General features: G+C 41.6%; 2 protein-coding genes across 4 annotated transcripts; both read right to left on the bottom strand.

The window, feature by feature from the left end:
• Window positions 1-17,495: 17,495 nt before the first annotated feature.
• LOC118782394 (BTG3 associated nuclear protein) lies at window positions 17,496-53,539 on the bottom strand. Its single transcript, XM_036535723.1, has 13 exons — window positions 53,473-53,539; window positions 49,221-49,422; window positions 48,796-48,872; window positions 48,355-48,533; window positions 48,083-48,190; window positions 47,423-47,592; window positions 47,099-47,338; window positions 46,829-46,987; window positions 45,384-45,508; window positions 45,138-45,209; window positions 42,687-42,731; window positions 26,689-26,832; window positions 17,496-18,553 (listed from the first exon to the last, which is right to left on the bottom strand). The coding sequence occupies exons 2-13, from the start codon at window positions 49,291-49,293 to the stop codon at window positions 18,425-18,427; spliced, it is 1,521 nt and encodes a 506-aa protein (XP_036391616.1). The 5' UTR covers window positions 49,294-49,422; window positions 53,473-53,539; the 3' UTR covers window positions 17,496-18,424.
• A 459-nt stretch (window positions 53,540-53,998) lies between these two features.
• On the bottom strand, window positions 53,999-58,230 carry pdcd2l (programmed cell death 2-like). Of its 3 annotated transcripts, none has more exons than XM_036535107.1 (6): window positions 57,990-58,229; window positions 56,787-56,950; window positions 56,228-56,659; window positions 55,464-55,577; window positions 55,085-55,236; window positions 53,999-54,133 (listed from the first exon to the last, which is right to left on the bottom strand). In XM_036535107.1, exons 1-6 carry the CDS (start codon window positions 58,092-58,094, stop codon window positions 54,003-54,005), a joined length of 1,098 nt encoding a protein of 365 aa, XP_036391000.1. In that variant the 5' UTR covers window positions 58,095-58,229; the 3' UTR covers window positions 53,999-54,002. The 3 variants fall into 3 exon arrangements, with proteins under 3 accessions (XP_036391000.1, XP_036390999.1, XP_036391002.1); XM_036535106.1 differs by having other exon boundaries at window positions 55,085-55,242; window positions 57,990-58,228; XM_036535109.1 differs by lacking the exon at window positions 56,787-56,950 and having other exon boundaries at window positions 55,085-55,242; window positions 57,990-58,230.
• Between the last annotated feature and the right edge of the window lie 13,859 nt (window positions 58,231-72,089).

The raw sequence follows: 72,089 nt of genomic DNA, 5'->3' as shown, positions 1-72,089 counted from the left end.
CTTTTGTGAGGTCTGTGTTCTAAACGTTATTGTTCATTGCACTCAGCCTAACCTGAAAGTTTATTCTCAGTAATTTAAATGGATTTAACTAAATTTACCCCCGTTTTGTAATTTGTATTTTTTTTTAACACAAGAACGCTATAATTTGAAACATCAAGCTTTGGGATTATTTGCCACTTAATTATTCAAATTGCAATCCTTGTTATTTTGAGCATTGAAAGTAATTTAAAGGGTATTTAAAGTAATTTAAAGGGTAGGGGGCGCTGTCGGTATTTTGACACGGGGAGACGATTTTTGTGGCTTCGAAGTGTTAAAATAGTAATATTATCAGTATTTTAACAGGGAAGTTCTTTTGGAAGTTTATTTTTCCCTGGAATTTTAGGGAGGATGATCCTCTCTTTCCTCAATGGACGAGCCTCCTCTGACACAGACAGGTTAAATTAGTAACTAATAAACATGAATCAACAATAAACATTATATCCAACAGTAAACTATACATCATCACATGTGGCCACAAACTGGGCTGCTAGTGGGGATGTGAGCCCCTCTCACATTCTGACTGACATTTTGCCTGTGTCAGCCAATTGGTCAAAGTATGGGAGGACTGGTTTAATGTTTGAAATGAAAATTTCCCTTGCATGGGAGTACTTAGTACATTTTAGAAGAAAGTGGATCTCAGTCTCAACTTCCCCTGTATGACAGTGCTCACAGAGCCTGTCTTCCCTGGCTTTCCAGGTTTGCCTGTGTCGGCCCTCTCCAATAGACAAGTTGTGTTCACTAATGGCGCGTTTCCACCAAGCAGTACAGTACAGTTCGGTACAGTATGGTACGCAATTATTTGTGTTTCCATCATCAAAAGTTGCGAACCGTACCAAAATAAGCGTACCATACCGTACTGGTTTTTGGTACCCTCCTGTTGGGGTACCAAGCACGGTGGTACGGTTTTGGTGCGTTTCCACCAAGCAGTACAGTACAGTACAGTTCGGTTCATTACGTAATGGTTTGGTACGGTAAACCCTGGTACGGCTTGTGTCTCCACTGCCAACTGTACCCTACTTAATAGGCGGGGTGTATGCTGGATGGCGATTGCTGCGTCAGCTAGGTAAGTAGCGTGACATCATAAAAGCGCACGAAGAACGCAACACAGCAGAGACGGTTGATGAACTTTTGTGTTTGTATTAGGGCTGTCAATGAGTGTTAACACGTTAATGTTGACAGCCCTTATATTCACGTTGTCGCACGGAAGTGACAACTCTCTGTTGACCAATCAACGGACGGCAGTGAGTGTAGCTCCATCCTTTACAAACTGTACCACCGTGCTTAGGCAATATTTGTCAAGATCTGTCTCTGCTTTATATTTTTGACCATGGTCAGATATTCTGCCAGTGTATAATCTCTTTCTAGGTTCCAGTAGTATTCCATTTTACTTTGTGTTGAAGTATATGTTCAACATAAGCTTGTTTGAGGTGTTTTACAATTTGGTTTACCCGGACTGGAATTGTTATTGCAGTAGGCCCTACTCTCCTGCACCTCACAGATGGTGGTGTTGGCCTGCTCAGTGAGCTTCAGGACCAGCTGGCTGTGTGGACTCTTTTCTGGATCCAGCTCTTGGTATTTCAGGGGTTCATAACTAGGGTTGGGTATCGTTTGGGTTTTCCCAATACTGGTGCTAAAGCGATACTTTTAAAAAGGTACCGGTGCCTAAACATTGCCTGAACCGATACTTAAAAAAAGGACAAAACGATGGTCGACGACATTAAAGAATGGCTTTTTTATTGCTAAGGCAAATTTGAACTTGAAATTGAACGATATATTAACTGTTAACAGTTTAAAGTATACTTAAATATATAAATATAAATAAATACAAAACATTTTACAAATGTTCGCATTGTTAGCATATGTTTTCAAACTTTATCTTTTGTAGCCATGTGTTTCTATCTACCACATGGAAGCAGCATAGTGCTGTTGCTGTGATATCAACATGGAATAGATACAAGTGGCGTTTTTTTCCCCGGAAGCATGGCCTCGGAAAATTGGAGGTGTGCTCCCGCATCAGGTATGACTAAAGGGAAAAAATACAGGAAGAAACCTAGCGCCTTAACAACCCTTTCGCACGTAACTTATTTTTTATGCTGTGTAGCACCTGTGTTACCTTTCATGTTTAGTTATTTTCATTAGCATTATTAAGCTTCTCACAGTTTTCAGTTAGCAATTGCCATATTTTTAGAGTTAAATCGCTGTTTCCTCAAAGCTAAAATTAGCTAGAATTTCTCCAATCTAGTGTTCTAATCGCACTGGTTTTAGCATACCCGCTAAACGGCTAATCACACCAGTGAGACCATACGCAAAGGGTTAAGTGGCACCGAAATGAGGGAAATCTGCCTTGCAATTCAGTCCAGTAGATACATTGATTTAGATATATAGATTTCATTGTTTTTATTAAGTAATTTCAAGCCTCTTCTACATGGCAATCATATAATAAACATTACATTACATCATTTAGAGTCACAACCAATGAGAAGCGCTGTCAGCGTTGCTAGATACGCCTGACAGCGCTAATGATTGAAATTCTTTCATAATACCAGGTCTGTTTTATTCAAAAGTAGGGCTGGGCCTACAAAACTTTTACTAGTTTTTACTAATACTATTTTAATACTACTATTTCGAAATATTGCAAAAAACCCATAACTACACAGCCTATTTTCTGGGTTGCCTGCAGCATCACCCCGGCACATCACCACCCCCCTTAGTAATACTTACCTGATTCTGCGGGATGGGCGAGTTAGGGAAGAAAAAGAACAGGAGGAAAAACAGGAAGCAGACATAGGTAATGTGATGAATGAATAGTTTATCTATTGCATAGTAGTTATCGTTGGAGTGTTACTAACTTACTTTGGACGATAGTAACGTTCGCTAATTTAATAAATAGCTAAAGTTAACGTCAGTTACTCCCACCTTAAATTCAATAGGGAAATTTGGAAAGATTATTCATCTGTTTGGGGAATAATCTACAAAATAATTTTGAGAAATACACTTTTTCTTTTAAGCGTGCTGTACGAACCATCCACTGTCTGTCTCAAGAAACCAGGCATACATTTTTATTGACATCTTAATCTAGTCAGCAAACGTTAGCCCTGTGTTTGCTTGTCTTAATACATGGGCCTATAGATACATGTCTGGTAAATGGTTGACGCGATTGCAGTTTCCTTGATGTGATTATGTATGGTATGGATAGGACTTCTCACAACCAAGTATGTGGGCATTTTTATGTTATATCTTTAGATACAGTAAGTCTACTACTGAAGGATAATGCAGGTGTAAGACTGTTATATTTGTTATACTGTATCTCCACAGTAGTCAGAGCTCCTCAGTCCAACACTGACTGAAATTCAATGTGGGGTTTTTTTTCCAGTCAGGAGGGACCCTGACAAATGGACTTTCTTAATTATGATTTTTCTTAGTTATTTGTCCATCCTTCCCTTGTGTTGTCCTGGCTATATACATGGCCACCCTTAGACTGGTGATGGCATATGGAGGGGCAAAATGACTGAAGTGACTCTTGGTTGGCATGGGGTTATCCTGCTTGCATGAATTGCACTTTGTGGTAGTTGTGTGCTGTGTAAGGGGAATACGTGGTTTTTGGAAACAACTGCATGATTTGACCTAATGTTGGAGTGCTCTCTTTGATTTGGAGTGGTGTGGTTTGGGGTTATACTGTTTTATAGACCCTGGTTGGTCCACAGCTACTGAATGGTCATCTGAGTGGTGTAAATGAAATCATGATAGAGATCCATTTTAACAGTCTGTCTCTGGTGTGGTGTGTGTACCTTGGGATTCCTGGGACGTAGTTGTTGGCAACACAGTACTTTCAAAACCCCAGCTACTGTCTGATAGGTATCAATATTTACATTTACATATTCATAACAACCCATATCTTCAGCATAAAAACATGCAAATGGCCTTTACATTTACTTATAGCTTACTTATCCCCCCCCCTTTTTTTATTTACTCTAGCTGGGTTTTGCAGTTGTTTTTTTGCCTCTGGAAGCAGTGAGCTGTAAAGCAGTCTTTGGGAGCTGGACTGTTATGAGCTTAAAAGCTGACAAACATTGATTGATCTTGTGTTGGGGGAAAAATCTGACTCAAGCCAAGGTCCCACTGAAGTTTTGTCAGTCCACAGAGAAAGGAAAGGAACAGAGGAGACAGAGAAACCAGAAAAGACACTGTCTTTGTAGCTATGCAGGACAGGGCCACTGTAGTGGTGTGGCTGGTATGATTGGGGATATGGCTGTTATGCCTATTGTATGTTTGTAGGTGTGTGTTTTTTTCACTTTTCACTTTCCTCTCAAACTCTGAAAACTATAGAAATAATAGGGCACATTCGCATGCGAGAAATAAAGAATAAAAAGAAAAGCTTTTCTAATTAATTCTTATTTTGTTATTAGAGGTAATAACAGTTCCACATCACTATCAGCTCTTCAGTTCCATCAGAGTTCTGGCACTGTTCTGGCCCCATATCACTTATATAAACCCAAAACAGACTGGACCAGACCAAATCAGACTGTTTCAGCTCAAGGAACAACTGAAATCCAAAGACCACACAACCCTAAGCTCTGTCTCTATTTCTACGGCTTTCAATTTAATATGAACAGGAGGAAATGGTTAGGCTATTTTGATTAACCTATACCAGTATATAACCTATACATATGTATGTATTTATGAATGTACTTTAAATAAAACCATTTAATAATGGTGCGGCAGTGTAGCATAGTGGTTAAGGAGCAGGACTCGTAACCGAAAGGACTCGTAACCGAAAGGTTGCCGGTTCAATCCCCGCTGGGACGCTGCTGTACCCTTGGGCAAGGTACTTAACCCACAGTTGCCTCAGTAAATATCCAGCTGTATAAATGGATAACATTGTAAAGAACTGTAACCTATGTAAGTTGCTTTGGATAAAAGCGTCTGCCAAATGAATAAATGTAAATAACCATAAAGCCATTAGACAAAACTATGAATATTCCAGCTAAATTCTAAAAGGCCTGGTGCCTTTACATGCTTGTTACTGAGTGTGCAGTTCAGATGAAGTGTTCTTCTGGACCCTTGGTCCTACTGTATGCGTCATCTGGCACATCTGCTGCTGTGAATGGAAATTAGTCTCCCAGATTCCCCCACTGGCTAATACAGAGCCACTCAGCTGGTACGGAGATGGCGCAAGTACATCACTGCATTTATTTAGCTGAAAATGAATAGGCCTCTGCTTTGTCTTTTTGCTTTCTGATGAAAATACATTATGGAACTCATTACCACAGATGTGCAGAATGATATATGATGCAGAAATTATGCAGTCCCTCAGGTCTGATGGAGGCAATACTGGCTTTGACCATGCAGTCATGCAATTAGTGGGTGAAGAGTAGCTATCACTGGATATTATAAGTTTGAGTTCCACATGCTGCTCAGCAGTTCTGATCCACTGATTCCATTTGAAGCCATATGTTTGCTATTAAACTTCTCCAAGTAAACATCCTGCTAATGTTGGAGCTTTGGACTAGAGCTATGGGCAGCTATAGAAGAATAGGACTGTATTACCCATACATCTCTGTGTTTTTACTGTATACAATGTTCTACAGAGTTAAACCCTGGCACACTACATTACCCATACTCCCCTCTGACTAAGTTATATACCGGCACATAACCTTAACCATGTGCTACTTTGACATTACATATTCTAGTACACAATGTTCCTTTAGCTGCTCAGCTGTTCAAGTTGAATCATTTCTTCTATCTACTTTCTGCTCAAAAACGCCACTCAAACACAAAAACCAGCGAGGAGTTGATAATTTTTTGTGTATTTCTAATTTTGATCAGATGGGCTATCGTTTTTCTTGGTTTCTATGTTGCCACTTAATTTAGAAGTAGCTTTATTTGTCACATGCATGTTGTACAGAGTACCTCAGCAGTGAAATGTAATTGCAACACTCCAACTGTGCAAATAAGTCACACACAACACACCAGTAGAGAGATAAATAAAAATAGAAGAAAATATAAAAACATATATAAAAAATAGAAGAATAAGATGGCAGAATATATAATGACAGAATAAGAAATATATACTATTTACACAACAGATACTATGTACAGAGCAGATGAAGTGTCCTGAGGATATAACGTGACATTCATGTTATACAGTGAGATAACATGATGAGCAGCAGAAAACAGTAAAACTAAGTGCAAACAAGACAGTGCAGGTGTAAAAGGAATTGTAATTGTGTAACAGTATACAGTCATATCCCCAATCATACCAGCCACACCACTACAGTGGCCCTGCCCTGCATAGCTATCACATAAAGACAGTGTCTTTTCTGGTTTCTCTGTCTCCTCTGTTCCTTTCCTTTCTCTGTGGACTGACAAAACTTCAGTGGGACCTTGGCTTGAGTCAGATTCCTAGTGGAACTGTAAAGCGGATAACTGCTGATTGTAATTGTAATTGTAATGTATAGAGACAGTGTTTGTCAGCAAAATTTGGCCTCAATATGAGAGCATGTCATGCCTCATATTAACCTCAACAGTATAATGGTTTTGATTGTATTATAAGCCTGAACAATTCTGTAAAATTATTTATACTGAAAATAGACTGACTCAATTATGTTGCATTGCATTGCTGTCCAATTTCCCACTACTTTTCTGTGTGAAAAACATAATATGCTGTTTGTACAAGCCTACAAATCAATTCTAAATTGAATAGAAGCAGTGTGCTTGCATGTTGGGCCAGGTGGGCCTTTGAGGTCTCTACACTTTGTGTGTGGCACATGTGTTTGTAGATGGTGGTTTCCTAGTATAAAACTAACCTTCATGTCGCTTTGCTGGATGCCCTTTGTACTTGACTTGGGAGTCCTCTGAATACATGTGTCTGCCAGATGTCACAAATATTAACTTAATGTTAAATTAAGCCTACTCACATCTTGCCCCAACTAAGCGTATCCACTGTGACAAGATATAAATGTGCATTTAGTTCCATCACCTGGCAAAAATCACTTCAAATAACTTGATAAATTAAAAGTTATAGCTATTTAAATATAACATTGTGAAGTGTAATAATTGATTCTAATAATTTATGCATGACTATGCTGAATTATAACAAATTTGTGAATCATTGGTCTTCTTGTTGAATGATTCTCTTTTCTTGTTATCAATATAGAAGTTTTTCTGCAATTGTGTAGCTTGTTGCTTATAATATTATAGATGCAAAGCATGAGTGAGGGTGTGAACATCAGTTATAGAATAGGATATGATATTCTCCAGCCACAATAGTCTTTGCAGTGGAATTACAAATGACTATAATAAATTAAATGGAGAAGAATGAATGGATAAAATAAATATTTATGTTTTGTATAAATGATTCTCCTATTTAATAATATAAATATCCTAAGCTTCCTTTTCAAACATGGAACAAACAAATTTGAAGATACATTTTTTTCTGAAAGCATTTTGTGCTATCTATAAATAAATCAAATTAAAATATAATTCCAATTAACCACAATGTCCTTGACAGAATTCTTTTAAACATTTATCTTTTTCAGCAGCATTCTTTTGAGACAAAACACGTTTTTAGTGTCTCAGTTATGTGTAGTCTGCCATGGCACAGTTCCTGTTTGGTCACAAATCTGACCAGTGTTCAAACAGTGCGTCACTTCATATGTGCCTTGCCGAGAAGGGTCTGTCTGCAGGCTCCACTGGTAGGACATGTCCACCTGTGTGAAGTTGGCACCCCAAGTATTTAAAAAGTTTGAAATGGTATTACTGTTCGTTTGTGCTACGTTTGTGCCGGTTTGTACCGTAAAAATTTTCGTTTGTGCTGCTATGGTTTTTTAGATATAAACATTGCATCTTTGGGCGATGACGTCACCCAGCACCCCAAGCTTCTCCGAATTGCTCCAAAATGGTCTGGTTCGTTTGTGCTTATATCTGAGATGACTCCACAGGTGACATATTTTTAATAGGTGGATTCTGAAAGAATGAATGAACAAATATTTGTGGGTCGGCTGATTTTTTTTACTTCAGTTCATGTTAACTGCCAACTGAAGAACACAGCGCGTTCCCACAGTTTAAATACCCACAGGTGGTCTCGTGCATTCTACACTCAAATAGAGCAGTTAAAATACAGAACAGGAAAAAAATGAAATGGGGCGGTGTCTATAGACATTCAAGATTACCTGTATACCTGCAGGACCACACACGTATGGCTTATGTTTATTAAACATATTAAATATTACATGGCCTATGTGAGATGATACGTATCTCACATAGGCCTATCAGGAAATAATGTAATGTAAGTTTTTTCAGGGCACCAACCAGCAAAACGTTGCACAGTAGAAGCCACTTTCTTCGTTATGGAGAAAGCAGCGTTCTGGAAGTTGTCACAGAATTTTTGCCATGAAGTACAGTGTTTATCTAAAGCATGACCGCACGAACGAAAATTATCATGGCACAAACCAGCACAAACGTAGCAGAAACTAACGTGACCATTTAGGAGCAATTCGGAGAAGGTTGGGGTGCTGGGTGACCTCATCGTCCAAAAATATAATGTTTATATCTACAAATCCATAGCAGCACAAACAAAAATTTTTACGGCACAAACGAATGAGACCATTTTGGAGCAATTCGGAGAAGCTTGGGGTGCTGGGTGACGTCATCGCCAAAAGATGCAATGTTTATATCTAAAAAACCATAGCAGCACAAACGAAAATTTTTACGGTACAAACCGGCACAAACGTAGCACAAACGAACGAGACCATTTTGGAGCAATTCGGAGAAGCTTGGGGTGCTGGGTGACGTCATCGCCAAAAGATGCAATGTTTATATCTAAAAAACCATAGCAGCACAAACGAAAATTTTTACGGTACAAACCGGCACAAACGTAGCACAAACGAACAGTAATACCATTTCGAACTTTTTAAATACTTGGGGTGCCAACTTCACGCAGGTGGACATGTCCTACCAGTGGAGGTGGCAGTCAGTGGAGGTGGAAGTGACGTAACGTGACGTGTTTTTGTTTCGTGTTTTTCATTGGTCAGTCGTGTTCTGAGGCTTGAGCCTCTCGGTCTGCCTCGTAATAGCCGATATTTTCAATGTTTTTAATCGGAAATGAAGAGTATTTGTGCTTAATTTCTATTGACAGCCTGACTGGCCAAGTTATGTCTCATGTAGTTGCTGGCTAGACATGAAAGATAGTCTCCAATGTTTTTATCGGTTAAAAAGGAGCATAGTGGCTAGCCTAGCAATGGCTATTGGTAGCCTAGCAATGTTGCTTGCCTTATGGATTTGTAAGGTTGTGTTGTTGCATTATTATTATTGTCATCGCTATTGCGCTTACAACTCCTTTCATTTTAAAACATCATCTGCTAACAAGCCGACTACCTGCGTGCTTTTGTTAAAGTGACGCTTTGTATATGGTGTGTCGTCGCCCCCCAAATGTCGATCTGTACTGGAATTGTAGTCTCATAAACCAGCGTTTTCAAAAACCACGAGCAGAAATTGGCTTTATTAAATTGCAGCGGCACTGTCTGGGAAATGCAACTTTACAATGTCATTGTTGTTGCTGTGTTTTCCCAAAATGTTTCGCATTACAGCAACTTTCACGAAACGCTATGTGACAATAATTGGTCTGCGGGGGGACCTTGCCAGTTTACATTATATTTCAGTCTCCTTGGCCCCTCCCTGTTTTCAAACCTATTTTATTGGCATAAAGTTATGTCATTCTTTTTTTCTGCCATGGCTATTGGTTTTCAAGCACTTCGCTTAATGACAGAACTATTTTCTCAAGAATGGTGCTAGGTGCTGTATACAATATAATGACACTTCAATTGAAATTTCACATTAACAGCTTTTTTCCACTTTTTCACAATATGAACCATTGGACTTGAGTATAAAATTATATGCAAGTGAACCCCAAATTACTCTTATTAGAGTATTTAAACAGCAGTAGTACGGCAATAATTCTGCTCCAGTGTTTTCAATAACTACATGAAATTGATTTTTACAGTACTTAGAAATCTGCATGTGGTTCTTATAAAAAGAGTTAACTATAGTTATTCATTTTTAATTCACACTGTCTGTCCTGCACTAGTTTTGTGGAGAATGTCAGAAGAGCAGGACAGTAAATCATCTGTCTTTGCTAGACATGTGGTTCTGGTAAAGACTGTACCTCTCTCCCAGCTTGGAGTGAGGGGTTCACCTCTCTAATAGTTATGTCCTCTTCATCACAGCCCTTGCCCGATGTATGACATTTGTGTACCCAGTGTTTTCAGAGGGGACAAATGGTATTCATTTCATTGCCATGTTACTCAAGCTTATCTGTTTCATGACAATGTGCAGTTAATGAGCCAGTAACACACACAGCCGAAAGATAAACCAGAGGGCGATTCAGAAACAAGGGGCCAAAAGGGCTGGTAAAACATAGTCCAGTCCAAAGCTTTCCAATAACTCTCCACACCTTGTAGGATTGACAATAATACACAATAGCAGTAATGTCAAAGTCACTGTATCTGGTAGCCAACATGAAATCAGCCTCAAAAGTCAATGACATTTCACATTTAAGTGACAAAGACCTGTCACCAGGAATTGCTAAATACAGATGCCGATTCCATCATCAGCTGAATCAAACTTAACTTATGGGGACCAGGTGGAACTGAACCAGTTGACTGGCTTATGTGTCAAAAGCAAAAGAAAAAAAAACATGTGGCTCTTGTCCTGCTCTTTTTGGCTATACTAGTATCTTAAAGGACAGCAGGGGTAGGTCATCTCCTACTGTCCTCTGAAAAGACATGTAACGACTCGTAAATAATTATTTTCTTTCTTGCTGCCTCAGGTCAAATATACACATGCGCACACACAGGCACTCTCTGGTGTTTGTTCACACTGGCAATTCAGAATGAAAATTTGGAATTCAAGTAACTGGAAGGCATTTAACTAAGTACACAGGGGGAGCATTGAACATTCTTTGTTGAAAACAAAATGAAACAATACTACTGTGTTTTAACTGCAACCATAAGACCACTTAAAAGCTTTCTTATTCTCAGCACTTCTGCTCCCATGAAGAGGAATTATTTTCATAATTATTACTTTCATTTTAAAATGTTTTCAATTTCTGTGTATTTCTTCTTTCATACATATGGAAGACAGCAGAAAGTAAAGCAATACTACACTCTTGACCCCTCCACCAGAGACAGAGAAATGAACTCTTGAAATTTGAAAAATATGAAGTAGAAGAGAAACACATTTGCTGTTGATGGAATGGACTTTTATGTGCCAGCTCAAGACACATTTAGCTTCACAGAGTACTGGTTGAAAAGATCAACCTCAAGATAGATTTATTAATCTGGAAAACTATTTTCCTGTTTACACTTACACATTTCATTTTAGCTTACACTGGGGTCTGCAGCACCCAGTTTAACTCTAATCAACACAGATGACCTGGTGTATGCAGTTGACCTGGTGCTGTTGTCACCAACCAAAGCAGTACGTAGACAACAGTTTTGCAACAGTTCTGTCAGACCTTGGCCCTTGCAGTCAATCAAAATTAAAAAAAATATATATTTTCTAGAAAATTTCAAGTCAGGGAAACAGGTACAATTTCACATTTGGTTCTACTAACACAAAACAAATAATCAATTAAAGATTTAGGACTAAAAATCAGTTCAACTAGAAAAATTTTAAGCGACATGGAGCGGAAAAAAAATCAATGGTTGACAACCTGTACCAACAGAGTTGCGGGGGCCTTGAGGCAGGCCAGAAGCATCAGCTGTGGGAGCTACTGCAGCAGTTCGCCAACATCTTCACGGCCAGGGACGAGGACTGCACGCACACCAGCCTGGTACAACATGACATTGACACTGGTGATGTGTGGCCTATCTGCCTCTGCCCCTGTCGCTTACCCTTTGCCAAGCGGGCTGCAGCGGAACAGAAGGTTACAGAGATGGTGGTGTCATTGAGCCCTCCAGTAGCTCCTGGGCCACTCCTACCATCCTGGTCCAGAAGAAGGACAGCACCTGGCGCTTCTACGTTGATTACCACCTCCTCAACAGGTTCACCTGCAAGGACTCCTACCCCCTGCCACACTTTGACAACACCCTTGACCACATTGTCAGGTCCCGCTGGTTTAGCTCCCTCGATCTCCACAGTGGCTACTGGCAGGTAGAGTTGACGCCGGAGGTGCACCCCAAGATGGCCTTCTCCATCGGCCAGGGGCTGTGGCAGTTTTGGGTCAAGCCCTTCAGTCTCTGTAATGCCCTGGCCACCTTGGAGCGCTGATGGAGAGAATCCTGGCTGACATCCCCTGGAGCCGCTGCGTGGTCTACCTGGACAACCTCCTCACCCACACCACGGACTTTGAGGGTGCCCTGGCCAACTTGAGGGATGTCTTCCATGCCATCCGTTGGGCCGGTCTGCGTCTCCACCCCAAAATGTGCCACCTGTTCCGGCGGAAGATGTCCTTCCTGGGGCATGTGGTCAGCGCCGCAGGGGTTTCCACCGACCCCATGAAGGTGGCCATGGTAAGAGACTGGCCTGTTCCCTGCAACGTTGGAGAGCTGCGGAGCTTCCTGGGCCTGGCATCTTACTACCAGCGTTTGGTCCACGACTTCACCACCATCACCAGCCCGCTTCACTAGCTGACCCAGAAAGGCCAGGCGTTCTGGTAGGGTCAGGACTGTGCTGCCGCTTTTGCCCAGCTCTGGTCAGCACTCGTCGAGGCTCCCGCGCTGGCTTACCCTGACCCCCAACAACCGTTCATCATGAACACCGACCATGCCTCCCTCACCTGGCTCCTCAGCTTCAAGGAGCCAGAGGGGCAGCTGGCCCGGTGGCTTGACGCACTGCAGAACTACCATTTTGAGGTCCACCAGCGAGCCGATCAACTCCACACCAACGCGGATGTCCTGCTCAGACACCCCTGTGAGGGAGAAGAGTGCTGGTACTGTCAGCGTGTTGAGGACCGGGACGCGGCAACCCCAGTGGTGGCAGCCCTGCAGACCTCCCCCCTGGGCGACGAGATTACCTCTCTAGCGGGCGGCGACAGCGGCGTGGAAACCCTGTATCCACAGCAGCTCTGACTAGGCCAGAGCCAAGACCCTGTTCTCTCCCGGGTCCAGGCTTGGGTGGGGGCAGGCCAACGACCGGCGTGTGCGGCAGTGTTGGCGCTGGATCCAAGGCCAAGGCCCTCTACTCCCAGTGGTCCAGCCTCACCAGCTGCAGCGGCCTCCTCCATCGCCACTGGCAGTCCCCCAAAGACCGCCCCGACATCATCCAGCTTCTGGTGCCTTGCCCAAGGTCCTGCAGTTCATCCACAGCTCGGCGGGGGGGGGCACTTTGGGGTCACCAAGACTCTACACCAGCTGCGGTCCCGATTCTACTGGCCAGGGTGTGGGCAGGACGTCGAACTCTTCGTCCATCGGTGCGACTCCTGCACGGCACGGAAGGGGCTAACCCAGCGCTCACACGCTCCCCTGCAGCAGTACCAGGTGGGGGCCCCCGATGGAGCATGTGGGTGTGGACGTCCTGGGCCCCTTCCCTACTACCAACCAAGGGAACCGCTACGTCCTCCTGGCCACGGACTATTTCACCAAGTGGCCCGAGGCGTATGTGGTTCCGGACCAGAGTGCCACTACCACCGCCAAGCTTCTGCTTAGCGAAATGTTCTACCATTTCGGTGTGCCCGAGGAGCTGCACAGCGACCAGGGGCGGAACTTCAAGGCTGAGGTGTTCGGTGAGGTCTGTCGGCGGCTGGGGATCAAGAAGACCCAGGACAACGGGCTGGTTGAGCACTTCAACTGCACACTGGCTACCCAGCTCGCCGTCCTGACCGACTGCCGGCAGCAGGACTGGGACCTCCCCCTGCCTCTGGTCCTGTGGGCATACCGGACGGCAGTGCAGGAGTCCACCCGATGCTCCCCTGTGGCCCTCATGTTCGGGCGCGAGCTCCGGACCCCCACAGACTCAATTTTCAGTCCGCCCCTGAACCTGAGGTGGAGGGCGCACCTGGCCTGGGTTATTTCCACACACTCCAGGAGCAGCTCCAGGAAGTGCATGACCTGGCCAGACAGGCTCTCTCCAGCGCCAGGATTCGACAGAAATGGATGTACGACTCACGGTGCACGGGGGAGGACTTTGCCTTGCGGGCGTCGGTGTGGGTGTACAGCCCTGAGCAGAAGAAAGGTCTCTCCCCCAAGCTGATGAGTCAGTGGGTTGGTCCATGCACGGTGCTGGAGAGACTGTTGGATGTTGTGTACCGAGTGTGGCTGGTCCAGTGGAATCGGGTGGTGGTGCTCCACCGCGACAGGCTCGCACCCTACCAACCCTTGGCTCCATCCGGGGGGGAGTCAGGGCCTGAGAGTCAGCCAACAGCTCCCATTGCATTGCCGAGGGCCACCCAGGGACCTTTGCAGCAGGCTCCGCGTCAGCGGTGGCTCCCCCAACACCTCCAGGACTTTGTTATGAGTGGCTGGGGACAGCTAACCACCTAGGCAGGGGCAGTGTGGCATGTTGGGGGTAGTGGGCAGAGCTTTGCCCAGCATGCCTTGCAGCAGTGCTCTTGTTCATTGTAAATAGTTACCCACCCTGACTGTGTCTGCTCTTCCCTTCTGTGTAGTCCCCTCCTTTTCCATCCGTGAGTGTGAGTACTTTCTGTGTGGTTGCCTAATAAACAGCTGGCTTGCTCTGTGCAGTGTCATACTTCCACAAAGGATGTTATGTTACACAAGGCATGTTACATTATGTTTAGTATTGTATGGTATGGCTATTGTATGGTATTAAGCAACTTAAGCTATATCTGGATGTGTGTGTGAAAGTTTCACATGTGAATGCGTACATGTTTCATATGTGTCTGTCTAACAAAAGTCTGAAATGCCAGCTATGCATCATTTCAAGTCCACGATATGTTCTGTGAAATAGGATGTTATGTGATTTGGACATTTTACAAACACCAAACTATATACTTAGCAAACCTGTATGGAGTAGGCTGCTGTAGCCAAGATACTGTAAACATACAGTACTGTACTGTATTTCAACTAATGTATCTGGTAAAGTACACTGTAATATATGGTGTAGTCTTCTCGTGCAGTGTGTGGAAACTCTGACTCAACACCAAGTTAAACCGTTGTAAATGAAGAGAGTCATAGTAAGATTGACCTTTTACTTTGATATTTCCTCATACATGCTGCATACGGTGAAAACTGTAAATAAAAACAATACAAAAATATTCAGTGTCTGTGTTCTTAACTGAACACTTGTGTACATAGTTGTAAAACAAATATACATTGCCGTTTTGTACCGTAGGTAGCAATTACCCTGGCTACTAGCATTGTCATTAACTTATGTATGATAGCAAACAAATCACTACTAAGATAACTTATCAAACATCGTTCTTAACTAAATTGTTACTAATATATGTTCAGACAACATGTCAGATAACTCACCTGACGACATTGCCTTTAAGATGCTTCACAGTAGCTTATATTTCGATTACGCCTCACGTATCTCTTTCTTATCTGCCGAACTAGAAACAGTTTAACCGCAAGTGACTGAACCGCTAGAGACGTCATCAGTCGACACGAGCAGACAACGAATATCATTTACGAACGAACCCACAAACTGCAAAGCAGTTATCAACTTCTTATATTCAATAAGAAATAATTACCAACAACTTATTTTTTTGAAGTAGAAATTTGAAACAAAGAAATAAATACCTTAAGGGCAACACATATGGGTTAAGTTGGTTAATACTGTACAAAACTAAACATAATACACATTAATACACTGTACCATTATATGGTTATGTCCGCTATGTCCCGTTCTGTGATCGGGATTTTTAAACTTTATTATAACCTTATGGGACTATAGACATACATGCGAACGGACGTTGTCCGAATGGACGTTAAGCGGCGCATGACTGTATTTCCTAAACGGCCCCTCATAATTCTCTCCAGATGTCTCTCACTTATGTGAAAACCATGCCTACTGCCAAGCATTGATTTAATGTCTTTATATTTGAGGCCAGTCTCAAAATTCTATGAACCTCTCCCACGGGTGTGTGCGCTCCATTGTTGTGATTTCCATGCGGCCTTCTTGCCGAACTGACCCGGAAGTACATTGACCTAAATGAAAAACTTTTGCGAGATCTCGAGATTTTTTTCTCAACCATCGATTTTTTCCCCCTCTATGTCCCTTCCGGGGCTCTGTAGAAAGATAAGGCAAGAATGGGTGTTGTGCCGTAGATCTAACTATCCATTTTGGCATACCAATTAGAAGCTGACAAATTATTTAAATCAGTTAGGGAACCACCTGCACCCTATGGGGTCTGCTTACACAGTACAATTTTTTCAAATGGGATAAATACCCAATGGAAATCTTGCATTGAGAATTCTATAAAAGTACCCTAAGGGTACAGAGAAATACCTCAAACAACACATGAAGGGGAAAATTAGACCAATACCCTTCACTAATTAACATCCAAACCATCAAACTCTATAATAATATAAACGCAATCACCCCCCTACTCCTACCGTTACAAAGCTCTGCATTACCAATAGGTGAACAGTGTCTCGCTGAGCTTCATCTAACCATATACAGCCTAAGAACCAATAGACTACTTAACCCAACCGAATTAGAATAAAAGAAAAAGGAAAAATACACCATCGATTGGAAAGAAATCACAAAAATCCCAAACAAATCTGATTGCTAGCGGGCCCTAAACAGACAGTGCATGGTGGTAGGCAATTTGAGCCCTGTCACAGAAAAAAATGAGGAAATTACTTACAGTACAGGCTCAGTGAGCACAGCTTGGCCATAGAAACCATCACAAGCAGACCTGGCTGCCCAGGGAAGACAGGCTGTGCCTAGACTGCCCCAGAGAGAGGAAGGAACAAAGCTATATTTCCTGTTAGACTGCAATCAGTATTCAAATTTAAGAGGCAAGAAATGCCAGGAGTTCTAAAACTTTCAGTTAGAGACACACTTCCACCCCTTTTGCAGGAAAATCCAATGTGCCATTTTAGTCGCCAAATATGTGGGTCCCCGCTGCAACATAAGGGACAACTTGGAAAAAAAAAAAAAGTTAAGGTTCAGAATGACCAGTTATTTGTTTCTTTGTATTGTATTTTAATATACATTAATCCTGGTTAATTTTTTTCTAGTTTTCAATTGAATACTGTGAATGTAAATGAGTCTTAAGTGTTTTGGTATGTGTAGTCGAGAGAAGGGCTCCTGGCATGGCCACAGACTCCTGTTTAGAAAGTGGGTGTGTACAATGTACATGTACAGTGGGCATGTCACTGTTGAAAGACATGCATAAAACCCTGGCTCTTCTAGAATCAGCCACACACTACACTCCATCAGGGTCTAATACCTAAATATACATTTTAGTCTATTTCATCTGTGATTACTGACTACTGTAAGAACAAGAAAACAATCTGCTTCAAAGAAAAATTGAAAACATTTCTTGGCAACAATGAACTTTTATTCATCTGAATAAATTTCTGAAAGCAAGTTATGCAGAGAGACATAACATCTCTTTTCTTAATATTCCATGTGTTCATTGCCAGATTCTGGTATGTCCTAGTAAACTCTGCCTTCTACAAAATCTCAACAAATACTGAAGCATGTTACAGCTGGGTTTGTGAAACAGAGACAACAGCCATCAGGAGAAGAGGATAAGGGGGCAAAGGGGGTGAGAGGTGAATAAAAAGGTAAATCAAAGTTTCTAAGGAAAAAAAGCAATAAATCTACATTATTAACAGCTCCCCTTCAAGCCTCTTAAGCCTAGGCACAGCTCCAGTTGTCATGGGTTAACATTCACTTTAGACAACTGCAGAGCTGGGCTTACAGCACAGGTTTTAAGAAGTACAGAGACTGGAAGCTGAGGGAGAGGGGGAGGATTTCAATGACAACCAGGCCAAGTTGCTGAACTCTTTGCTCTTTGTGAAGCTGAGAGCTCACTGCATCATTGTAAATCAGCTCTCGCTAATCAAGCTGATAAATGATGGAAATTTTCCAGTAAAATGCTTGGCTGACAAAATTAAATTTTGGGCTGTGGCCTCTGATGGTCCATGCTCCATCTGTGCCACTGGCAATTCTTTCCCTACTTCCTCTAAATTTCTGCAGCAGTGCCGTTATTCCCACTCCAAAGCCGTGTTTTTGCACTATGACTGCAGCATGAAAAAGAGTTTTTTGACAAATTTTTTTGGCTCTTGATTGGACATCCTTTACATCATTCTTTTGCAATCATAGCACAGAAACACAAACCAAAAACACACTGGTTAGTTTAGCAATTCAGCCCTGCGTTCATTAAAAAAAAAATCCCACCCTCAATACCCTATTGGAGCATGCCCTTATGTGTCAGTCAATGCAAACAGAAAGTTGCACCAGGCCACACTCCTCAGGTTCCCACTGTGTTGACGGGCATTTGGAGCTGCACCACCTCCCCGTTCTCTGCCTGCTGCACCTGGATGGCCTCATGCTTCACCTCCAGGTCCGTCTGCAGCTGGGCAGGTATCGGTTCTGTCCCCTGGGAGAGAGAAGGACACAAGCCATCTAACTCACCACAGCATAATCACACCATGAGCACAGACAATCTTATGCATCTCCCAGACTAGAGTGCTCACACACACACTCAGGGAGACAAGGAAAGAGAGACAGCTTTCACAAAAATGTTCTTTGGTTTCACTAATCACTTGCATGCAAACTCTAGCAAAATAAAAACAAAACAACAATTAAATCACTTGATTTCATCTGAAAGAGTAATAAAATGAGAATGAGGGACTGCAAGATGAAGATAGCGTGAGAAGGAATGAGAGCACGACAGAGGTGAATGGGTGTCAGCCTTATGCCCAGAGACAGAGTGCTCTGTTTGTTCTAACTGCTTTAATTGGGTTAGGCAGCATTGTTACTTATATACTTACTGTATCTATACTTAACATCTCATCATAGTTAAACCATTTTATGTCCTGTGTGTTGTAGGAGGTGTGTGTGCTATTAAAAAGATACACACATTTTTTTTCTACATACCTGTCAATGTGTGCAGCTAAAACAGCAGTCACCAATTAGGTCTAATTAGGTATTCAATTAATTAATTAAGGTGCTAAAACACTTAAATTGTTAATCACTGTCTTTTAATGTGTTTAACTGTCTTATTAATGTTTTAAAGGGATACAAATGAAATGAAACTAATTAACTTACTAAACATATTGTTACAAAGGACTAGCAGCATATCCCTGTGAAGTGATGCCAAACAACAATCAGTGTTGAATTCCTTATAAACTAAGGAGAAGAAAAAGATAAAAATACAAAGTAAACAGGCAAAGCACCAACAGGTAATAAGGGAAAATGGAATAATGGAAAAACATGATAATAATAATGTGCTGATGTGGCAAGTTTTGAGTTAACATTTAACTGCGGTTAAACAATTATCTGCGGTGTTCAAAGTGCCACCTGGACAAATGTCTGAATCCAAGAAACACATAGCACACATTCTGTTCTGTGTGATATGTGCTCCGTGTATTTGGCACTGAATAAATAGAGATTTGGGCATATGAAAATATTGTTGTCCTCCATGAGGTAACATTTGGTCTCATTTTAAGATCTATTTCCCAGTTTGATACTGGTATGGCCAGATCAGGGATCTGTAGGGATGAGAGCTTATATGTTTTTGAGAATGCACACTGTGACCAGACTTGTCAGCCAGTGATGTGGCTGTAGATTGTTTATATCCAATTTCTCCAAAGTAAATTAATGTCTAAATTAAGATATCTATTTAAATTAAAACCAGCACATACTGAGCATATGGTTGCACCAGGGATGAACACTGCTCCTGTCAAAACACATAACTTAAGTCTATTCCACAATCACAACCTCTGAACTGAACCAAGACAATAAAGACTAGAGAGTCTATCTGCAGGAGTCTATACAGGGTGGTCACTGGGGAGACCCTGTCACGTCACTATCCCATACTGTGATTGTTTATTACTTAAATAACTATGCACATCAGATTTTGTCAATTATACACAGAAGTTTAACTTCACAGTATGTGTTGGTATTGGGTAGGAACGGCAGGTATAACTGTTATATTGCATTGCACTTGCTGTTGAACCAAGAGAGCACTTGTAGTCTTGGCCTTGTGATTGGCACTGGCACTTGCTCACGTGTGGATGGTCCTGTCCTTGTGTAACATTTTGTGTTGTTTTCGTTGGATGCAATTTGAGTTGGACATTGGAAGTTGCTCAAGATAGAAGCGTCAGTGAATGTTAAAAATGTAACATTAAATGTACTCACAATGTGTAAGAACACATCTGGTAAGAACACAATGTAAGAACATCTGGTAAGTATCAGAAATGTAATACCACTTTCAGAACCTCTGAGATGAATCCAGATTAGTAGGCCATTGGGTCCTGTCAGCCAGTATGTTCTGCTACTGGTCTAGTCCAGTCCAGACCTGTCTATGGCTAGACTAGACAGAACACACTCAACAAAGGCCAAGCCCGTCAGAGTAGGACCGCCGTAACAACAGCTTAAATTGATCCCATTCATGAGAGGAACTGAAGACCGTAAGTTCATCTGGCTTCGAGTCTTTAGATCAGGCCTCGCCAACACGGTGCCTGCGGGCACCACGTAGCCCTCGGGGAGCTTATGAGTTGCCCGCAACGCACGTTCTAAAAATAGCCAATGAGTCACCTGCAGAGCACATTCTAAAAACATCCTAACATCCTTAATGTTTTTTTTAAATACTTGTTTAAATGTAGAACAGCTTACTTTAAGATTTTATATAACATTTGAAACATTAATTTAATATTCGTAATAATTTACAAATCGTTGCCGGATCAAAGTTTAGCCTCCGTCAACTCCCATTCCCATTCATTCTGTGGTAGTTAGCCTAAATACAACACGATAATGGTTGATGAATCATAGTCTAATAATAGCGATTGGTGAATTATGGCAGAAAAGAAGAAAAAGAAGATGTACCATTTCCAGGAGGAGTGGAAAGAAGAGTTCTTCACAAATGTAAAAGAAAAAAGTGTCTCATTTGTGGGGCTGCTGTAGCTATGGTTAAGAGACACAATGTGGAGAGGCATTTTACGACATGCCACAAGACTTTTAACGCCAGCTACCCACCAGGCAGCACCTTAAGAGGAGAAAAGCCCCATGATCTGAAGGCAGCTTTGGGCAAACAGCAATTGTTTTTCACAAGCAGTCACAAGCTGCAACTGAAGCTTCATTTAAGGTTGCACATTACCTGGCAAAAAACAAAAAACCGTATTCAGATGGCGAGGTTGTGAAAGGGGCAATGGCTGTAGTAGCAAACACCTTGTTCAAAGATGAGAAAAACAGCAAAGAGATGATCGCTGCTCTCTCAGACATCCAATTGAGTGCAAACATTATTGCCAGAAAAGTGTCAGAGATGTCCAAGAACTTGACTGAACAGCTCAACCGAGACCTGAGCACATGCAAGTAGTTCAGCATCCAGTGGGATGAGTCTGTCGACAACAGCAGCACGACGCAGCTGATGGTGTTCGTTAGAATGCTGTTCAATGATTTTTCCATAAGAGGGGAACTCCTGAAATTACTGCCCCTGAAGACAACAATAAAGACTGTTGACATCTGCGACGCGATGAAGGGGTATTTCATAGAAAAAAATGTCCCCTTGCCCTTAGAAAAGTTGGTGTCACTGACGACAGACATAGCCCCCGCGATGACCGGCCGTCACTCAGGTTTCATTGCGCGCAGCAAACATGATCCTGATTTTCCAACTTTTCTGCATTACCATTGTAACATTCATCAGCGGACAATATGTGCCTAAGTGATGGGCTTTGATCACGTCATGACTCCGGTCATGAAGATCGTAAACAGCATCCGCTACAAAGGGACATAACACAGGGCATTCAAGGTTCTTTTAGAGGAGCTGTCAGCTGAATACAGTGACCTCTTGCTGCACACTGAAATTTGATAGCTCAGCAAGGGAAGGGTTTTACAGCATTTTTTGTCAATTTGGGTGAAATAAAGGAGTTCATGGAGTCCAGAGGGGAGGACACCGTGTTGCTTCAAGACACTGAGTGGATGCTGGACCTTGCCTTTCTAACGGACATCACAGGGAAACTGAACCATCTGAACTGTTAACTGCAAGGCAAAGGTAAGAATGTCTCTGACATGATCAGTGCTGTAAATGCATTCAGAGCCAAGCTGAACATTTCTCTTTGCATTTACAGAGGAAGAAATTCCTGCACTTTCCCTCTGTGCAGTCAGTGCTAAATGACAATGCTTCTGCATCTGGGGCCTTGGACAGGGCTGCAGAAAAGTACTCTTAACTCATAACTAGGCTTGGGAAAGAGTTTGAAGACAGATTCCATGATCATTTCAAATCCTTTCATGCAAGTGGACATGACATGCATTTCAGAGCAACTAAGTGAAGCATTTAACTTGGATACTAGTGAGGTAGAGATGGAAATTCTCACATTGCAAAATGACATTCACCTCAAAGCCCACCAGGGGGCCTCAAACTTTTGGTGCCTTGTGGACCCAGAAAAGTACAAAGGTGTGCACACTGCAGCTTTAAAAGTTGCCTGTCTTTTTGGTTCAACCTCTCATTGTGAATCAGCTTTCTCTGATATGAATTTCAAGAACACACACAGAACTTGCTTAACTGATGCACACCTTGAAGACTCAAAGTTGTTATCTCAAGTTAGACCCCTGGCTACAGTGATGGGTTCCCAGTGTTATTTAGTACCATGTATATATATTATATGTAGGGTATTATGTCTCCTTTTCCACCATTACTATGTCTGTAATTTGTATGTCTCTGTATAAGACCTCTGTAGTGTATGCAGCAAGGATGTCACACATCCTTGCTGAATGGCTCTGCCAAGGTTCCCATGGCACAAGACCATTTGTCTCCGGCCCGCCACTTAACTCAATCCTTTGATATGTATGACCATGGACTGTATATCAACACACCACACAACCTGATTCTTTAGAGATTCTCTCAGCACAGACAGCCCGAATGTCCTGAGTTTGTCTCTCCCTTGCGCATTGAAATAAACATCAATTCTCTTAAGAGAAGTCGTCAGCGTGTTCTTCATCGTCCTGCATTTGGTTCCACAGAGACGGGCTAAATATCCTAACAACAGTGTACTTGTGGACTCAATGCAATGCCAAGCTTCCCACTGATACTGGAATAATTTGAAATGCATAAAAAGAGAATGGAATTTTATGCTTTAACAGTAAACTTAAAAATGATTTTTCATAAAATTTGGTAGTGTTGGTGTGATTGCTATTGAGATGTTACAACAGATTAATTGTCCAGTGAAATTGGAACTTTAATATCTTTAACTCTGCTTTAACTTAATGTTGTGTATAATACTAAAAAAATAGTAAATAATTGATTCTCGTCTCTATGAGATTAACAGAAAACCAAAATAATTTAAAATGCACAAAACAGATTGGAATTTTTAGTTTAGATTTAAATGTAAACTTTAAAATGATTGAACAAAAATGTTGGTAGTGTTGGCATGATATTGATATTGAAATGTTGAAACAGACTGATTGTTGAGATTAGAGATCATTAAATTTGCATGTTTAAATATGTGTGTCTGTCTATGTTCACTGATTACTGTTAATGAAAACACAAACAGTCTCTTAATATATGTATTAATATTCATAATTTAAAGGTAAACTGAACACATTTATATTATTCGGGAAGATTATTTCAAATGAGTAGCCCTCCATATAATTCCCTACCCTTCAGCTAGCCCTCAGGCCCAACAAGGTTGGAGACCCCTGCTTTAGATCTACCAAACTGATGGACAGTTCCGACACTGGAAGCCAAGACCTCATTCTTGATTCCAGACATACTCTCCAGCCCTAGCACTATCCCACATTTGATCCAAGCCTTTCACATAGCTAACGAACAACAGTTCACTGTGAACATTTCAATAACAAAGGCACTTAGGAGACCCTCAGTGCCGACAACCTGTCTGGAAATATAATTTAATGATAATCTATCTTCTTCATTTGAACACATTACGATATGTTACGGAAATTATTAAATACAAATAAGAAAAATGTCCAACTAATTCAATACATGCATAAGTGATTGTTCAACTTCTTGCATAAGAGCTACCACATTTTCAAGGTCCAGATGAGTCCCATTCTACTGATTCAGTACATTTCGCACAGAAAAAGAGGCATCACCACAATGACCTCTTGACCCCTTGACCCCATACCACTGATACTCCAATGTAGCTGCAGATATCTTATATATATATATTATATATTGTCTAAGTAATCAGGTCCATGTGCTTCACATTGAAAGTTCTCTCTTTCCCACTCGTTAGGTTGTTAGGTTATTCTTGAAAATGTTCTTCTAAACAAAAAATACCCCTTACTAGCACAGCAATGTAAACTACACAAGAAGCACAGAGGACAGGAGGACTGCAGGAGCTTGAATACTTGTAGTATGGCCCTCTGGTACCTTCCTCTCCTTTGGTCTCCTTAGGGAACTTTTCCATAACGATATTGCAGTACTTCTGCATTCCGAATTCTCTTTCTCTATATCATCTGTATATGATCAGCCTCTCTCCCACTAAAATTGAATTAAGGATCTGCAGCAATGACTGGGAAGACTACCGCAGCACTAGAGGGACACGGTGTCCCAGGAAAAAACAATGCCCTCAACAGCAGTCAAGCAAAATGCACTGCTGTCCCATAACCAGGCTGTCTGTGCCTCTTCCATCCCAAAAGCAAACAGAAACATTTACCCAAAACGAGAGCTGTCAGCTCAGGCTGGACAGGAGGACAAAGTTCTGTCCTGAGGATGCCATGTGTCTGTACTTTAAATCCAAATGAGCGCAAAATAAATCTGAACAACCTAAAGCATGTTTAAATGAAAATGAAATGTTAAAAGCAAAAAACCAGCCCACATCCACCACTCCCACTCCACAGTAAGACTCTCAGCTACCTGAGCTCTCTGGATTAAATGCAAGCTTTATTACACATCCAGCTAGAGAGACCAACACCTGCACTCTGTATACAGACCAGACAGACATATGCTTAGTATGTTTGGGAACCATTTGGAAGTCATTAAGTTTTTTTTTTCTCAGGTCCATGAGAAATGTTTCATAGCTCTTCAAAAGAGCTATGAAAATAAATAAATAAATAAATAAATGTAACGCACCACACACAGAGAAAATGCCATCTATTACATATTACATTACATATTGTTCTGTGGAAAAAAAGGCATATAGCCCTTCCCTGTTTTTTCACTATGTCCACAATTCTTGGAGCTCTACATTTATTATTTTGGTAATTATTACTTTCCTTCAAACTTTTTCCAATTTCTGCCTATGTTTGTTTTTACTCATAAATGGGGCACAAAAGAGAGAGCAGAATACTACCTAGCAATACACTGAAGTGGAAGTGAAGTTTCTCCTTCTGTCAATGCATAGAACACACTGTGCTGTACTGCCCCACATACACTATGCTTCCATTTGAAATTTTTAAATGCTTCACTCAAATCCCTCATCTGTCTCCTTTTACTGACATTGAAGAAACTGTGAATCTTATATGTCTCCCCCTAAGTCATTTCTTTTAGACCTGGACTTTCTTTTTAGTCTTTTAAAGTTTTCTTCTTCTTTGTACTTATTCTACAGTTTCTGTGTGAGGACAATAATATGTGAGGACCAAAACTGAACAATTATTCTAAATGTAATCCAGCTACAATACTGGCATCACATCATTTGGGCGGCAGTGTAGCATAGTGGTTGACGAGCAGGACTTGTAATTGAAAGGTTGCCGATTCGATTCCCCACTGGGGCACTGCTACTGTACCCTTGGGCAAGGTACTTAACCAAAATTGCCCCAGTAAATATCCAGCTGTATAAATGGATAACATTGTAAAAAAAACTGTAACCTATGTAAGTCACTCTGGATAACAGTGTCTGCTAAATGCCAATAATAATAATAAAGTTAGCATTTAGTATATGCTCATTTCACATACATTCCAAGAAATATACCCAAGCATGCTTGTGGTTTTGCTGTCTTGTCATCTTGTCTTAACCACACTGTCTTCACCTTGACAAAGATGGATTTATTACAACATACTGCCCATTCAAATTTGCACCCCAACAGCTTCTGTTATTTTCAGTGATAATTCCATAAGTAGCACTACTAAGACTTGGCTAAATACATGTACCCCTGCATGTAATTGTGCTTTGGCAACACACACATTTTTTTCCTCATGCCAATAAAGCCACTAGAGTTGAGCTGCACTGCACTACATGAGCCAGAGAGAGGGCAAGGGTGAGGAGGACAGAAGAAAGAGACTGGGAATGTACTGCTAAAATAAAGAATCTTTCTCTTATTTAATCTTATGTTATTTACAAGTAAAGCACAGGTAAATAAAAAACTGTACAAGAGAGGTGAGAAAGCCTCTTAAACAGTTTCCTTAATGGACAAGCATACTGAATAATCATTTTAGTTGAAACACCTTACAGATCTTAAGACTTTATGCATCCTAATAAAGAATTAAATGCCAAAGTGTCTCCAGTGTTACAGCAGAGACTGTCTCAGATGTACAGTATCTCAGATGAGATATAGATGAGTTCAAACTATTCTAGGTCTCTCTAAGGTGTTACAGTGGAGTCTCAGGTGTCTCACCTGCACAGCAGCAGCATGTTCTGTGACGGGGGCCAGCTGGACATACTGCACCTGGATGTCACTAGCCTGCAGTGGTGAGCCCTCTACACCCGAAGTCCCTGGATCCGTTGACGCCACCGCAATCAGCTGAGCTCCCCGGAGGACCTGCAGTGAGTGAGACAAGGGCATGTCTTTTTCATAACTTCTATAAGTTTGTGCACTGAAGATTCTCAGTGTGATTAATGCATTCATCAACCAGCAAGATGACCAGGGGATTCTTCACCAGCATTGACTAACTATGAACAAATCAGGGCCCATGAAACTACAAGAGTGTTTCAGCCAAAGCCAATGAGAGAGGTCAGCACAAACAGTCTAAGTTACAAAGAAGTGGGACAGAGAGCCCCTGTTCATATTAATGTCCAATCCAAAGTTCTGGAAAGCCTCCAACTCTCTCACTGGAGGGACGTATGTGTGGAAATCCATCCAATTGGCACTATAGTCTTAATTGTAAAGGGAGATTTAGCACTCATGCTGGGCATTATTTCTTAGTATATTTAGGTTTAAAATGCATCTGGGATTTGAAAGGGATCACAGACAGCCATGCACACATATAATTATTTCCCTTCAAGCAGACCTGTCATCTCACTGCTGAGATTCTCAGTAATAATTTTTTCCTTAGAGAGAAAATAGTCAGTAAAAAAGCTGTTTGGCATTAGAGACGGTGTGTGATTACAGGACATAGCAGTGATGCACAGTATGTACAGATTAACAGAACCACACACACACCGTTATCCACTCACACTGTAAGTACTGCATTTACACTCACTATACCCAGTATATCCTCAAGGGGTGAGGGGTGGGTATACATTGAGGAGTGGGGTATATAATGAAGGGGGGGGGGGGGGTTCTGATAACTTTAACCAATAGTATGTGATCTGAAATGTTTGAGATCAACTACTGTTAAAAGCGTATAGTATTTAGTATAGTGTATAGTGTCTGAGAAACAAATAGTCAGAGACCAGTTCCTTCAATTGTGAAGGTATTGAAAGAGATCAGCTATGAGGTGAAGGGAAGTGTTTTTCTGCAGAAGACAGGAGGGTATGCAGCAAGGGCCTGTGAATATAGTGCTATTGTGAACTGACCTGTTCAGAAAAAAAACATGAAGGAGAAGGAGGCACCTTTACTTGAGCTGCTGACAAATGCCACTGAAACTCTTACAGTCAACATATACAAGCACACAGATCCTCTGGAACTCATTGTGATAGAAAATTTTAGCACAGAAGTCACTCAGATAAGCACACAGGGATGCTCTGGCTATGAAGGAGAAAGAAGTTGTAATGCAGGAAAAATCATCCAGGCAGTATACACCAGAGGAGCTCAGGATGTCGGGGGCTCCTCTTGCATGATGCTGCAGAGAACGGTGAGAGTGTCAAAGGCAAAGTGATCTGATCTGTCATTAACCTAACACAAACATTAAAAACAAAATGGAGGCTGGGGCTGATGTGGCACCCCACCTGGGGATTGGAGATGACCTTTGGCCCATCATTCTCCAACACTGCACTTCCTGCAGAGGGAAGCAATGTCTGGAATATGTCTAAGAGCACTGTTTCGGAAGGACAGCAGATTAAGGTTTGGTGACAAACTAATCAAGAAGCACATCAGATTGTGTGGCCTCAGCCACAGGAATTATAAGAGGACCTGCTCTGATGGGCCTAAAGCCCATATTCATGGAATACAAATCCACTGATGACTGAGAGACTCAGATTTTATTACTGAAAAAGATTTTGATCCACTCTAGGATAAAAATATATTTTGATTTTACTGCTGCAAGTAGGTAAATCAGTTGTGAAAAAATAAATGATGTTAACAGCACTATAGATCTGCTTGTTAAATACCAACACATTAAATATTTTATTAAGTGGATCAAGTAATTCTAATTGGATACCAACATGATGCTTTCCCACTACAGTGGTTTTGTCAGGGGACAATTAGTGAGCATGACAGATCTTGCTGTGGATCCACCGGCAGCCCCAGGATCAGTCTTAGCACAGATGCAAGTGGGGTGCACAGGCAGGAGTGCCCCGACAAGCCTGTTTCTGATTCACACTGTTTTCCATGATTAACCACAAACAAAATGTGTAATAAATATCTGACCCCATCCAGTATAGAGCAACATTAAAGTATTGTCTAGACTCAAAAGACTCCAAAGTCCTTTTTAGTGGTGTGCAGTTCATAAATTAACAGAGATCAATCTGTCAGTCAGATCAGTGTTATGCAGGTAGCATAGACAGCAGCTCACAGGAACCACTTGACTACAGATAGAATTACTGGCTGAACATAGATAAATTTATGCTGTTCATGCTGAATTTATGCAGAATTTGTGCTGAAGAGGATATCTCTAAGCTTCCCTGTTCTACATCCTGCTAAACCAGTAAAGAAAATTGGTGAACTGGAGAAGTGTGACCCAACTGAATTTACATCCACAGTTCATTTCCACAATTCAATTCTAATCCTTCTAATATGGCCATGGAGGGACTGAATGAATCAGTGAGTCAGCAAACCAGATCTTCATACTGAACTGCATGAATGGATTCGGTGAAGAAAAAAACCTAAATGCCGGGTGTGCATATTCTTTTTGTACAACATTTCAAGGATCCACCCGTACCTCACTATGTATTCTACACAGCTCCTAGTTCAGGCCCTGGTCCTCTCAAGCTTGGACTACTGTGCTGTGCTACTACTTTGCTTGCCTTCCTGCATGTGCAATCAAAACTCTGCAACTAATCCAAAATGCAACTGCCTGACTTGTCTCCCTAAACATAGTCAAGTTACTCCCCTCTTCACCTCGCTTCATTAGCTTCCTGTTATTACTCACCATCAAGTTCACAACCTTGGTGTTGGCATACAGGATGGTGAATGGGACAGCCCCCTCATACCTAAATTCAGTCTTCAAACCCTATGTTCCACTAAGATCACTATGCTCTGCAACCAAGGGACAACTGACTGTCCCACCCAAGAGGGTTGCTTCTCTTAAACACCTGTTTCTGTCTGTACTGGTACAATGAAGTCCCCATGGTGGTCAGGACAGTGGGATCACTGGATATCTTTCAACACAGACTGAAGCCTCTCCTCTTCAGACTTGCAGCACTTGCTGTTCATTTTATGCGTAATATTGCAATGTGTTTTGGATTCTGTGATCTAGTGACTGATATATGGTAGTATACTTGGCTTCCCATGTCTAGTCAGATTGCACAAGTTAACTTGTGGTAGGGCTTGAATAGTGTTATGCTCAGGCTCACTGCTCTGGGAGTGTTTCTCATTCAACTTGAATCGATACACGTATGTTCTATTGTGCTGGAAGTTGCTCTAGATAAGAGGCTCTGTTAAATTAATGTTTTACATTTCTTTACAACTAATGAATTAGCCATATAAACTCTGAAAAACAACTTTCAGAACCTTTATTCACACATACCCCAAAAAGATTACAGGCTCTAACTCTGTCTACCTCATCTAAGCAACTGCAGGCACCAGAGAGTGGTGAAAGGATGAAATCCTGTCTAGTCTATCCACTGCGGTCCCTGGCGGAGTGAAGGCAATTTGTTTCCCCACTTTCCCCACTGCCAGCTGATGATATGGCCGGGATCAAACTCCTGCCATACTCAATCAATGTAATTGCCTTACCCACTGTGTTAAGCTGACCAGCTGACTCTTTAGAGTACAAGCTCCTCAAAACCAAAGAGCTCAGCCCAAAAATTTGTCCTCTAAAGCAAGTCCTAAGCCTCACCACACTAACAACAAGCAGCTTCAGGTCAGTGCTACTACATAACTGCCAAATATACTTAACTAAATTATACAGCAAAACAAAACCTCCTATCTGAAGCATTTCAACAATAAAACCAAATCCCAAAATAAACTGGACTGTTACCAAACCCTAAACAAGGAATACACACAGGCAGAGTATCTCTTCACTGACAGAGATACAAAGCAAATCCCAACCACACCCTCAGGGCTCCAAAGTCATGGCTACACTGTGAAAAGTATTCAAAACTATGGAAAATGCATTATAATAAATTCTCTCAAATTAATTTTTATACGAAACAAAAAATTGCCACCCTGAAAGGGGAAGGACTAACAGTCCCATTAAATCTCAGAGTTACAGTGAGTAACCACCTGGAACTAAGTAATAGCAAATAAATTATTAGACGGATGGATATACTGATCAGATCTACACATTGATACAGCTTGAAGAGCAAAGTAAAGTTTACTCTTAGAATTACTCTTACTACAATTACAGGGTGGGAAGGGTTGTAAATATTAATGTATACTGTGAGAGAACTGGTAAGTGCCATTGTGTCTTATCCTTCAATTCAGTGCTGCACTATTAGCAGCAACACATTCTTAAACATTGCTTATGTGCAATTCTACTTCTTGAATATACAGCGACTTTCTAATACACATACTTATTTTGTTCTGCTCTTTCCCTCTTTGGAGGATGGCATAGATGAAGAGTGACAATGAACTGTGGAAATGAGTGGAGGATTACTAGCCAACAGGCAACTGTACCTGAACAAATCCTACCACCTGTCGCTAAAATTCAACTGCAGGAATCTGGCCCCAGAGTCGAGTTGCTGTGGATAAAAACAGCTGTGACTCTCTGACAATAACACTGTACAGAAGGGATTAATCTCTCTCTGATACAGTAATGGCTTCTACAGAAGTAGATACAGGACACAGCACAGATACCACAACAAAACAAAAAGACAACAAAAATCAGCAGACCTCACTGAAAACACATTCAGTGGCCAAATTACATTGGAGCCATCCAATCACATGCTATAAATGTTAATGTACAAGGGCAATGTGGAAACACAGACATGGTGGACTGCTGCCCAAAGTTGAACAACATCTGAATTCAACTGAATTCACTTTATTGGCATGACAATCGGGCTGCCAAGCTTACACATCATCTTCTTGGCAAGTCCTTGTACAAAGCTGGATGTAATCCAACCAAAATTGAACACATTCTGCAGCAACATCATTGTGTTCTGCAAGATCCTGTGCTGTGCATTGGTGCACCACTGATGGACATCTTAGTAGGTGCTCCATGGTTTGTGGTTCTGTACTACATATACAAGTGAGATCCTGGTTGTCTTGGTATCCCCATTTGTTTAGGCACACTTTGGAATGTCCAGCGCCACATCTTAATCTGTTGAGGCATTTCCACTTTGTCCGATGTAAATCAGAGCCTGGTGGAAGTCCTTCTTGTATACTCAAGAACATTTTGTCTGCTCATGAGAGGTGCTTGTAGTCTTTCCTCCCACTTTAGAACTCTGGTACTTTCTGGTGAGGCTTCAAGCAGGTTGACACTGTGCAAGAAGCTCTCTCTTGATTGTAGGTGACTCTGTGCTGGCACATAACCAAACAGAGGGTGCCGTTCATCTTGGCACTGGCGCTCTTTCATGCTAGATACTCTGTGTCTGATCTCAGGAGGGGCGATGCCCACTAGAATGTAGAGACTGTCAGCTGGAGTTGGTCTTAGGCATCCGGTGATCAGGCAGCATGTAGCATTGAGAGCAGGATCCAGCTTCTTGGCATGGTGAGATCTTTCCCATACAGGGGTGGCATATTCAGCAGCAGAGTAGCAAAGAGCTACAGCAGAAGATCTCAGAGTTCCTGGACTTGCTCCCCAAGTTGTGCCAATGGCTTCATGATTTCTGAGGTGGAAGGCACATACCTGTGTCCTGGATGGATTAGCACGAAGATGGTTTTCTTCATAGTATGGTGTTAGCTAGTCAAGAGCATTGGAGAGTCTTTCTCCTTCAACCCTGAAATTGGTGTCTTGAGCTCCTACACCAAGGTCGTCTGCATAAATGAACCGTCTGGTTCCCTCACTATGTGGTTGGTCGTTAGTGTAGATGTTGAAGAGAAATGGTGCAAGCACACTTCCCTGAGGAAGACCATTCTTGAGTGTTCTCCATCTACTCTTCTTCCCACCCAATTCAACAAAGAAGCGCCTGTTAGCCAGCACATTTTCAATGTGTTTGGTCCTTACTGATCTCTAAGATTTTATAGAGAAGGCATCTGTGGTTGACAGTGTCATAGACAGCTGACAAGTCAAAGAACATCACTCCAGTTACCTTCGCTTCCTCATAACCATCTTGTGTGAGAGGTTGAGTATTTAGCTAGTTGTTGACTTGGCTGGATGGAAACCTACTTGTTCGGGGATGAGGTGTCAATGGCAGGAGCAACTCTGTTAAGAATGAGGTGCCCAAGTAGCTTGTAGGTGTGGCTAAGTAGCGAAATGGGCTAACATTTCTTGGGAACTGATGGATCTTTCCCTGGCTTTAGCAGAGCAAGAACATGAGCTTTCTTCCAGATCTTAGGTAACTCAGGGGATCTCAAGCAGTGATTGTACAGTTTGAGGAGCCAGTTCTTAGCTTCAGGACCAAAAGGCATGATCTGGTCAGTGGCGATGTTATCCAAGCCAATAGCTTTGCCAAGTGAAGAGATGCCTGTGTTGAGCTCTTCCATGGTGAAGGATCTTGTGAAGCCAGGGTCATCGCTGTACTTTTTGCAGTCCAGCTTGATCTTGTTTTTTCTCTCTCCACTTCTACCGTTGGCAAGCAGTTGGTGGGCAACTTAGTTGGCAGAAACCTTTGGGTGCTGAGGGGCTGCTTTTTGGTCATCAGGAAGCTTTCTGATGGTTGACCATGCTTTTTTGCTGTTGTGTGTCTTGTCCGTTGACTCAATCAAGGAATGCCAGGTGTTCTTGTGTTCCTGAGAAATGCTTTCCACTTCCTTGCCTTTAGCAGTTGTTTTGTCTGAGAAAGGATTGGTCTGGTACATGTCTACATAATCGTAATAAAGTTTCTTTAGAGAGTCCAGGGGTGTATTCAATGCTACAGCCTTGTGGGATATGTCTTTGAGTGGTCTTCTTTACTAGTTCAGCGAACTTATCATAGTTCTTTGAAGTTGGGACAATCCTCCTAACCTTCCGATCTAGTTCTTCAGTGAAACCATTCCAATCAACTTTCTTGTAGTTGAAGCACCTTCTAAAAGGCACTCTTAAAGGTGTTACTGCAGCAAAACTTTGCCGATTGGATCCAACACAAACTTTTTGCACACTCAAGCAATGTTGCTGGTGACAGTGGCAAGATCTGGATTGTAACTGTGTCTCCAACAAGTACTGTGAAATGAAGGTAAGAGCTTGGGGTGGGTGTCCATCCATTTCTCTACAGCTTCACCATCCTTGTTGGTTTCTTTGTATCCCCATTGGGTACTATGGCTGTTAAAGTCTCCAATGATGATTTGCAGTTTGTTGTGTACACTTGGAACAGAGTAGTGGAACTTGAAGTCTACTGGTGCTGGTTTGTAGACAGAAGTTACTACAATGACATTTAGCCCAACTGTAAGAAACTCAATGTTATTCTCTTCAGGCACTGATGTTGCTTCTATAACTGAGCCTGCTTTAATGAATATGGCACTGCCATATTGTCGGCAAGGATGTTCTGTGGCCAGGAACATACCAGGTATGGTTGGGCAGTGGTTGGACCTTCCTCTGTGTGGCTCCTGAAGGCACAGGATGTCACCCTGGAGACTACTGCACAGCTTGGCTAAGATGTTCTGTTTTGCAGTAGAAATCCCTTCGATGTTGGTAGAGATGATTGCGAGTGCAGGTCTTAGAGAAGGTCTGCGCTTACATTTGCTTGCATTTCTGGGCATGATGTTGTTGATAATAGGAGTGGTAACATAATATTACACATAAGCAAAAATAATGCAGTAATACAGAAATATCACAGTACTATCTTTCAGCCTGTGCATCTCTCTAACCGGTGTAGCCTGAACGTGTCTGTGAACTAGTCAACCCTTTTGCACTTAACTGAAAACAATTATAGTAACATAGAACTGCAACAGAAAGCTGATTTGATTAATCTATCATGAAAAGTGTATTTGCATTTTAAGCATTCATTCAAAATGATGTAAATCACTGCTTCATAATAAAAGCAGTAAATGCAAAATACAGCCAGTGCTGCAATAACACCCACAGCCAATGGGTCTGAGCCATGCCCTAAACAGAACACACCAGCCCCTACTTTATTTCCACTTTATTGAAACATCAAACTGTCATATTAAAACATCTTTCAGAATCCTACAGTTGATGCTTTTTTGGTCCTATTTTACTGTCTTTATTGTTCTTCCACTGCGAGTGGAAATAAATAAAACTAAAAATCCCTGCCTGTTACTCTACACATACCCCTCTACTCTGCTCCCCTCTGGAGGAGAGCCAGAACACACCCAACCACACCTGCGTATGTGCGGCAGACCCAGACACTCCGGGGAGCAGAAACAGACCCTGACACTCTGGGGAGCAGCACTGGTAGACACACATGCACAGGCAGACAGACCAGATGGTGAAGGCTGCCTCTCATGTCTCCCACAGACAGAAGCACATCGCCATAATCCAAGGCTCTGCTCATTGATCATGCAAAACACACACAGACACATACACACACACAAAAAACCCAAATCTCTGTCTGGATCAGCAGGCTTGGGTACACTCAGAATTTCTCAGAGTTCCCCAAGTATGGAAGGAGACTCAAAATTTGCAGACACGTTGCCACCAGGTGAGGGAGGTGTCACTGTGTCATGTGGATGCACGTATTGCCTTGGTCCCGTGTGCAAAGGTGAAATGCAGTAAAGCTGAGCCAATACGGCAGTCACACTGTCCCTGCTTGGGGTAATGGGAACACACTGCAGCAAATGCACTCTCTATGTTTCTGTGAACCATTTGTTCTGACTGAGAGTTGCACACAGTCAGGCATTATCCCTCCAACAGAGAACAGTATAGGATGTTAGAAGTACACAGTCAGACACTGCCCCTCTATTTGCAGATGGTATAGATTATTAGAAAAGGAGGCCCACAAAGTCAATCCTCACATACCTCATCTGTTAACTGGTTCACTCTTGTTCCAGATCTGCCACCACCAGGCATACTACTGAAAGGGCTTCCCCTGGACCCCATGGAGACCACCAGCAAGTCATGTAACTTGAAAAACTGTAAGGACCAGTGCCAGCTACAGAGCTGCACAGCCCAAACCTGACCGCCTGGTTCATTGTAGTTACTGTACTTACTCAGGGTAAGCTATTACCAACGTACAGTTAGTCATATGACATGGAGATATGCTACATTCACAAGACAGAATGTCATGAAAATACTTTAAGCTCTGCATTTATTAGGAGAGTTCCATAGCTGTCAGAAGAGAGGAGTAAGGTGCCATGCCGCCAGGTTGGTCATTTCTGCCAAATTGTCACTTGCACAGACCTCTGGTATTTTGGCTTTTGTTTTATTTTTTTTCCAAAGATCACATCAACTTAGCAAAAACATACATTGCAATTTAAAATATCAAGATGGATTCCTTCCTGGGCAGAAAGTCATATTTGGGTTTTTTTAGTTTGTATTTTATCATAAACAACCAGTTGGCCTTTTCTGTCTTCTTCTGGGTCCACTCAGGACTAGCAATGTCACGGGTTTGGCTTCTTCAGCTTACAGGTGACATCACATCGCCATCCCTTGTAAAGCGGAAGGGAACTGGAGAAGGAATGACATGCTGGTTTAAATGACATGTGGGTCGGAATGACAGTCAGTTGGAAGGACACACTGACTGGAATGGTAGTCAGTTGGAATGGACTGCCAGTTGAAATGGCGTGCTACCACCTGTTGCTACCTGCTGCAGGACTGTCTTACACCTGTCCAAAAACAATCTTGTGGCAAATATACTGCCTTGCAGTTTCAGACATTGAACACTGATCACTTTTCTTGTGCACTTTTCATTTTGTTGCTTTGATTTGGGACCTGCTGCTGACATCACCATGCAGCCAGAGCCAGCCTCCCTTCCACACATGAAAATTGATAGTGTTAATTCAACACTGTAGGTTGTAATCAGGATGCCAGTAGATAGCATTTATTTGAGGCCTACAAAGACCCTAGCACCTTAGCAATATAGCATAATGGTTAAGGAGCAGGACTTATAACCAAAAGGTTGCTGGTTCGATTCCCTCCTGGAGCACTGCTGCTGCTCCTCAAGTACCCTTAACCCACAATTACCTCAGTAAATATCCAGCTGTAAAAAGGGGTAACATTGTAGAAGAAGAAAAAAAAAACGATAGTAACCGATGTAAGTCTGGATAAGAGCATCTGCTAAATGCCAATAACGTAATGTGTTTGTTCTGCTGGGACTTGGAAGACTATTTTTGGAGCCACCTTGGTTCTCTGAAGCCAATTGTTGGACTACCATCTTTGTGCCATTGTTTAAATAAAAGTAAACTAAACTGAACAAACCATCACTGTGGCTCCGGTGGCTATGGAGCCCACATGACAGAGTTGGGTCGTGAAGAGATCCCCAGAGTGGGAAGATTCACTTCTGCTACTTTGGATTGGGAAATCTGCCTTGCACCACTATTGGGTTTATATGTTTTTCCCCTCTATGCACACACACCACAGGTTTGGCTAGGTATTCCCTTTTCAGCCATTTCTCATCATTTGTTTTTGAGCCAGGGGTAGCTAGTCATAACAATATACATAAAAAAAATGGTACTGTAAAAACACGTTCATGTAAGTAGCAGCCTGTCACAGCATCTACACAGCATATACACAGACAATGGCAGAACAGATAGGTTTCACCACCAGTATTCACTCCTAATCCTGAACAGTTACATTTTACTCTACATGTTACAACCAAATTAAACCATAACTCTCTTCTCCCTGAGTTTAACCAGCTAAGCAGCTCCTAACCAGAAAACAAAAAAGCAGAACCACTTCAGTATGTTTAGCTAACTAGCATTAATTACCTAACCTCATTTAACTAATCGGAAAAGGACTGGTCTTATGGAGGTTTCTGACTGGGGGAGTGTGTTGTTAGTAGTGTATTCTGTCTGTGTCAGGTGGAACGTTTCCAGACTCTGTGAAAATACCCAGCCTCACTCCAAAAGATGGTGTGTGCCACTTCCATACACAGGCTTAATTTTATTGATTTAATTGAAAATCTATTTAGTGTGCAAACAGGACTCTCATAATTAGTTTGAAAATTGTATTGTATACATTGAAATGCCATTTTCATTTTTTTCAGGGAATTTTTTTTTTGTAAGAATGTGTTTAAACTAAATATGGTGCTTGGGAATGCAGTGTAGTACTGATCTGCTATCATTTTAGATTCCTTTCATAATTAAAACAGATTGACACAACCAGAGAGAGGTGCTGAGGGAGAGTGTTCTGTTGTTGTTATGGTGAGTTGGTATGGTTATAACATGCTTATCATTCCTGAAGCTCAGAGAACAGAGCACGCATTACAATGTGCCACATAGGGACCACCAGATACAGGGCATCAATAGTACTGTAAACAAACATTTAGTCTACAACAGGCAGCAGAGCATGATGGGAAATGCTCACTGACAGACTGACCATGATCAGCTCACAAACAGGCATAGACCTCCTCCTTTAATACTGGACTTTAGAGCAATGAAACAGGGCTGCTGCAGTCTGATCGTAATCAGACACAGGATTCATACAGACATCAGGAAATTAATTTCAACTTTTAAGTACTTTTCAAGCACTATTTCCCCATTTTCAATGACCTAGCACAAAACAAGTCATTCAAATGTGTTAAAAATATCACCGTATATTGATATGAAAACAGTTCGTATACTATATCATATTTCCTTGGTATTCTCCTCGGTATTCTTTTTTTCTATTGAAAGCATGATATCAAATTCTCTAATTCTCAACCTTCAACTAGCACAAAAATGCAACTCAAATTTGGAGTGTACAATCTTCTTTATTCAGAAAACTCACTCAAGAATGATTCAAATCCCCAAAGAACTATGTTCTTTCTTCATCATGTTCTTAACTATAAGAAAAAAATACTTGACAATTACTTAAAAATTGTACATGTATGGATTTCACTGAATAATATGTATGGACCAGTGTTGAAACAATCAAACACTGTAAAAGTAAAATCTAAGTAAAATTATATTAAGCACATAACCCACATACAATGTACAAAACCTTGGTGATATAATAGAAAAGGTTGCCAGTCCATACCCACAGGCATAGAAAAAAGCATGTAAATACAGTATTAGTCAAACTCCTAAGTATGGTATCATGACAGCACTAAATGCTGCAAGCTCTGATTTTTTCTTTTAATGATGTCTTGAAGCTATTGCATCTAATAGGCTACCTTCTCCTGCATTAGATGATCAGTTGCCTTGGCTAGAAAAATAGCCTGCAACTTTGAAACATAAATGTTATGTTATTATATATAAATATGATGTTATTATGTGCTAGCTAGCTGGCTATGGGTGCATAATTACTAGGCATGTTATCAGCTGTAGATTAAATAATTTATGTAAGTCGGCTAATCAAAACCTGCTAGCAGTCTAACAATCTGTACGAATGATAGACTGTTCTCTTCAATGTGAACCGTTTACAGGAATGGTCCCGGTAGCCTATACATTCAAGGACGAATAATATCCTGCTTTAATTTAATCATCATATTTACTTTAAACACAAGGTATTTGGGGGCCAAGCAGCGAAGCTGCGTAGGCACACATTGTGTTTCTACCTTTTCTTATTGGGGGCCAAGCAGCGAAGCATTGTGCTTGTAGCTTTTCTTATTCTTCTTCTTCTTCTGGCCAGGGTGTCTATGGCAGCCCTTAGAACCGTATGGTAAAAAGTTTTGAAATTTGGCACACTGATTGGGGACGGTCCCTTGATTCTTTTCACCAAGTCAGTCATTTTCATCAGTTCATGGCAGTGCCTCGAATGCTCTAGCACCACCAACAGGTCAAAGTTGGAGGTACAGTTACGCATGTGACTTTTGAACCGTATGCCCGATTTTCAAAAATGAGGTACCATTGGAATTCTTGGATCAAGCCGAGTTCACTCCATGACAATTTCCAAAATATTGTATTTTATTAAAAAGTTAAAAATATTTTACAGGTCACACATTTTGTCCAATTTTCACCAAATTTGCTACAGATGATCTTCAGACTAAGCCTCAAAAAAGTTGGGTTTTTGATTTGTGAAACCATTTGTCTGTTACAGCCAATCAAAATCAGCAGTGAAGCATATCTCAGCATCTGTACATGGACTCGGGACCTCTTCCTGAGGTTGTGCAAAAAATTTGCATCATTTGACCTCTGTGGGGCACCACAATAAGTAAAAACATGTTTTGCCCAATAACTATTGATGCGTTTGCCATTTTTGAAAGTGTTCATCCATCCATCACAGTCCATCAAAATTGGAGGTGAATCCGCCAAACAGGATATGAGGTCATATCTCAGCAACGTTTTGATGTGATGACACTGACTTGGTTTATATATCTGGTCCCCTTTCCTTAGGATATCCAACAAATCTTGAGCCATTTGACCTCTAGGGATGCTGCAGTAAGCAAATATGCATTTAGACATCTTTTGACCACTAAAGGATGCTATACCATGGAGAAAATGTAATTTTGCTCTTAACTTTTTGGCTTATAACAGTTATTGTTTTGTTTTCCATTGTTTTGTGATTTCAAGGTAAATATATCCCAAACTGTCATGAGTAAGATGTTGCTGAAACAATTATTTTGCTTCTCCTACTATGAAGTAAGTGCAGTGTTCATCAAATTTGTCTTTGTATCATCATACTGAGCTTCACAGAAGTTATCAGTTGGATTTATAATATTTGCAAGCACTCATCCACTCATTCATCCATTACAGCCAAATGAAAGGCAAACGACCAAAACAGGATGTGAGCTTATATCTCAGTTACACCCAATCTTTGGTCAATGGACATAAAACTTGCTATCAGTGCCTACAGCCACATGATCAGATCAAGTTTCCATGGCAACTCTTCTGGATTGCTTGGCCCCCTCATCGCTGCTTGAGGCTATATTTTTAAGTATTTGGTTGTTACCCAACACAGTTATGTTGTTTTCTAGGCTACACAAACTGTGATGCACTAATCGGGCTGAATTTGTGGAAGACAATCAGAAAACAAAACCACGCCACCAGTTTTTGTAGAAAACACAGTGATTACTGCACTCAGATAATGAAATTTACAATATAAAATCATCTCATCATTTTGAAATATTTCCGGGCAAGCACCGCTTCCCAAGCTTACTATGACCACCTACCCTTGGCACACCCAATATTACACAAACAGTTTTTGGAGCATCTCTTCCCCACATTGTCAAGGCCTGCTACTCTCTCTTATTCAGACACAACTTTAAGAGAGTGCAAGCACTGAAAAAAGAAAAAAATATCAAATTTAACCAGTGAAAAAAAAACAATCAATCTAAATATTTCCCGCTTTACAAACATAAACTCTAGCCCCTGCAATAACAATGTCGCAATGATCTCAGCTATCACTACCTAGCCATCATTAATGTTATCTAATTCGACCAGCCACCTGCCATAATCCTGTTGTCAATCAGGATCTTTAATGGCCTTACCTGCTGATACCTTGGTTTATGGCTGTTCCAGGCTGACTAACCCATGCTGGCAATGTCAAAGTCCTTTACACAGCTTACAGCGGGCTCAATGAGGATTCTTGTTATCAGCCAAAACCCAGTTACTATACTCTTCCACATCCTGCCAAGCAGGGTTGAACTTAAAATTTTACAATGCCAGGAAAATGTAAACATTGTCATCTGAGGTTGCCAAACTGTTTCCAACGTGCTCAAAATTGGAAGAGACACAATAACACGACAGCTGGAGAAAAAGCAGAATCGATTCTGATGGTTTTAATGAACAAAATGTTGGGAAATTGTTACATGCAACATTCTAAAACGTCGACTAAATCATTGTAGTTTTAAAAACTTTTTCAAGCACTGCATGAAAAAGGGTATGTTTTCTTCCAGGTATTCCAGTTCTTAAATTTGTGCGCATCAATTTCAAGCACTTTAAACATTTTAAGCACCTTGTGTGAACCCTGCAGACAGGACTGCTGCAGTGTGAACAGAACCAGAAAGGACTGCTGCAGTCTGACTGAAATCAGAGAGGAAAGCAGCAGCCTGCCCAGAACCATATAGGACCGTTGCAGCTGGACCTAATAGGGCCACTGTTCAGTAGGTCATATCAGGAAAGGAATATGGAAGGGTGGGATAAATCTGCAGAACTTGAAAGACAAGGAAACACAGAGTATAAAGAAGGAGCACAACAGCCCACAGCCTTGTATTCACCAACACAGTGAGATCAGAACTGCAGTGCAAATTACACATACACAGACAAATACACTCACTCGCACACAGACACACACACACATAAACTCTTGCCAATACTATTTGCCTGTTGCATGGCAGTAGACAAACAGATGGTGACTCAGCCTGCAGGGTGCTTTTCTTTAAGACTGATTTAATGAATAAAGATTAAATAAATCTCTTCACTGAACATCTGTGATCGTCACACAGTCAGCAAACAAAAGCAGCCTGTGTCCACCTTGATCTTCCTGAGGTCATGAGACTGCCTTGGATCTCGCAACAGAGAAACAGGAAGTGTTCAGTGCATGAGAGAAGGAGACACAAAGGGGTTTTGCCAATAAATCAATGCAGGGAAGATGTCACAGACCATAAAAAGTGTAACACATGGCTATTTTGTTGAGACACTACACAAGGCAGAAAAGTCAAAAACAATATCTCACTCTCATAAATTCAGCAACAGTTTACCTCCAAACAAAAAACAGAGACGCAGAGAGAGTAATGCAGAAATACCCTGTGCAGAAAAGCCTGACCGCCCCTAGAGGACAGACTGTGCTCACAGACTGCTGCAGGCTCCCAGAGACGCACTTGATCACCAAATGTGAAAATACAAGGAAATGAGACAGTTAACTCCCCAAGTGAAATTCAGATGTACCTGGAATTCCCAGCACTGAGGGACGTGGATAGATTCTACTGCCTCTTGGAGGAGGCAAGGAGTACAATACAGACTGCATAGTAAATATCTCAATAGTCAATGTTGGATAAACCAGACCAACACACTCCTACCTGTCCATCCTGCCCAACATGAACTTGGTGGATCTGCAGATTCCCCTGAGAGAGGAGACAGAGACCAGTCACACATACTGTCTACAACAAACTTATACAATGTGCAACACAGAGTCATTCAGTCTGTAACAAACACACACTCAAAAGCCTGTCAAAAGCCAATATATATGTACATTCCCTCTAAAACAAATACACATAATATACAACAAACATGTACTCTGCCTACAAGCCTATAATATATGCCCCCTTAACAAGGGATATAAAGGGGTAATCAAACAAGCGCTTTGAAATAGGTCATAGTTTCAAACATTTTGAAATAAATGGCTTTAATATCAGGGATGAGCAACCTTTCAGGAAAGTAAAGGGTGAACAATGCATTACACAACAGTGCACACACAGCATGAGGCTTGCGCCATATCCAAAAATTTCACACTGAATCAAGCAAGGCCAAAAATACCAATATATAAACAACATATATATGATCAGATAAAGATTATGTTTATTTGAACAAAAATACAAAAATTCATTTTATGTTCTGGCAGACATGTTTGGTTTTTCAGTGGTGGCTGATGGTTTGAGTCTTGTATATTAACCTATCATTAGGTAACTCATCTACTAAGAATAAATGGCTGATACTATTAATTGTCGAAGTGGGAAGGCTTTTAATTAACAATAAATTGATGTACTGTGCGCACATGCCTTAGCTGTGTGTTTCATCTTGTAGTCTTCATAAACCGAGTTTTTAAAAAAGGGAAGCATCTTTATTAAATGTGACATTGCAATTGTAATGAAATATGTTATGAAAGCATTTTCATAGCAGCTGGATACAAGAGGAATTGTCGGGCCGGACATGTGACAGACTTCGTTCTGCAATAGAATGAAGTCTGCATGTCGCAGACTTCGTTCTGCCAGCTCCCTAGTACAAAGTCCGCCTCATTTCGGAGTGAGCCCATGTGTGAATATAGCAGGCGACGTTCCGGAGAATCCACCGCGAGCGAATGAGCATGTTGATGACGTTTCTGTCATGCGACTGGCGCAAAACCAGGGGAATACAAACATCTGCCTCATACTCATTTCCGCGTGCCTCAACATAGCTTTCCACTGTTTAGTTGACATTGCGCATATGTCCAAATACATGCTATTTTGAGTCCAATGATCATTAAAGAGATAGTTACATTGCCACTGATACACTGCCAAAACTTGTCTCTTACAATAATTAATAACGTTGGTTAGTAGTTTATTATCTGGTTAGCAGCTAGCTAAGCTGTAGCTAAGTAATAGTGATAGATATAGTGAGATAGGTGAACTGGTGACCTAACATTACATAGCGAACAACAAAGACTTACCTTATTGTTATAATAAATGTATAATTAATAATAAATTATGTGTACCGGTAGCACCATTTGGATGGCTTTGTGTGATTTTTTTTTTATAGGCTACCCAAAAGTACAATAGCTATGTTCGCCTTCTCCTCCTCCATGCCACGTTATGTACCCGTACCACGAAAGGTAAGACATTGAGAAGAAAAAAACTGAAAATACTTCAACTCACAAATACTTTAGGTGATCTCGTCAATACTTTTAACTCGTGAGAATGCAAGTGGCGTGTAACTGGAAAATACCATGAGGAAATCTGGACATTTCTAAACTCGCAATGATTTCAAGCGACAATGTAACATACTACAAATGTAATTATTAATAGTCGCATACTGGGTACTACACTGAAAAATAGCATGCAATATACAGTATATACTTGTGTAGTACGCAGTACACAGTATGCAGTAGGTGGTTTCGAATACAGCCACTGCGATTTCTGCAGGGTAGTTTTTGTATCATGTTCTGCCTCCTGCACGCTCTACCCAGGCGCCGCCCCTCACCTAAACCAAACCAGAGTATTTCCTGTAGGTGAGAACGCGTCTGTCACGGACAATCTCCTGTTGCGTGCTACATGTGTGAAAGGGCAATTCCGGCCAAGTTGCAGACCTGATTCTCCGCACTTTGTCCAGAGTTCATATGTGAAAACGACTTAAGATATGCATCAATTTAGCATCTGTGCCATGTCAGTGCGTTTGCCATGTCACTTTTTGCTTTGTCACTCCTTTATCTGTGCTTTGTGTCATTGCAGTATCTGTCATGGCCACTTTAAATCCAAGAATAACTGAATAGCATTGCATTTAATTAAAATGGTAGCCTACAGCTGCCAAGCAAAGAATCTCTATAATCCTCCATTGGGTTCACCGGTGTACAGTGTAGTACCCTCTACTGTATGTGGACAAGCTTTGCGTTCAAAACACAAATCAAGCTTGCACATACAACCAGCACACACATAGAAAGGAGGAGGAGGGAGAGGAGGAGAAGGAGAAGGAGAAGGAGGAGGAGGAGGAGGAGGAGGAGGAGGAGGAGAAGAAGAATAAGAAGAAGGAGGAGGAGGTGGAGGAGGAATGGTGCTCACCTCACTGTCCTGTGTGATTTGTACCTGCTCCCCCTGGGGGACCTGGGTAATGTGCAGGTGTCCCTGAGGAATCTGACAAATGGTGCAAGCGAGGTGGAGAGGGGGAGGATGAGAGAGAATTTTGAGTGCTGAGAGCAAAGTTTGACTGTAGTTTCCATACAAACTATATGTATCATTAAATTAAAACCTATTACAAGCAACATGGAGCTATCTGTGCATGTATATGAGATAGAGAGAGATACTCACCACCTGTACCTGCCCATCCTCCCCAATGCGATGGATCTGTAGCTGCTGGCTGTTGGCCAGAGTGTAGTGCAAGGTCTGTGGCGTGGAGCTCTCTGTAGGGGATGTCTCTGCTGCACTAGCCCCCTCTGGAGGCACAAGGAAACAGCAGGGATCTGTTTACAGACAGCCTGGCAGTGACTCACTTTTCAATGGTCAATAACTTTGCTCAACCCTAGAGACCAATCATTTTTCTGATCTATGGAATCAGGCATGTAGAATCGTGTGTATGTGAGGTGCGAAGATGTTATAGTCTGTTCATACAGTCAAAACTGCCATGACTTCCATGCCAAAGGAATATATTTTGCTGAAATCACTTGAAGGTGTGATCCTATAGCCATGAAGGGGTTTACTCCACCCCCATCAACATCTTCCAGTTTATTCTTTACTTGACAGTATTTATTTAGAAACAGGGGAATGGATGATCCATTGTGTCAGCTCATAAAACCCACCAACATGCTTTCAGATTTGGACCCAGCAGCATAAAACACACATGAATACAGAAATGCGGGGCCTCCAGCCCTGACAGGGTTCACCAGCCCACACTGGATGGAGGCCATGCTTATCACACTATTCTGAGTCATACTTCAAGCAGTGGACCTCAGGGGTCAAAGTAATTTCAGTCACTCATGCTGAGGTGAAACACTCTCAGACAAAGACTGAACAAACCATCACTACAAATCATCACTGATTACACTCTGAGTTAGAGGCAGGGTGTGTTATACGCAGCACTATGCATTCGAGGCATTTTGTGTTATATGAGCTGTAGTAGATTAAAGGCAGTGTGTGTAATATGGATCACCGTGAATTAATGGCAATATGTGTTATATGGACTGCAGTGAATCAAAGGAACTGTATTTTTATAATGAATGCATTTGTGCATTACAGCATCAGATCCAGAGTTTTCTGTTTATAAAGCTGGTGTGTATTTCTGGTGTTGTGGGGAGGAGGGGCTGCCCAGACAGGGTCGCAAAGTCAATGATCTCCACTGTGGAAGTGGGGGATTCCACAGGAAACATGCACAACAAAGGCATTGTACTTCATATGGTCCTGTCTCAAGAGAGATGCTTGTCAAACCAAGCATGGTTACAGGACACATCCTGCTTGCAAATGTACCCAACCAATTAGAGAGCACCAGCAGTGACATGTGATATGCTCTGTTCCCAGTAATGTGGGTTTGCCCCAGAGGTTCCACTTCCAGCGACTAGAGATGACAGGCAAGGAGTAGTTACTGTATGGGGAATCCAGCTGTTTGCTGGTCACTGCTGCAGTCCATATATTATATCTTTAATTCCTTTACTCCTTTTTTAAACCTCCTTTGAGAAAAAAAAATACATAATCAGGGCCCCCTAACAGAGTTGCATTGGTCTGTAGGTCACCCAGGACAAAATGTTCTCCCAGCATGGTACCTGAGGTCTGAGAGGCAGGGGTCCGGCGGGAGAAACTCTTGACAGCCAGGCTCTGGCCGCGCTGTTTGCGACGCCATGCAGTGCGACATTTAGAGTCTATGCTCTGCTTGATGCGATACCAGTCAGACTCAGTGATGCCAAACTTATAGAACAAGTGACCTGAGCAAGACAAGACAGGAGGGGTTAGGGCAGATAGGGGGAGTGGTTATAGAAGAGAAGGGAGGGAAATATTCAGACAGTGACAATGGGTGAGAGGCAGTGGTCACTCACAGCGAATGCCATAGATCATGAGTGGGTCAAGCTGTCTCTTGCCATGTTTTCCCTGGCCGGAGAGGTTGGAGACTGCCTGAACTTCGCGGTGGAACAGGTAGTCTAGCAGGGTGAGCGCCATTTTCTCTGCTGTGCGGCAGTTGGTGCTAATGTGCAACATGTCAGCCGGCGAAACCGGGCACCTCACACGCATCTCCACATTGTTCTCATCGCCTAGCCAGGTGCCTCCTGGGTAGTCCTCTGCAAAATGGCACAAAAAAGAGCAGTATGTGAGTGTGTCTGCGCTATGGTGTTGCTTTTAAAACCTGTGACCCCTGACCCTACCTTCGGAGTTGAGGGTGATGACAGTGACATTGTTGGAGCTCTGGCCAGCAGCCTGGCCGCTATTGGACACCGAGTCACTGGCTTCTGAGCCACTCTCCACCTCCTCCTGACTCTCCTCCGGAATCGGAACCTTCACCAGGATGGTGTTCTGTCTCCGTCCACTTGTTGTGCTAAAGGAGGAGCAGCGAGCTTTCAGTGTGGAACTAAATTCTCTCTAAGTCACACTATGTACTGCACTGGGAGGCTGTCAACCCCATAATATATTTTATATATCCTTGTGTTTCTTATATCCTCATATTTCCTTCTATCTTTACAGCCATTACACTTTTTCTGTGACATGCACCCCTGCCAAATTGGAATTTCAAAGAGATTTGCTCATGAAAATGTCATATGCTCCATGAGAATAAACACCTTTTCAACCTGAGTTTGTCACATATTATATGTTGAGTTGTTTTGAGTAAGTGCAACAGTTGTTTGAATGTTTTAAACTTTTGTGAATAGTGCTGCCATAATAACCTCTATTCACAGCCAGTCCTGACATAGGGTAAATCACTACACTGGTAGACCCAGAAATGTACAGAGGGAGGTGTGATTATATCTTGTGTTGTTCATTATCTTTGCACAGAGGCAATCCTGACAGGACGGAATGACATCACTCACTTGCTAAGAAGATTCTCCAATGACTCCGCCCCACGGGTATTAATCTCCTCTGGCCCCGCCCCTTTGGGCCGGTCACTGCTCACAATCACATTTGTCTCAGGGACAACGCTAGAAGGTAGGGGTGGGAGGAGATTGTAATACTATTGTAAGTATAGAAAGGAGATGTAAGGCGATGGAGCACAGTCTGGCACCAGGGTTAAAATCAAGACCAAAAAAAGCCTATCCGGTTCCCTGTCCTCATCCCTGTAGTCTGTTCCCAGCTGCAGGCTCACCAGCGAACTTTGTTCCAGGTCTGTGTGGCCCCCAGTGGAGACCCAGCCACCATAGGCACCTGAATGGGACCCTGATTCTTATTCATGACCATGTCCAGTTTCTCCTCCAGCGCCTGAAGCTTGGTCTCAATGCCGTCCAGGCGCTGGCAGATGGTCTGAGTGATGGAGTATAGCAGGGACTACAGAGAGAAAGAGCCAGTGTTACACACAGACAAACAAGGAGTACAAGAACACCTGAAACCCACTTTTTTTTATTCTGCTGGAATTTTCTGTTCATTTGCACAATTTCCACAATCCCATAAATTCTCAGTATAGATGCCCATAATGCCATACATCACTATAGATTACTGATCTGTTTAAGAGGTTATACAAAGAGCAGTAGTGTAGCTTCTCATGATGTAGTTAATCTCTCAGAATACCCATAATGCACTGTGTGTGTACCTTGAGCGATCCATCCTGGCTGCTGATCTCCAGTCGCGGCCGTTTCCGGTCTGGTTTATCATCAGCATCTAAAACAGCTGCATCGATCACGAAAAATGAATCAAGAATTATGTCCATTTTCATAATCAGCATCATATGTATACTCATGAACACAATTATATTCATAATTACATGCATACCATTATTGTATTCTTAATTGCAATTAAATTTCCAACCATAATCATAATCGCTATCATTTTACTATCTGTTCTCACGTTCACAAACTGACTGCAATATTATTCATAAAAACAATTATGGTCATAATAATGTCTAAACTAATGTCTCAACTTCCTTGACTAGGAAAATACTCAATCAGGACCAGTGAGACATGGGGATGCTGGGGAGCCTGGGGGAGGTTTGGAGGTGTTAGGGAGAGGCACTCCTACCAGGGTGGTCTTCTTGGTTCAAATCTTCCACTGCAATCTGCACCATCTCCACCAGGTCCTGCTCTGACATCATTCAGGCTGAGGTTTCCACAGAAGCAACAAAAACGCTCCAATCACAGACCCCCTCTCACAGGTATCAGACAATCATTGATAAGTAGGGGAGACCGTAAGAGGCAGAGCCAGGTGGGAAGTTCTGATATTCCTTATGAAAAGAGATTATGGAAATAAAATGTTTAGTGAATGAAACAAATCAGTACATTAAACACCAAATATGACCATTGACAAGGCATGTCAATAACCCTTACTGTGCCCCTACTCTGTGTTACTTCAATCATGCAAGGTGATATCTCTGGGAATGAAGTCTCAGATGCGGGTGGGTAACACATCAGTGGGACTTTATGATAGCAGTCTAGTAGTCTTCACTCCCTTCACTCTCTGACTAGTTCTCCATGTGCTTCCTACTGGACACTTTAAAGAGGAGTTCTCAACTCTGTTCCTCAAATCCTCAGTAACAATCATCGAGGAGATGAGTTGGAGGATGCAAGAAGAAAAGAAGGAGGCACCTAACATAGTGATGGACATGGAACAACCTTTCTCAAATTTCATATGACATTTCGTAGGAATCCCTTCTGTCTTTCCAGGGCAGATCTTTTTAATCATGATACCTATGATTAATGTACTAGCAAAACACTTCATCCATAGAATGATATTTTGTTTAAAAAGCCAATTCATAGAATTTTTAAGGTCAAGTATTACACCACTTCTTTATGAACTATTCAAAAAGCCACAAGATGTGTGCAATTGCTGTCAATATGGGTAATTCCTGGTCAAATCAACAGATTTTAAAAAATTTCCCAACTGACCATCTTGGATTTGCTTCATACTTTATGTAAATAATGTCATTGTTCCCAACAAATAGTGTGCGAAATTTTTTGGCTTGTATCCTCTTTCGTTTCTGAGATATGGAAGCTTTAAAAAGGGGGCGTCGTGTGCAGAAAAAATGAGTGTTGCTGAAAAATCACAAAGTTCCATAAGTCATTACTTTTGAACTATTCATGCTAGATGCTTGAAATTTTCAGGGATTGTTCTACGCTATTAGATGTCTTCAACTTGTAAAATAGTTGGCCCACAGTTGCATATTTGCCAAGTTATGGCTTGCTGAAAATTGTATTTTAAAAATTCTTTCGTGCTTTGGAGCACTATATCTTCACACTGAACCACATCAGATCTTTTAAATTTTATACATAATACTCATGCTATAGTACTTTCTCAACAACTAGGTGCATGTCTGAAAGACATCAAAATTTCTGATTTATGAGGCATTAAAAATGGAAAAAATGATTTCACATCTACATTTCAAGTGCATATTGCCCATGTATGACAAAGTCTACCATAAAAACAATCATACCACTGGAAAGAGCATGTTTTAATTAGTAAATGCACAAAACATGAAGTTGATACCTTGAACCAAACTATATTAATTAAGGTATCAAACACGCCAGGTTTACTACAAATGGAAATTCTGCAAAACCCAGTTCTACAATTCAACTAATTGCAATGTCATGAAACTGAAAGCCTTGAAGAAATAGTGTCTTCTTTAAGAGCTTGAACAATGCACTGATGTCTTTTTCCAAATCCAGTGGAAGTTTATACTGCCTGCCAGTTGTAAGTGAGGCATCAAATGATCTTCAGGATATGCACAAGAGGGGCCCAACAGATATCCTCTCTCCTGGGCCAACTGTAAGTCTTAGAGGGACTATGAGGACGCATAACACATTCATTCCAAGTAAATACATTGTTTCTGGAGAGCATAGTTTGATATTTAGTCACTAGATGGCGCTCGTCACCTTTTTAATAAAAATTGTTTGCGATAGTTCCCTTGACCTTTGATGTAGTCCTCACCACTGTAGACCTTCTTCTTCACCATTCACATCATGACTGTCTTGACCACGCTGCCAGGAACCTGGGTGTGGTATTGGATGCTAACCTGTTCTTCTCAGAAAATATGTTTGTTTTGAAAAGTGCTGGGGACAACGACGGGTTCCACGTGTTCAACTAACTAAAGGCTTTCAAAAAGCGGTGGGGACGAAATGCGCCACGACAAAAAGTGCTGGGGACACGTCCCCATTATAAATGATGCCTATGCATTTTTACCTTATTGCTTATCTAATGACATATAGCCTAACAGGTGTACCGCCATAAAAAGTTAAGCTTGCAAGCTAGCAGCGCAGGCTACTTACAAAAAAAATGTGTTTTTTTTTTGTTTTGTTTTGTTTTTGTTTTTTTTTGTAGCAGCCCTTCTCCTCCTCCGTGCCACGTTATGTACCCGTACCACCGAAAGGTAAGACATTGAAAAGAAAAAAAACAGAAAATACTTCAACTCGCGAATGCTTTCCGTGAACTCGTCAATACTTTTCACTCGTGAGAATGCTAATAGTGTCTAACTGGAAAATACCACGAGGAAAGCTGGACGTTTCTAAACTCGCAATGATTTCACGCGACAATGTAACATACTACAAATGTAATCATTAATGGCCGCATACTGGGTACTACACTGAAAAACAGCATGCAGTATACATACTTGTATAGTACTCAGTACACAGTATGCAGTAGGCGGTCTCGAATACAGCCACTGTCTCCCGCCAGATGGCGTAAGATTAGCAGTTTGTCCGAGACTTCGTGGCACTCATCCGTGAAATAGTATTTTTCTGCTTCCGCTCACAAATAGTTTAACTCAAGTATTACTACGCAGGTGCGGCCATCACAGTGGTTTCTCCCTATGGCGTGTGAAGTTATTACAATGTGCCGACACAAAAGAAGGAATTTGCCTTTTACAGCGGAGGGAAAATGTCCACAGCTACAGTAACTATCTTCGGTTATACCACATTGAAGCCGAACTACTTTACGCCGCCCATGGGTACTTGCCAACCAGACAGACCACAGTAGATCAGGTACCGTGCTATCTGCCGGAAGACGAGTCACTGGTTCTGTCAGTGCCTTAACTCAAGTGTACCTCGGCGGATTCACTTGCCCAGACTGACGGATAAATCAGATCCACCATATGTTACTTAAATTCATCCAAATCCATCAAAATGGTGAATCTCCCCCACGAAGGTTATTGCTCAGGCATTTTTTGGGCACCTCAATGAAACTTAGGCAGTGATCTGTATGTATAAATTTACTTATCAGTTTTGTAGAATCCTATTCATAATTACGCAAGTGCTCACTGTCCGGTCCGTGTTCATGACCTTGTTTGAGTCATTTACACCAGTAAGAGAACAGTTTCGAATTATTATTCAGATCGGAAAAGTATATTTTATTTGTGCTGGTTCACAGTGAAGAAATGGTTAAGTGCGTATGCAGCATACATCAGATTTGTGTGGGAAGCTGGTAAAAAGTAAAATAAACGGCAGCCTGTATGTACACAGAATGAAGTTACATTCAGAGGTTTTCAGAATAAGAAGAATTATCACAGATTGTGCACCATTAACACTGATGTCAGCGAGCTGGACCAAGAACCTACATGCATAACTAGTAACTGCAACTAACTAATCTACAAAGATTAATATAAATTATCCATCTCAGATAAACTATTTGAAACCATCCATTTCACCTAGTAGCTACCCATTTGCGTAACCTAGCTAAATTAGCTAACATGATTTCTGTTGGTTACAGCGGTATCAATTTAAGATACCTAGACTAGCTAGCTATTATAAGGCTACAAAACAGCGGAAAAGCTGTATCAGTGAAAATGTCATCCAGCTAACAAAAATTGCGATTTCACAAGTAACGTTAGCCAACTACCTCGCACATAGAATATATTCAGTCTTCCATTGACTGCTGTATACCAGGTCAGTGTACATACTTTACCTTGCCCAAATAGTTCAAACATTTCATTAAAAACGATTACAAATTTACGGAAATCCCATCGCTAACTAGCCCGCTAGCTACCTACCCAGGGTATTCCGAAAACTAACTAGTTTAGCTAACTAGGGTACATTTGACAAGTTTGCATTCGCAGCAACGTTGGCTACCATGCTAGCTAGCTAACTAAAAACCAGCTATCTAGGCCTCAACGCCTGTACTACAGACCACAGACAAAAAATATGTTATTGATTGCAGTGACAATTAAAGGTTTATAAACAAGAATTAGCCAGTCCGTTAAAACTACGGTTAAATTGCACGCCTCGACACCCAGTTCAGCCTACTCTCGATAGGGGGATATGAACGGCGTGAGTTTGGTCTATATTACCGTGTGAATGATGAATTCTCGTGTTGTTTGTAGAGATTCCGATAATGGCGTCCTTCCTCGCGAGAAAAAGCCCTAGTTTCTGCTCGGCTCCTCGCGTTGAAGAAGGCTGCACGGACAGTGCTCATGGGCGGAGTCAAATGCGTCTCCTCCGTACGTGTGGAGCTCAGCACGACCGTGTTTGGTCAGAAACAGCCGCGCACATAAATGTGGATTTTGATCTGTCAATCATCAAGTTCAGCTACGATATGCCAAATCGAGGTAACAAGAAGGCTGGTCTTTACAGTACTGTTGCGTTAAATATAATGTCCATATACATCAAGGTGTTTCAGATATGATAAGCGATATTATCAGTTAACAGTATGTTATGCTTGTTTTGGTCTTTAAACACTATCCAGCTATGTGTCTGCATTTGGCATCAGAACCCAACCATGGATCCCCATGTTCTTTTTCACACAGAGGATGTTTAGAGAAACAAGAAGTCAGTTTTCCATAGAGAACAAATCCTTTTTATTTATAACACTGTCACGTTCTTATTTGAAAAACATATGGTCTGGGTCTGTCTGAACAAACAGGAACTCCTCCATAGGCATGTCTGAGCCAGGTACCCAGCAACTTCTCCTACAGGTGAAGACCAGTACAGTCCCAAACTCCACCACCACCTCTGAGAATTACAGAGAAAGAAAATTTTAATTTTACCAGCAAATCAAGAAGGACTTTAAACGTCCTCTGCTGTAAGGCAGCACTAACCCCACATTATCTCCTGAGAAACACATACTCAACATGAAGACCATATCTAAGACCACCTTCAACCGCCAAGGGGCTTTCCATGACATCAAAACAGCATTGATGTTTTTTTTCTTTCTAATGTTTATCATTTAAAACCTTGTTTAATAAAGGTTTTGTATGGAGAGCTAGCAGAACTGCTTTTCCTGTTCTCACTGCACACCTTCAAGAGTACTTGGTCTCTGATGTTAAATGACACCTGACCCTGATTCCTTGAGGTCTGATGTCATTTCCAACTCTGCCAATGTTTTTTTTTCCATTTGTCCATGTGGAAGCTGTTTTGGAAGCTACTAGAACATGGAATCTGAAACAGGAAATTATTATATTACTGCTACATGCCATATACTTTTCACTTTTGTGTTTTTACTTTTTGCTGAAGAACACAAATTGTAATAAATTCCTGTTGGCAATAACAAAATCAGACATGACTGGTATTTGAGTGCAGCTTCATAATAATGAGTCAGCTTTTAATTAGTTTAAATCTGCTGAGTTCATGAAATCAATCATACAGCTGTTCTGTGCCTGTGGGTCAGGTCTCCTTCTGTACATTCAATGGAATATGTTTTTCACCTTAACACAATAGGTGTCTGCTAACAAAAATAATAATAATATTCACTTTAAAAATCGTACCAGATGCAGCCAAGTAACACATGTTGTTAGTCTTGATATTTTCATGGTTGATGAAAAAATGATTTAATCCCTATTAAAAGGTTGAATCCCTATATGTGTGAGGAATCCACCACTGATCTCCACCAGGGAGGGGCTATGGCATTCACACTGGTGAGCATGCATGTTCATGTAGAAGTGTGGTGCTGACCAACACACCCACCTGAGTTAGAGTCCACACTAGTGAGCAAACTGACCAGTGCTGGCATGAGCTGAAACTCAAAGGTCCTGGGGCTGGCACATTGACTACAGGGTGGGATCATCAGTCTCATGTTGGATGGAGGATCTGTGATGAATAAAGGTGACCCATCCCAACTGTACCTGCAAAGAGGAAATAATCATGATTTCCTACAGGACACAAAATCAACAACCCATTTTTATGCATAAGCTAGATGCAGTTATCTGTGAATCAGTGCAACATGTCAAGGATGAAGAGGCAAGAAGCCAGGATCAGTATCAAGCACTCACTGCTCAACCTAACAAGCTCTCCACCACCACACCCCTCTGACTACACACGACAAAATTGATCTGTGTCTCCTCACCGCACAATCTGCTCTGGACACACAGAGATGTTCTTCATGAACCTGAAGAAAACGTGGTCACCATGCAGGACTTTGGTCTTCTCATATTTTTCCACCTCACCTGCATTTTCACACCTGAAAACACAAACACAGTGGGTTAACATGATTGTCAGTCTTAGGAATGAGTTTGAAGCTGGCCAATGTAAGTGCCAAAGCATAAGCCAGAAATTGAAGCATTGAGAGTAAAATAAACCACTAATCTGAGGTGATGTATCGTACAACTTACATGTTGTATAACACATTGTACAAAGACAAGGGAGTTCATCGAGGAAGGACATCGGGAGAACATTTTTACCTTGCGTTACATTATCATACAATTACACTGACATTAACCCAGGGAGGCCTTCTGTATGTGTTTGTATTTTATTGGAATGGGACACTCATATCAGCGGTATTGTGTTGCACTTGCGTGTTGGGTCAGGTGTGCATTAGTGTTCTCAGACTTCTGTATTTGCTGTTCTTGTTTGTGTAACATTTTATCATTTCACTGGTTGAGAATGTTTACATATATTTTTTATATATTGTAGTTTTTTTGTTTCTAGTTTTGTAGTTTTTCATCCTGATAATAATGCAGATATCAAATTTCACTCATATATTGAATCACATACATGTTCTATACAATATCCATGTTTTTGTTGAAAGCAGTTTTGATTTGCACATTGGAAGTCACTCTTGGTAAGAAAATCTGCTGAATGAAAAAACAAATTTAAATGTAAATGGTATACCTGTCCATCTCCCTGATAACACCGCCCTCTCTTTGCTCATACTCCTGCAGTAGTCTTTGCACATGCTCCATGTCTGTCTGTCCAGACAGATCGGCCTCCTCCAACACACTGATGTAGTAAGGGCAGAAGACAGCTGCGGATCCTGGCAGAACCAGGCCAAGCCCATGTAGAGTGGGCTCCACGCCTTCTGACAGACTGAGCCCCTTTAGTTTGCTGCTGAACTCTGGCTCGGACATGGAGCCAGTGTGAAGTGTCACATCACTGTGGGCAGAGCCTGCTTTCTCTGGTGCCTTCTCTCCTTCCAGGCTCCAATCATCTGCTTCTTCACACCAGTCTCTGGTTGCCTCTTTGACGGCGACACATTTAGTTTGCTGGTCTACACACACAGGTTTGACCTCTGAGTCTAGGCATTGTGACCGTAGTGCTATCCAGCTATACACACATCACAGACACATAATTAGGGACATGCACAACCATACAGATACATATTACAGACATCTCATGCAATCTTACAGACACCACACACAATTACTGACATCTAGCTAGTATGAGACATTACCTTTTGGATTTTCCATAGCATTGTGGGCTTGGACAGGCAAAAATATTTATGGTGCGGTGATAAGGAGAGGCCTCCAGGGGGCAGTACACTTGTACAACATGGGCAAGGACAGTACTACACAGAGCACACCTTGGGTAATGTAATGTTATGGTAGGAAGGCAGTCCTAAAATAGAATGGAAGGTGTATCTGTCACTAAGTTTATTCCAGTAATATGCACAGACAAAAAGAATACATTTTTAACTGGACCTTTATATTTTCATGCTTTCTGAGTGGCCTATCATAATAATTGTGATACATACAAATTGAAACATAATAATTTAAAATTTAAATAGATCATTACATCCTGATTTTAACACCTCAGCTGGTTCACTGTTTTGCAGTTGGTGGTATCAAATCAAAAGGTGAATTCGAGCTAGCCAGAAGTCGAACAAACCATGTTTATCTCCGTAGTCAGACGCGTTACCCATTGCACCGCTAGCCTGTTTTGCCAAATTACAAATGAACTTAAAAATTGCGATGAGCAACTACATTTCTCCATTTATTACAGATTAATTGTATTTTCCAGTGTTATTTTTCATATAACGATACATTCGTAAATCCTAGCAATTATTTCGAGCACCTTCGAAACCTACGATAGCAACAGAAGAAGATGATTTCTCTTCTTCATATGCGTTTCTAATCTGCATGCTAACTACGATAGATGTTGCTAACTATCTAGCCAACCAGGTGGGGTTTTATCAGTTTGAGACGGTCGTTATTCCCAAGATTTAAAATGTAACAGTACATTCCTCGGGCTAAACCTATTCTCATGTAGCTATCGCTAACTTGGCGAAGATCTGCAAGGAAAAACCACGGACCTGAGTCCTAAATTAAGATTATCTGACGTCTTGGCGGAGCTAAACCTCTCTAGAATTGGTTCACTCAAAACGAGGGAACAATAGCCAGCGTGAACGTATTAACAAATCAACCAGTTTCCAAGGCATAACATTTTATTTGTAACAGGCAGGAACATTAGCCAGAAATGTGATTTTTCGCGTATTAGTTAGCTAGCTCGTTAAAACGCAAGTTACATGGCTTTCTACTGCTGCTGACCAACTCCAGGACAAATGCTATCTCAAGTTAGCTAGCTAATCCATTAACATCTTGGTTGTTAAATCCTACACATTGTTCATTATAATCTAGTAAAGCATATCCCGTCTTACCGGTAGACCTCCAATTTTGCTGGTAGAAAAAGAGGACACGTTTTTCTTTCCGTCAATAGTCGCATCACAAAGCCCAATCAAAACGGACTCTCGCAAGGTAGCCATGCTTGCTTGCTAGCTAGCCAGCCAGCTAGCGTGGGCTAAGTGGGCTGTGTCATTACCCGATCCGTGCCTGCTGTCCGATACGATCTGCAAATGCGCATGCTTTCACACTCGGAATCGTATTACTGCCCGATTTGTATCACGCATGTGTGAACATTTTACGGCGTTGAAACACTTGACGGCCGCCAGCGAGTTTACGTGACCGGAAATAACTGGCAGTTCACAGAGAGAGTCTGTTTAAAGATATTTAATGCTTGTTATTGATGATCTGAAACCACTTCGCGTCGTCTATGTCAGAGGTTTTCAACCTTTTTGGGGATAAGGCACATCAAAGGTCAAACCAGAACGTCAAGGCGCACCAACTTAAAGTTGGTTATCGATTATGAAGAATGTCACACACGTTAAGATACGCTATAATAACGTCATTAGCGAGATGTGACCCATATTGCACTACAGCAGACTGCCAAATAATTATCAAACAGATAGGCTAGTTAAATCCGACATGCGACCGTGTAATTTATTGCACTGAAGTGCATTGGAGCAAGAACCTGTCCGACATAGTCCGGCATCATGAACAGCAACATGCTAAAATAAAACAAAACATTACTCCATTAACCCTTTCGGACGTACGATCACACTGGTGTGGTTTGCCCTTTAGCGCGTATGCTAAAACCGGTGCGATTAGAACATTAGATTGGAAACTTTCTAGCTAATTTTAGCTTTGAGGAAACAGCGATTTAGCGTTAAAATATAGCAAATGCTAACTGAAAACTTAATAACGCTAATGAAAACATAATGAACCATGTAACGTAACAAGCGCGTTACATAACGTAAAAATGAGTTACGTGCGAAACGGTTAATAACATTACACCAGCAATGGTACTTTTTCACGTAAAGATGGCGGACTTTCCGGTCTGAGCCAACAGGGGGTCTCTTTACTTCTGGTTAGTCATCTTCCCTATTACTAGCGAATCGACAGTGGCACTGTCGAGAAGCAAGAAGTGGTGTTGTGTACCTTTGTGTACAAACAGCAAACAGAAACAGCCCTATTTAAGCTTTCACGCATTTCCCGTGATGAGGACCACAAGAGACAGGAGTGTACTGGAGGTGGGGGGGTGCTAGGGAATTAAAGTATAAATTTGGCTACGATTCCCAAGTTCTGTCTACAACTGAGACTACCTCTTATTTAATGTGCATGGACTACAAACGATCATATTCTTCTGAGTATACGTCACGTAGCAAGTTTTACATAATCACGTTTAATGCAGCTAGCTAGCTAGGTACAACCTGGACATCGGCGATCCTGAAGTTCCCTTTAACCCGCTAGGTAGCCAGCTAGCTATCTTGCTTGCTTGCCTTGATAACGGCACACAGCTAACATTGGAAACTTTTGTCGTTTTATTTAGTGTTAATTTAAAAAACAGCGGTGACAATGCAATATTTTACTTAGGTTAGATGAGCGCGTTGTTGGTAAGCTTATGCAACTAAGATCTGTTTGAACTAATCGTGACGTGACACTGTCCGTGTCAAAGTAAATTATTACATACGAACGTGTGTCATTGAAAACTGCTGTGCAACATGCCTTAACAGTGAATGCATTCATGAAATTATGGTATCTTCATGTTACTGAAATAGACGTTCATTTTCTCAGTCCTCCCAACTGAACTATTTCATCAGATGAGAGGTACACAGAGAGGGCCAGTAAAAACTTACTGGATTTTTTGACGGTCCACCGGCCCACTGAGATTTGTCCCGGTATGCCTGATGGCCAGCACACCACTGGCAAGAGTATGGATTAGTGATGTGCAGTTCGTGAACGAACGAATCATTTCGAACGAATCTTTGAGGTGAATTTAGTACGTTCGTTCGGACTCAAAGGAACTGTGAGTCCTCAGTTCACCAGTTCTTCCGGACTCCAAAGATTCACTGACTATGAAGACCTGGCCCAATTGTTCACAAGTAATCTGATCGGATTGGATCAAATCTTGAAAATGGGTTGTTCAAAAGAAAGAAAAGGATTCTGAAATTGGATTAGATCACGTAATCCAGTCTTGGTTTTGATCTTGATCAAACCTTCAGCAAGTGTTGTTCAAAACTTTTTAGTAGGATTGGGATACCTTTGATCCAAAAAATCAGGATTATCCTGATCCCAGCAGAAGGGTGGATTCAGGGTGGATTTCAGGAACAAAATGTAATAAAACTTTAAAATTGGTCAAATAATACAACATTTGTATCATGTAGTATATATACATTTATTTATATTTTGCACTTGATTTGTTTAACCAGTACAGTGATAAATTGGATAAAGTGTTACGTCCTAGGACGTATTCGTGTATGTTTTCTCTCTCTCTCTCCCTCTTGCTCCCCATCCAGGTTACGGCGCGATTTTTTTTTATGACCATTTTCTCCTGCTATTGTTAGTTAGGGAGTTAGGGAAGTTGTGTTGTGTTTTTTTTTCCCCTCGGTAGGTTAGCTAGCTTCCCTCTTCCCCAGTTAGTTGTGTTTTGTTTATTATTTTGGCCTGGCTCACCCCTGAAGTATTGTTTGTTCAAAAGAAAAAAAAAATTAAAAAGGCTGACGTGAAGACGTAGTGTGTGCATGTGTTGTTCAGGTAGCAGGGGTCGGAGGATGTCGAATTTATGTTCACCCCACCCTAGATGGGGTCGTAACAGTAGACATTAGGCTACGTATTAAGCCTTTCAGTATAGTAAAGTAAAAAAAAAAGATTTTATCCCCATAAAATAATCTCCCAAACAGCTGTCAATATCAAACAAAAATAATATATTTAATTTTAACTGTCATTTATCACTGTATATTATTTACAATGACACAATCATCAGAGGTGAACCAGTCAAAAGTAGTTACTAACAATTGCATCCCTTATTGCATGTCCAGTCAATTCAATTCAATTCATTTTTATTTGTATAGCGCTTTTTACAACACAAGTTGTCACAAAGCAGCTTTACATTGTTCCCAGGCCTGAGACCCCCTGAGAGCAAGCCAACAAGGCAACAGTGGCAAGGAAAAACTCCCTATCAGGAAGAAACCTTGAGTAGAACCGGGCTCATGGGGGGGGGCCCATCTGCTTCTGGCCGGCACTGGGCAGATAGAGTTAGACACAAAATTATGCAATGTACATTTGTTATTGACAAACAATAGCAGTTAACAGTAGAGTGATTATAAGAATGTCTCCTAAGATGTCCGGGTCTTGGAATGCAGTTGGCATTGATGGGCAGGGCAGCGAGGTAGCAGGACTGGAAAACGAGATGAGACGCTTGGGCTACAGCTCCGGACAGGAGCCCGGAGCAGGGAATAGGAGGCAAACAGAAAACAGTGGTTAGTGGATGATAAGAATGGCAGGGATGTAGAACAGAGAGGCAGGAGAGGAGGGGCAGAGAAAAAGGTGTGCAACAAGGAAAGACCCCGGCAGGCTAACATTATGGCAGCATACCTAGGAGACGGGAGGCAAGGGACCGGCATAGTCATGAGGACGACCCTAAGACAGTCAACACCAGATCACGGCACAGGGTCCATGAAAGCAATGACCACTTAGTCCACCAGAGACTCTATGATCCACGCCAGCACCAGGCCATGTCCCTCAGCTGAAGGATTTACTATATAGATATGTTTTGAGCCTAGACTTAAAGGTGGAGAGAGAGTCTGTTCCCCGAATCTCAGAGGGTAAACTGTTCCACAGGAGAGGGGCTTGATAGGAAAAGGCTCTACCGCCTACAGTAGTTTTTCCCACTCTTGGAATGGTGAGAAGCCCGGCATTTTGGGAGCGAAGGGCTCTCTGCGGAAGATATGGATGAAGAAGGTCCTTAAGATGGGGGGGGGGGGGTGGGGGGGGGGGGGGGGGGGGGGCAAGCCCATTTAAAGCCTTAAATGTGAGTAAGAGTATTTTAAAAATGATCCGGTATTTAATAGGTAGCCAATGGAGAGAGGCCAGAACTGGGGTGATGTGCTCAAAGCGTTTAGTTTTAGTTAAGATTCGAGCAGCTGCATTTTGCACCAGCTGAAGGGGTTTTAATGAGACGTTTGCACATCCTGACAAGAGGGCATTACAGTAGTCTAATCTGGATGTTACAAAGGCATGGATTAGTTTTTCAGCGTCATTAATTGATACGATTTTCCTGATTTTAGCAATATTTCTCAGATGGAAGAAGGCAGTCCTAGAGGTGTTAGTTATGTGAGTTTCAAAGGAGAGCTCGGGATCAATAACAACACCAAGGTCTTTGATGGCTGCACTCGGGGCAAGGGAGACACCATCAAGGTCCAATGTAAAATGAGTGAGTTTGCTCCTGATTGAATTTTGGCCTATGACCAATATTTCGGTTTTGTCTGGGTTGAGGAGGAGAAAGTTTCGGGCCATCTAATTCTTTACATCTCTTAGGCAGGCCTCCATGTTTGAAATATTCAGAGGGACATCGGGTTTGACTGATATGTATAACTGAGTGTCATCTGCGTAACAGTGGAAATTAATGTCATGTTTACGGATGATATCGCCAAGAGGCAACATGTATAACGAGAAGAGCAGAGGTCCAAGCACAGATCCTTGAGGTATACCATATTTTACTCTGGAACGAGCGGAGGATTCGTTGTTGATGAGACAAACTGATATCGTTCTGATAGATAAGATCTAAACCAAGATAGGGCATGTCCACTTATGCCAACCAGGTTTTCGAGGCGGTCAAGGAGGATACAATGATCAATGGTATCAAAGGCTGCACTTAGGTCTAGTAGCACAAGAAGAGAGATACAGCCATTGTCACAGGAGAGTAGAAGGTCGTTGAGCACTTTCAGGAGAGCGGTTTCCGTACTGTGGTGAGGTCTAAATCCGGACTGGAAAACTTCCAAAATGTTGTTAGAGTGTAAAAAGGCACAGAGTTGCTTTGATACCGCTTTTTCCAGAATTTTTGAGAGGAATGGAAGGTTCGAGATGGGCCTATAGTTTGACAGGTCATTGGGATCAAGATTGGGCTTTTTCAGAATAGGCTTGATAACTGCTACTTTGAAGGGCTGAGGTACGTGTCCAGACATAAGAGAGGCATTGATAAGATTTAATAGTGGTGTGCCAATTGCAGGCAATAGCTGTTTTAGGAAGCCAGTTGGTATGGGGTCAAGTTGGCTGGTAGAGTTATTAGATGAATTGAGAAGAGAAGAAAAGTCACCAAATTCAATAGGTATAAAAGAGTCAAAGCGCGAGGCGGGCCTAATAGACATGTCTACATAATCTGGAACGGGACTGGCCAGGCAGGAACCAGAAGTTGATGAGAATTTTTGTATTGTGTCTCTTATCTTTAAGATTTTACTGTCAAAGAAGTTCATGAAGTCACTGCTACTATAAATTGCTGGTATGGTAGGGTTAACTGATGCAGGACTCTTGGTTAATCTGGCGATAGTGCTAAACAGGTACCTAGGATTGTCCTTGTTTCTCTCAATTAGAGTAGAGAAATATTTGGATCTGGTAGCTGTGAGGGCATGCTTGTAATTTAGGAGACTTTCCTTCCACGCCAGGAGAAAAACCTGTAGTTTGGTGGAGCGCCATTTTCTTTCGAGTTTTCGTGTGGCTTGTTTGAGAGCACGAGTATGGTCGTTATACCAAGGTGCTAGCTTCTTGTCTGTGATTTTCTTCCTTTTGAGGGGAGCAACGGCATCTAGAGTTTTACGCAAAGTAGAGTCGATTCTGTCCGCGAGTAGATTAATTTCAGTTGAGCTGGGGTTTGAACATAAACTAGAGGAGATTTCGTTGTGCAGGTAGTATGATGTAGGGAGCTCGTCGATAAAGGCATTTGCTGTAAGAGAGCAAAACGTGCGCCTGGAAGAAAATCTAGGCTCCGAGTATGTGAAGCACGTTAGTGGTAAATTGAAAGAGATGAGATAGTGGTCGGATAACACAGGATTGTGTGGCATGATTTCCACCTGGTTAATGTCTGCTCCATATGTGAGGACCAAATCAAGAGTATGGTTGCGGTAATGTGTGGGTTTGTCCACAGCTTGATAGAGTCCAATGGATTCGATGATGGACAAAAATGCTGTTCTGAACGGGTCATGTTCATTATCCATATGGACATTAAAGTCGCCTACTATTACAGCTTTTTCTATATTGACAACCAGGTCAGATAGAAAATTGGCAAATTCTGATAAGAAAACACTGTAAGGGCCAGGTGGCCTGTAAACTATAACAAGGGTAAATAGCTGAAATGCAGTCTTGTCAGGATGTGCAAAGCTAAGTACTAATAGTTCAAATGAATGGAAGTTATAGCCAGGTTTAAGGGTGGCACAGAGTTTGGAGCTGTGTAAAGCAGCAACGCCGCCACCTCTACCAGTAGGTCGAGGGACCTGGTGATTACAATAACTGGGAGGAGTTGATTCGTTGAGAGCAACAAAGTCATTAGGTTTAAGCCATGTTTCAGTCAGGCATAAGATATCAAATTGGTGATCAGTAATCAATTCGTTTATTAATAAAGCTTTAGGTTGTAGCGATCTGATATTTATTAACCCAATCTTAAGGACCATTTGTCTACAGGTAGTACTTTCAGGTTTGGCAGACTTAATTTTTATCAAATTATCAGCACAAATGCCCCTACTGGATGTTTTTAAGAAGTTTGGGACGGAGGGTCGTGGAACAGACACTGTCTCTATGGGATTTTTAAGTGGTGGTTCCAGGGAAAAAGCAGACAACTGTGAAGGACAGAAAGTCTGCTGCCTGGCCTTGGCCCTCAGTCAGTCCCTCATTTGGAGAGAACGCTGGAGGTTGGTACGGGTCTTCAACAGGCTCAGGTGCATCATAAATGTCATCACGGAGAGGGACGTTGCGCCTGGTAGCGATGTTGTGCAGGACAATACAGGCAAGTATTATGTTGCACGCTCCCTGTGCTGTTTTCTGTCTCTTCGAATAAAAACACTTAAAGTGACCCCACACTGGCTATTCTATCTGTTGTTCTTTACATAGCTAGTAGCCTACATTGTGATATGTAGTCCCATTTAGAGCACTGGTAATCCACATTTGGTAATATTGAAAAATTTGTATCTGGATCAGGGTGATCCAATCCAATGTTGCTTTGAAAAACTGGCACAAAAGTAAAATGGATTACCTGATCCTGGATCCAGATTAAACTTTTTAAACAACTGGGCCCTGGTGACTACATGTTGCCAGAATCGCTAGTTCTCAGTATGGTAGGGTTGGACTACATCCGCCATCGACTGTGACGATGCAAGAGGAATCAGAGCGCTTCCATGACATTATTATAGGAATTAAAAACAATATTAAATATTATTTTGCTCATCTACCTGTAGTATTATTTTATATTTATATTTTTAGCAGTAGCACATTTTAGGTACGCACAATGTATCACAGTTCTTGTTTATCACAACTGCAATTTTACATGTATTTAATGTTGATATCACATTTTCTTTTAACGTGAATAATGTCCTTATTAATAAATACTGAAAAAATCAACATGGAAAGACTCTTAGACTCTTAGAAAAAAGGTTCCACATGGAACCTAAAAAGGTCCCATCCTTTGATACAAAGACACCCCAAATGGTTCCAAATAGAACCTTTTTAAACAGTTCTTGATAAAGAACCATATAGGGTGCCATTTTCGGCATACTAATGGTTCTATATGGAACCAGGAATGTTATTACTATTATTATTATTATGTTGGTGTTATTGGTATTGTTAGATTATGTAAGAAATGCTGGCAAATATGTGACAATTTTATCAGTTTAATACAAATGGAGACATCTCATCCATTACATTTAAATAATATATGTTTACAGATTAAACATTTTACAAGACATATTTACAGATTATTGGTAAAACAGAATACAGTAGTAAATACATAAAAGGCTACAGTATATTCACAAATTAAAAGTAAGATATAAGATACAATATTAATTATTATAAAACACACACTATTTCACCTAAGGTTGCAACATTTTTTCGACACGTAGCACTGGAGTGTAAGGCTTGGACATAGAAAGATTAAGTACCCCCCCTTGGGGTACTCAACATTGAAAAGAAAATACAAAGCAAAAATGCAGGCAAGCCCCAAAGTGGCATCAATGTCTGCGGAGGGGCCAATGACAAACTCACCGTCCATCTTAATGGAGACCATATCTGCTTCCAATGCAGTATGTTCGCACCAAAGCATCATTGTTGGTGTTGGTGCCGGTGGTTCCTAGATACCTAACAGAAATTTACTGTTACTGTGAATTCCTTTCATTGCTTTTGCATTACAAGTACATGCTATTCCTCAAGTACTGTGCTTTTGTACTACAAGTAAATGCTGTTCCACAAGTTCTAATTAATGCTACAGACACTGAAAAAGCTAATTCTCAATATACTCACCTCATTGATGCAGTACAGTAATTTACTGTTTTCCTTCATCAGTGTTGGTAGTAGCAACACAGCAGCATTGCTCAGCATATCTGAGAAATAAAAAACATGACATAGCATTTAATGCATTGTGTCACCTCAACTTGATTGCAAAGTTTGTAGAAATGATGCCATTGGTCTTAAAACGTCATTGACTTACCTTTTCATTTCAAATGATCTGCCTTCAACATTGCAGCTGTAAATGCAGCCTGCAGTGGCCCCTTACAGCTCTCCACAATCTTCCCAGCAGTGCTGTGGGAGGTAAACTGCTGAGCACCAAGTCCAGGTCCTGGCCAAATCTTAGCTCCATTTCATAAAGCAGCTAGGAAAAGGAGAAGAAATTTTTGATGTGCAGTGAAAAGTGATTAGCCTGTCTTCTCAAGTCAGTAATATTCTCATTACTCTTATTGACATTCACAGACAGATTGTTGTTCAATAGCTCTTTAACCTTCTTTGTTTCATCCTCAAGAATGATCAGACCCATCACTATGATGTCATCAGCAAATGAAATTACGTGGATTGGATTTTTGCATTGTTTACCAGATGAGGGATTTTCAGAAATGGACACTGCTGAAATAATTCTGCAGCTGTGCCTGTCTTGTAGAGTGGGGCTCATGCATGCAGAGTCCGCTGCATCCTTCACTTCATTGTTTCAATGTTAGGCCTACTTTTCTCCAACTCTGCATTGATGGCCTTCATGTGCTCCTCAAGGCTTTGGGAGTCCTCGCCTTCCACTGACTCTGTACTGAGCTAAGAGGAGGGAATGGGTAGGGTGAGAGGAACAAATAAGGAAAACAAAAGAATGTCATTTTTCATTTGTACATATTAAAGCATTGCATGAAGCACTGCATAGAGGATAATGCATTTATCTTACTGGTTGTCTCCTTTTTAGACTTGTCAGTTTGGCTCCTGCTGTTGATGGACACTTCTGGCCATATTTTTGCCTCATCTCTATGACTTTGTCCATATGGACAAGGGTCCTCCTTTCCTTTTTGAATTTACTTTTTATGCTCTCCAATAAGGTCTCCTTGGTAAAGAAATGAGACATCAATACAAAAGTTGCCAAAACAATTACAATGTACAAGCAAAGGGACGAACTGGACCACAATTAAATATAATAGATAAAGCTGAAAAATAGTTGTACTTACAAATCCTGAGAGGCTTCCATCCATAAGAAATGGATGCCGGGTTATCAGCGCTCCCAGGACATTGCTGTACATTTTGTGGCTTGGATACCTACATTGGGAAGAAACGTAGGGCTATTAACTTATCTCAGGTGACACAAAACAAGTTAAAGCACTGACACAAATACAGCTTAACAACACACTTACCAGGTGTACCGGGGTCATATCATCAAAAAGAAGACTAATCAGTGCTGTTCGAAGATGTGACTTGTCCTTTTTGTAGAACGCACTGTCTTTCTTCATCAGTGCCTCCCTAACTTCTGGGCTGAAAGCTGGGAGGGTGTATACAGCTGGCCAGGCTGTTGGCGGTGCCAATGGAGAATGTTTGGGTTGGTGGAGATGCTGGGGGATTGTCATTTCTAAGAAAAACACACACACACACACACATACACAAAGAGACAGGACTAAATACACATATTTTAAGGATTTGTAAAAGTGTAACACACATCATTAAGTATAGCAGCGTTCCCCAAACCTCTCCTGGAGGAGCCCTCTTCCTGCATGTTTTAGATCTCTCCCTGCATCCAGCACAGCTGATTGAAATGACCAACTCCTTAAGAAACTCCTGAAGCTGCTTACAGTTTTTCCCAATTGCTAACACACTGTAATCGGTTCCGTCAGCCAGAAAACCTATAGCCTTGCCTCATTTCTCAAAAGATACACACTCTTCTCACATCTGTAAACACTATTCACATGTTTTCACACAGGTTTCTATGTGTAAAACACTTTCTGCAAAACTCTATGCAAAAGTGGCTATGAATCATTCACTGTACTATATGTTCATTCAGCAAACACACGCAACCAATACAATACACTCAAGTCATTATCATCCAAACTCAAAAAGCACACCTTTCCCCAGGTGTAAACACAAAGCCATTAAATTAGTGACACACCAATCAAAATCACAGGATCCCTATAAATAGGGCCATTTGTTTGCATGTGATCTTTGAACTTGATGGGATGCCTCAGCCCCATGAGTATATCTTTGTTGATGAGGCAGGGTTTAACCTCACAACAAGGCACAGAAGGGGACGGAACATCATTGGTCACCATGCCATTGTGAAGGTTCCTGGCCAGAGAGGAGGCAACGTGACTCTATGTGCTGCAATCAGTAATCAAGGGGTCCTCCACCGCCATGCCACTTTGGGTCCATATAACAGCGCACATCTGCTTGAATTCCTAGGTCAACTTTACCGGCAACTTCAACAGGAAGGGGAACCAGGGCAACCACAGCAGTCCCAGTATGTTATCATCTGGGATAACGTTAGTTTCCATCGGGCTGCTCTGGTTCGCACCTGGTTCAATAACCACTCCACATTCACAAATCTTTTTTACCTGCATATTCCCCGTTCCTCAATGCAATAGAGCAGGGGTTGGTCAAACTCAAATTCACAGTGGGGCCAAAATTAAAAACTGGGATGAAAGTCGCGGGCCAAACTCAATATTTATTGAAAAATTGACTGCAATTGTGCATGTCTTCCCTTCTCTCCAGATATGTAATGTTGAACCTTTTCATATGGAAACAAACTTTAGTTTTGTGTAAACATTGAATCTGGAACAAGCAAAGCTTAAACACGAGAAATTAAATTTGAAATAAAACACACATCAGTAGTATTCGTTTCTTATTACGTCTCTCTCTATCTGTAGCCTTTCGAGTTCCTTTTTAATGTAAATCTTTTTCACAGGCCAACAACAAAACAACCAAAAATAATAATAATTTCCTTCAATGAAAATGCAATCTTTCAACTATTAACAGTCCATGCCTTGGAGTGGGAAAAGTGCATAAAGACAACATTCATTCAAGCTCAGTTTGCTACACTCTGATGCACATTGGTTTAAGCCAGATACCTGGCATCTCTTCTTAGATGCAAGTGCATCAATGTCTGGGGTTAGGCTCTGATCTGAGGAAATCCTCAGGATTGAGTGAAGGTGTTCATCAGTGAGACGACTCCTGAGTGGTGTTTTGTTCATCTTCATCAAAGAGAACAGTTGCTCACATAGTTATGTGCTACTCAACATAGAGAGCATTTGAGCAGCTTGGGCACCGAGTTTGGGCAGTGCGTCGGGGAGGAAACATGGAAACAGTGCAGCACCCACAGAGTCATACTTTGACTTGAGCGTGTCACAACACTGGAGTTCAATCAGCTCCATTTGGAGGTTGGTTGGTGCGCTTTCCACGTCAACCGCAAACGGATTACTGAGCAGTTCAAATCTGCATTTCTAGGCTTCAAAGTCGGCAAATCGCCGGGTAAACTCGGCGCTGAGTACGCTGAGTTTTTCAGCAAACTGTGCACTAGGCAACACGGCGGGAGAGATCTGCTCTTTCAGATCTTTCAGAATCTGCCTCCGACCTGTCTTGAAAGCTCCTGTTTTCCATCTTTCGTTTGGCCATTTTTGGGGAGGGGTGGATTAAGTTTGTCCGAGGTGACTGGTAGCATGGATGCTAATGATTGTCAACAGAAAAGAAGGGGGCGCTTGGCGGTCTCGACTGACGCGCCAACATACTAACAAAGCATTCTGGGATTTGTAGTATTAGCGGTGTATGCGCTATATACTGGCGGGCCAACTCTAATACACATCTGATATGATCTCGCGGGCCAAATATAATTACACGGCCCGCGGGCCTGAGTTTGACACCTGTAAAATAGAGGAATTTTTGTTAGCATGGTGGTGGAAGGTTTATGTCAGTAACCCCTACACAAGAGAAAACCTCTTGATTTCCACGGAGGAGTCCGTGGGGATGTGTCCATAGAAGCCATCCAAGGCTGGATTAGACATACCAGGGCATATTTCCTGCATTGCTTGGCCAGGGAAAACATCCTTTGTGATGTTGATGAAATTCTGTGGCTGGATCCAGACCAGAGAGGAGATGATGATGCAGAGTAGTTGTAATTAGATTTACAGTACGGAATTACATTTGTTTATCTTATGTATATATAAATATTTTTGATTTTCAATTTTTTCTTTTTTTCAAAATGTACTCTACCTACCCCTATGTACCACTATTCCTTTGTTATGGTTTCTGGAAATAAAGGGTTGGAAATTTCTGCTCTCTTCATACAGTAATTTGTCAGTGTGACTTCGCAAAGGTGTTGTATAGTATTGTTTTGAATGTCTCTTGATGGTGTCTTCCTGTACGGGTAATCTGTATGTCAGTAAAGTGATGTTACAAAGTTCAAAATAATGCAGATTCTCAAAATACTGATTTCAGAAGAAAAATGACATTTTGGTAAGAGTGTTTTGAATTAATCCCTCTAGTGTCTAAGAGGCAGTCATGTAGTATGTGCTTTTAATTGCTTGTGTGTATTGTCTGAGGGCAAAGTTTGATTTCAACCAGAAAGTTAGCTGGTTGTACAGATGAGAATGACGTTTAGAGAATGTGTGTGTAGTTTTGAGAAAATGGTGAATGGTTTCAGAAAATGTGTCTTAGCAATCGGGAAAAACTGTAATAACAAACTGATCATTTAAACCAGCTGTGTTGGAGCAGGGAGAGATCTAAAACAGCAGGAAGAGGGGTCCTCCAGGAAGAGGTTTGGGAAACGCTGCAGTATAGTAACAAATTATCCAGAGAATGTGAAAGTACATACCGTGCTGGAGGAATGCATTCTTTTAATTTCCCCAGGTCTGAAAAGGAATTTTTACTTGTTGTTTCATGTGTGGAAACAGCCGCGATACCATACTTTTGGTCAAGCCCAGCAATGTCTCCCCATCAATTTCTTCATCTAAAAGAAATCATTTGTGAAACAAATTCAATCCACGATATTGTCTACAGGGATGGGCAAAAAATACATAAAAGTGCATTTTGACCATAAAATACCAGATTTGCACAGTGTAAATGTATCAAAATAAATACAACAACTGTGTCATATATCAAATGAAAACACAGTATTGGGTTTTTCTCCACTCTAGCTAGTTGGTAGTGAGTGATGCACCCTGTTTCTTTACATCATGTACCTTTTATATACAGCATGGTGAAGGCATATGGCAGCCTTATCATCCAGGTTATATAGATCATGGGGGTGGTAATCCTTTTCTTCACCAGGTTTGGTGTCTAACCATTGCCCCTCATCATCAGATACCTCAAAAGCATGCAGGTGGTGATTGTACAGGGAAGGGATAAAAAGTGTGGAAAACAAAAGCAACTGCCTCTGACACGTAGAATCTTCCTTAATCTGATGAAAAATCAGGATGTCCTCCTCAATCACATCTAGTATAAAATGTCATTGATGGTTTGTACTTTATTGTTGTCAAGGCAAAGTTGATTGACAACTGAAACATTCTCCTCTGTTCAATGTTTCCAGCACAAATCTTCTGCGCAAGACCTATTCGAACCTGATGTGAAAGAGACCTCACTGGACAAGGGCGTCACTTCTCTGGTACTTGTCCTGCCTGAGGACATCCACTGATGTTAACTCCCAGCACTGCCTTAGT

This window comes from Megalops cyprinoides, chromosome 8 (assembly GCF_013368585.1).
Source record: "Megalops cyprinoides isolate fMegCyp1 chromosome 8, fMegCyp1.pri, whole genome shotgun sequence".
Classification (NCBI taxonomy): Eukaryota; Metazoa; Chordata; class Actinopteri; order Elopiformes; family Megalopidae; genus Megalops; species Megalops cyprinoides.
This window is presented reverse-complemented; position numbering and strand designations above follow the sequence as displayed.

Coding starts and splice junctions, on each gene's coding strand:
- LOC118782394 (XM_036535723.1), bottom strand. CDS start 49,293: ATGATGTCAGAGCAGGACCTGGTGGAGATGGTGCAGATTGCAGTGGAA. Junction 48,534..48,795: donor GCCAGGATGGATCGCTCAAG/GTACACACACAG, acceptor TTCTCTCTGTAG/TCCCTGCTATACTCCATCAC. Junction 45,509..46,828: donor CCCTGCCTCTCAGACCTCAG/GTACCATGCTGG, acceptor TTGTGCCTCCAG/AGGGGGCTAGTGCAGCAGAG.
- pdcd2l (XM_036535106.1), bottom strand. CDS start 58,094: ATGGCTACCTTGCGAGAGTCCGTTTTGATTGGGCTTTGTGATGCGACT. Junction 56,660..56,786: donor TGCTATGGAAAATCCAAAAG/GTAATGTCTCAT, acceptor ATGTGTGTATAG/CTGGATAGCACTACGGTCAC. Junction 55,578..56,227: donor GTTATCAGGGAGATGGACAG/GTATACCATTTA, acceptor TTGTGTTTTCAG/GTGTGAAAATGCAGGTGAGG.